Source organism: Bos javanicus, chromosome 7, assembly GCF_032452875.1.
Source record: "Bos javanicus breed banteng chromosome 7, ARS-OSU_banteng_1.0, whole genome shotgun sequence".
NCBI lineage: Eukaryota > Metazoa > Chordata > Mammalia > Artiodactyla > Bovidae > Bos > Bos javanicus.
Window position 1 is genome coordinate 71,576,265 of NC_083874.1, and position 71,053 is coordinate 71,647,317.

General features: G+C 40.6%; 3 protein-coding genes and 1 long non-coding RNA gene across 10 annotated transcripts in view; 2 read left to right on the plus strand and 2 right to left on the minus strand.

Annotated features, from left to right (window-relative positions):
• Positions 1–7,396: 7,396 nt before the first annotated feature.
• Positions 7,397–13,160, minus strand: FAM200C (family with sequence similarity 200 member C). Of its 2 annotated transcripts, XM_061424240.1 has the most exons (4): positions 12,722–13,160; positions 11,813–11,890; positions 10,992–11,033; positions 7,397–9,826 (listed from the first exon to the last, which is right to left on the minus strand). In XM_061424240.1, the coding sequence occupies exon 4, from the start codon at positions 9,775–9,777 to the stop codon at positions 7,993–7,995; it is 1,785 nt and encodes a 594-aa protein (XP_061280224.1). In that variant the 5' UTR covers positions 9,778–9,826; positions 10,992–11,033; positions 11,813–11,890; positions 12,722–13,160; the 3' UTR covers positions 7,397–7,992. The 2 variants fall into 2 exon arrangements, with proteins under 2 accessions (XP_061280224.1, XP_061280225.1); XM_061424241.1 differs by lacking the exon at positions 10,992–11,033.
• Positions 13,161–14,506: 1,346 nt separating this feature from the next.
• Positions 14,507–30,819, minus strand: SLU7 (SLU7 homolog, splicing factor). The gene is made up of 16 exons (XM_061424242.1): positions 30,711–30,819; positions 27,908–28,091; positions 26,948–27,101; positions 26,542–26,622; positions 26,080–26,244; positions 24,221–24,289; positions 20,762–20,809; positions 20,438–20,569; positions 20,058–20,155; positions 19,839–19,906; positions 19,564–19,703; positions 18,662–18,823; positions 17,221–17,325; positions 16,997–17,068; positions 16,766–16,882; positions 14,507–16,111 (listed from the first exon to the last, which is right to left on the minus strand). The coding sequence occupies exons 2-16, from the start codon at positions 28,075–28,077 to the stop codon at positions 15,932–15,934; spliced, it is 1,761 nt and encodes a 586-aa protein (XP_061280226.1). The 5' UTR covers positions 28,078–28,091; positions 30,711–30,819; the 3' UTR covers positions 14,507–15,931.
• Positions 30,820–33,027: 2,208 nt separating this feature from the next.
• PTTG1 (PTTG1 regulator of sister chromatid separation, securin) lies at positions 33,028–43,483 on the plus strand. Of its 5 annotated transcripts, none has more exons than XM_061424246.1 (6): positions 33,028–33,202; positions 36,317–36,417; positions 37,359–37,543; positions 39,282–39,375; positions 42,445–42,603; positions 43,324–43,483. In XM_061424246.1, exons 2-6 carry the CDS (start codon positions 36,327–36,329, stop codon positions 43,401–43,403), a joined length of 609 nt encoding a protein of 202 aa, XP_061280230.1. In that variant the 5' UTR covers positions 33,028–33,202; positions 36,317–36,326; the 3' UTR covers positions 43,404–43,483. The 5 variants fall into 5 exon arrangements, with proteins under 5 accessions (XP_061280230.1, XP_061280228.1, XP_061280231.1 ...); XM_061424244.1 differs by lacking the exon at positions 33,028–33,202 and adding an exon at positions 35,712–35,818; XM_061424247.1 differs by lacking the exon at positions 33,028–33,202 and adding an exon at positions 35,764–35,890 and having other exon boundaries at positions 37,362–37,543.
• Positions 43,484–58,172: 14,689 nt separating this feature from the next.
• The window catches only part of LOC133251596 (uncharacterized), an 18,665-nt gene continuing 5,784 nt past the window's right edge, over positions 58,173–71,053 (plus strand). For both annotated transcript variants that reach the window (XR_009737698.1, XR_009737699.1), the window contains exon 1: positions 58,173–63,984. This is a non-coding gene — a long non-coding RNA (uncharacterized LOC133251596). The remainder of the gene's footprint in view (positions 63,985–71,053) is intronic.

Below are 71,053 nucleotides of genomic sequence, written 5' to 3' on the forward strand. Positions count from 1 at the left end.
AGTGCCAAAACGTTCTGCAACAAGCCCATGCTGTAGTGCTTGCTACTCCACCACCCGAGACCCAGCAGATCCAGCGGCACCCGAATGTGGCAAGTAAGGCTTCTGTGTGGGTTCTTTGGCAAATGCCAGTAGGGGAATGGAAGCATAGACCCTGAGGATTTTGGAGCAAGTCCACACCTTCTCTTTTTTTCACACCCTCTTTTGAAGATTGCTATTCTCCTTTTGAGAAATAGATCTTGGTTTGCTACTAGGCCCTTTCAGAAGTGAACACCTGACCATGGGATTGGGTGCTGTATGATCTAGCAAGTCATAAATTGGAGCGTGCACAGCAGTCATCTCCTGTGAGCTGGAAATGGTATACAAGGGCTAGAGATCAGGCAGGTTGGGAAGGCATAAGCAAGTTGCTTGAAGAGGTAACTCAGCTCCTGTGACAATTACTCTTCCTGAAAGCCTTCCTTTCCTCTCAGTCTGTAACTCCTGGCCGCGTGGGGAGTTCCTTAGGACTAGTTGACTAGGAGGAAGTAATTTAGGTCTGGTTTACAGTTTATTCTGCCCAATATGCTAGAATCAGCTGGTTGCTGAAAAAACTTCTGTAGCAGTACAATTCCAATCAGTTATGTCTATGAAAGATTCTACTGAAGGGAATCTTCTCAGGGAGCAGAATTTTGAGCAGTACATTTGATTGTCTATGCTGTCTAAATTGAGCATGATCCAGAAGTATGGATCTAAACTCTAGTATTCAAGGTCAGTTACTCATTTTTAAAAAAAAAAATTTATTTATTTGGCTGCACCGGGTCTTAGTTGCAGCACACAGAATCTTTAGTTTTGGCATGTGGCATCTAGTCCCCTGACCAGGAACTGAACCCAGGTCCCCTGCATAGGGCTTCCCTGGTGGCTCAGATGGTAAAGAGTCTGCCTGCAATGTGGGAGACTTGGGTTCAATCCCTGGGTGGGGAAGATCCCCTGGACAAGGAAATCACTACCCATTCCAGTGTTCTTGCCTGGAAAATCCTGTGGACAGAGGAGCCTTGCAGGCTACAGTCCATGGGATTGCAAAGAGTCAGACAAGACTGAGCGACTTCACTTTCTTTCCTTTTTTTCACCCCTGCATTGGAAGCATGGAGTTTTAGCCACTGGACCACCAGGGAAGTCTCACTCGTGGTATGATGGATGGTGAGGGTCTTGGAAAGAAAAGACATAGAAGACAAGTGACAAAGGGCCTGGGGGTGAGATATATGGAAGGACCTCTCAGTGGACAGAGTTGAAGGTTATTGTGCTCTGGGAGAATGTTCACCAAAGGACTGTGCAAACCTGAGAATACACTCTGAAGACATACAACTACGGGGAACACAATTAACCAAAGCCCTAGCTGCTGCCCTCTAATGCATACCACTGCACCTGGGCTGGTTCACACGTCCCATGAGCTGTTCCCAGCAAGTGACTGAGAGAGGCAGGGATACTCAGTTCAGTTCAATTGCTCAGTCATGTCTGACTCTTTGTGACCCTATGGACTGCAGCACGCCAGGCTTCCCTGTCCATCACCAACTCTTGGAGCTTACTCAAACTCATGTCCATCGAGTTGGTGATGCCATCCAACCATCTCATCCTCTGTTGTCCCCTTCTCCTCCCGCCTTCAATCTTTCCCAGCATCAGGGTCTTTTCCAATGAGGTAGTTCTTTGCATCAGGTTGCAGTTTCAGCTTCAGCATCAGTCCTTCCAATGAATATTCAGGGTTGATTTCCTTTTGGATGGACTGGCTGGATCTTCTTGCAGTCCAAGGGACTCTCAAGAGTCTTCTCCAACACCACAGTTCAAAAGCATCAATTCTTCTGTGCTCAGCTTCCTTTGTAGTTCAACTCTCACATCCATACATGACTACTGGAAAACCAGAGCTTTGACTAGATGGACCTTTGTTGGTAATGTCTCTGCTTTTTAATATGCTGTGTAGGTTGGTCATAGCTTTTATTCCAAGGAGCAAGTGTCTTTTAATTTCATGGCTGCAGTAACCATCTGCAGTGATTTTGGAGCCCCCCCAAAATAAAGTCTCTCACTGTTTCCATTGTTTCCCCATCTATTTGCTATGAAGTGATGGGACTGGATGCCATGATCTTAGTTTTCTGAATATTGAGTTTTAAGCCAGCTTTTTCACCCTCCTCTTTCACTTTTATCAACAGCAGGCCTATTCCTGTGACAGCTGCCTTTGGCTCGAGGACTTCCTATTGGCCTTGCTGAACCTACATTAATGAAGAGGAAGCTCTCAGTAATCAAGAGGACAAGATAATGTACTTTGCAGTGATTAGTCAGCCTTTCTACAATCATCCTAATCCCCATGGGCCACGTACAGCAATGGCCACACTGGCCAAGAATGGAGGCTCAACAACATGGATCTCCCTCCTCCCTGTCCCACTGAGTGCCTGAGCTGCCAATTGCAGAGACCAATACTTAGCCCCAAACATGGGCACCTGGTGATAGACTTATTACATTAGATTCCTTCTATCATGGAAGAGGCAGCTGCTTAGTCTCACTGGAAAAAGACACACCATCTGGATGTAGCTTTGTCTTCAGTGCCTCTGCCAGCCTTACTGTGTTGTTGTATCCTGCACCACACTGAACCTTATCAAGCAGCAGCAAAGGAGTGTGTGTTAATCTGCTTGGGCTGCCATAAGAAAATACCATAGACTGACTGGCTTAACCAACAGAGACTCTTCAGTTATGGAGGCCAACAAATCTGAGATCAAGGTGTGGCAAGATAGGTTTCATTCTGACCTCCTTTCTTGGCTTGTAGGAGGCTGCCACCTTTCTGTGTGCCCACATGACTTTTGTGCACCAGAGATACAGAGCCAAGACTTTCATAAAGGCATTAATCCCATTGGGCCAGGCTTCCACACTCATGACTTCATCTAAACCCAACTTACCTCCCAAAGGCCACATCTTCAAATATTATGCATTGGGGGTTATGATTTCACCATATGAATTTGGGAGTGGACACAGACATTCATAACAGAGTGTAGCAACAGACTGACACCTATGGAATTTATTGGTCGTGTCATGTACTTGATCGCTCAGAAGCACCTAGTCTGTTAGAATGACAGAATGATCTACTTAATACTGTTACTTACAACTGGGAAAAACTAATCTAAAAGCTAAGGTTCTTATAGGATGCAATTATGCTTTGTGAAGTGAAGTCGCTCAGTTGTGTCCAACTCTTTGCGACCCCATGGACTGTAGCCTACCAGGCTCCTCCCTTCATGGGATTCTCCAGGCAAGAGTACTGGAGTGGGTTGCCATTTCCTTCTCCAGGGGATCTTCCCGACCCAGGGATCGAACCCGGGTCTACCGCGTTCCAGGCAGACGCTTTAACCTCTGAGCCACCAGGGAAGCCGCAATTATGCTTTGTATTGGTCACCAATGAATATACTTTTATCCACCAAGCCAAAATACATTAGTCTGGGAATCAGGGGGTGAGCACCTAATAATTCACAGAATTTTTGCTTCCCATTGCTGTGACTGTGACTCCCTTGGTTCCCAAAGGAGGAAATGTTTTCACCAAGGGACCTAACAGTGTTTCTACTGAATTGGGAGTTGAGACTCTACTGACCTTATTTGGCTTGTGCTGTTGGGGTTAATGCCAGTGGGCCTGAAATTGGTCTGGTCAAGGCATGGCATATCCTGATGAATAGTGTTGTTTTGTAACCATGTATCTGAGGAGTTTTAGGGTGTTTTTTTTTTTTTATTGTTTATTGTAACAGTGAGATAGATGATTTATACCTGGAGACTTCTTTTTTGCCCACTCAAGCCCACACAAAAAAGTTGGTTGTTGGGGCTAGTTTTTAGGCAACAGAATAATTCAATGGCACTGTTACTAAATGTGAGGAGTTAAGACTTCTGTTTCCTCATTCTGGGGAGAAGGTAAAGCATCTTTATTTGTACAGAGGATGGTGGGCTGCAGTGCATGTGGTCGCTAAGAGTCGGACACGACTGAGCGACTTAACTCTCACTTTTCACTTTCCTGCATTGGAGAAGGAAATGGCAACCGACTCCAGTGTTCTTGCCTGGAGAACCCCAGGGACAGGGGAGCCTCGTGGGCTGACATCTATGGGGTCACACAGAGTCGGACACGACTGAAGTGACTTAGCAGCAGCAGCAGCAGTTACATCTTACGAGAGCCACAAAGCTATGTTCATTGTATAGAGATTCAATTATGGATAAAAGGATGAGCAGCCAAAAAGATGGGCTGTGCTGGTTACTAAGTTATTGTCTTTCAGCTTCAAAGACAATAGACAATCTCTAATAGTAGACAACCTCTCTACTTCCTGTCACTTGCTTTGTCATGCTGGGGCTGGGATCTCACAAAGTACACTTCTTTATCACCCAGCTTTCTGTTAGGCCCTGTAAATAAGGGGTAAACAAGAGACATGGTAGAAATCTAGAGGAAGGACCAGGGACTTGCTCCTTCCTCTTTTGCTTCCTACTGCTGATGACATCATCTGTGCAGTGATTCTTCACCCTGGCACTGAGAGTTAGTCTAGGAGCAGCAGTTGGTTTAGGTTTTCAGTGTTTTCTGGAGCCAGCCTCATTATACATGCTTAGAGAGAGCAGCACCAGCTGGCTGGCACACATTCTTAAGACTTTTGAGCTCCTAAGACATTAATACCAGTCAGGGCCTCTTCCCCAGACACCCGAGTCTCATTTCCAAGGGATCCCTCATTCAAGCTTGTGTTTTAATAATGTCAGCCTCTTTTCTTATTTAACTAGCCCTATTGATGTTAGCTGTTTTGTGCATTTATTATCTCTGTGACACCTCAGTATCCCCTTTTGCCTTTCCAGTTATCTAGTAGCAGGTCAGTGATTCTTCACTGTGGATACTATTTAAAAATGGGTACAGTTTCTGTTCTTACTGGACCCTGTTGGATACAGGGACACCTATACATTTATATAAACAGATAACTATAGCAAAATGTTAACAGTTTTTGAATCTAGAAAATAACCATATGGGTGTCCACTGTATTACTCGTCCAACTTTTTGGTATGTTTGAGACCTTTCATAATACAGCATTAGAGATAAAGGTCTTTTACCAGAATAAAAAAGTAAACCTGATAAAGGGTGAAAGTGTCCAAAATTCTAGGTTACGTCTTTTGTTAGTATAAGGAAATGATACATAAGAACTGTGATTGCTCCAGAAACCAAGCTGATGCCATTACCAAAAAGAAAAAAAAAAACAACAAAAAGTCTGTTTTTCTATTTATATCTAGGGAAGGGTCTACTATGTCATACCATCAAAATTCAAATTAAGTAGATGAAATATGACCTCTGTAGAAAAAAATGAAAAGGTTCCCTAGGGAAAACTTGTCCAATTGTTTCATCTTATAGGGGACAAGTAAGAGTTGTCCAAAATTGATAGTAAAAATAATGGAGTAAAAACTTTCCTATTAGCCATTCATAAAAGTAAGACTGGAAACCAAGTATATGAAGTAAGTCTCTCGGTTGCATGTGACAGGAAACTGCAGAAGAGGGAATTAGTTTATAGAACTAAAAAGTTAAAAAAGTATAATGCATTTAGGTGCGGAAGCAACGTTGTAAGGAACCTCTTTCCTTTTCTTGGCTTTGTCTCTGCTGGCTCCACCCTCTGGCAGGGAAGTTGACAACTGGAAGCTCCAGACTCACACCACTTTTCTAAAGATGTTGAAAATCAGATATTTGGGGAAATTGTAATGAGAGTAAGTTTACTTTTAACCAATCATCCACTAAGAGTGACATCTGCTGGTTATAAAATTATGTCTTTATACTTTATACATCTTGGCTTTTTGCAATTATCAATGACCTCATATTGTGAAAATATAAGAAAAAAATTATTTCTTCCTTGGAAGAAAAAGAAACAACATATAGGACTTAAACCTGCCAATATATGTACCACTGAAGATTTTTTAAATTAAAAAAAGAAGAAATTCAAGTTTTCATTTTAGCAGACACTGCAGTCTCTTTCATTTGATCAGAGGAAAATGAACTGTTATAGAATTTAAAAAAGAATGAAGAACTTTGTTAGCCGTTGCCTTCAGAATGTCCTTTGGATTTTTGTTACAGAGCAGAAATTAATGAATGTAGTCTAAGAGAAAATTCTAGTGGACTAATGGCTGGCTATCATAAGTCATTTGCTTTTGGCACTTCATCCTAATCTTGCTATTGTATTGTTAGGTCCCAGGCTTCATTCATGCCTTTGCTCCCATCCCTACTTCCTTCCTATCTTTAGATATGTATACATATTAAACTTCGTATATACTCTTCCAGATTTTTTCCTGTATCAGCTTTGGAAATTTCTCCCACTGCTCTTGATGTTAGATTATACTAGGAAAAATTAGGACTTATATTTTCTAACTAAAATTTTTATAGAAAAGAAGGGGTGTATTTATGTTCATTGATAAAGCATTTTGGTGGATAGTGATAGTTTTGTGTAGGAAATATAAATTTCAATTTGCATACTCAAGTGGCATCTAAATTTGATAGATATCATTCCCCTTCAAGTTAAAAAATTTGTTTTCAAAAATGCTATGATTACCCACCTTATAAACTTTGTGGACACCCCTGATTCTTTCCATGTGAGAAATTCCTAGAGGGAAAAAAATCTTCAATCAAAGGGCTATGAAGAATCAACAGAGGAAGTAAAATTAATACTGCCATGACAAAAAACTGGAAGTAGTAGGAGATGGATGCTTTATAAATTCAGTGCTTACATATTATCTAGAGGAGTCAATATATAACTTCTGACTCTTATAAGTCAAAACTGGCGTATGTATATTTGGTGTAACATATTACTTAGATATTTTGGGGGGGACTATAAATTGTTAAAACAGCAACTGTTAAGGTAACTGGGCAGGAAGGGGACTGTGGCTTTTCACTATACGACTCATTTCTTCTCCAGCTTTGAGCATACAGGGCTTGGATAAAACTGTATGATTTTTATTTTTGAAATAAAAATCCTAGTTTCTTTACGTTTACAAACAAATCTAGCCAATTATCATCCAGGAAAGTATATCAACCTAGAGTTCCACGGGGACTTTTTTTTGGTGGCCCTGAGTTACTACAGTGACTTCTATGTTAATTTCTCTATTATTTATATTTTGATCCATTCAAAAGTTTTAATCTTAGAAAAATACATATAGCATAAGGTATAAAATAAGTGAAGAAACTGGGCCAAAGGAAAACTAAGTGTAGGAAAAATAAGATGAGGTGAGAGGGCCAAAGAATCCATCAGAACCGTCTGGAAAGCTGGTTGAGAATGAAGCTCCTTGGCCCAGGCCAGTTAAATTAGAATTTCTTGAACAGGGCTCTAGGATCTCCTCTTTAGCTGCCCCAAAGACTTGGGGTCTAGATATAACTTAAAAGAAGACAAGGAATGACTACCAAGATATCAGGATGTTTATTAGTGTCATGGAATTTAGAGCACAGAACCAGAGGAATGGACATTCAGACTAACTCCAAATAATACATTTAAAAATAAATCTTATGTTAACTAGGATCATCCTTTCACTATCACATTTCATAACCCTCTTCTGATAACATTATGTCCCTAAAACAACCCTTAAGCACATGGAAGGACTCAGTATGTCATTTCATCCTTTGACTTTGACTTTTAACGTGAGATGGTATGTTCTGGGAGGTCTTCTCTTTTTCTCTTGGCTCTATTCATAGCCTATTATGCCAAATAGCTTGGATATTCCAGTGTTTGGGTGTCTTTTTTATATGTATCACATCAAAAGGCTAAACAGATACTTAGAAGAATCCTATATATTAGTAGCACTTAATCTTTTCTGCTGCTTGTGCTCTTAATTCTCAAAACATATTTTAATGTCTCACATGAAAATCGAAAGTTAAAAATGCTGAACTTTCTAAAACATAGGATTTGGTATATCATAAATATAAAAGAGAGAATTATAGCTTAATTTTACAATGGACTGAAGAATATGTTAAAAACTATACACAAAAAGTTTGTCATTTTACAGTGACTTCTGCTGGAGCTGTAGTTTTTGTTCAATGATATCTGAGAAACGAGGAACTTTTTTTGAAATAGCCACACGGATGTCATCACTCATATTCAGGCAGCTTCTGGACTTGGTTTTAAAATGCAAAAGTGATGAAAATCCCAACTCACAAAGGTATGTAGTTGCAAATGGTATAAGGATTTCTAGTGCTGTCTTTGCCAGGCTGGGAAACACTGTGAATTGAGCACACCAGAAATCCTCAAGCTTCATTGTCTCAAATTCCATTAGGATTTGGCCACTAGCTCGTAATTCAGCAAGATCATTTTTCACTAAATAACCATCATCGACAAAGTCCAGATTAAAAAGAAATGGATCCAGTATCCATTTACTTGCCTCATCAAGATCTCCAACAGAGAAATAGCCGTTGAAGAAGCTGCTCAACTGTTGTAGGTGCAGGGTTATTTCAGCTGCGATGCATAAAGCTTCATTATCGGAAACAACAATTTCTTCAAGAAAAGGAAAGTTGGTAAAATTTCTTTTCTCAATCCGCTTTAGCCAAAATGGAAACTTCCTAACAAAGGCAGACAACTTCTCTCTAGCTGATACTGTGTTCATTCCAGTCCTTTGCATAGATGCACTAAGTTCATTTAGGTGTTTGAATAAATCTGCAAGGTATGCAAGGTGAATTTTAAACTCTTTGTTTTCAAAGCCATCAACTAAATTGCTGCTTTGGTGGTGAAGAAACTGATTTATTTCTTCATGCATTTCAAAAATATGAGTAAGTATCTGGCCTCGGGAAAGCCACCTCATTTCAGTATGGAAAAGGAGAACACTATACTCTATTCCAATTTCTTCAAAAAAAGCCTGAAACAGGCGATGATTTGGAGCTCGCCCTTTGATAAAATTTATTACCCTCACCACAGTAAAAAGAGCATCCCTCAGTTTTGTAGGCAATGTCTTTGTGACAAGTGTATGAGGGTTCAACAAACAATGTGTGATCACGATATGAGGTACCTCTTTTTTCACACAGCAAACAAACTCTGAATTTTCTCCTAGCATAGAAGAGGCACCATCAGTACAAACAGAGCCGCATACATCGAGTGCTATCTTATGTTTCAAAAAGAAGTCTCTGAACAGGTTAAACACATCTTTTCCCTTCATTGTTAACTGCAGTGGTTCACAGAACAGGAATTCTTCTACAATCTCTCTCTCTCTTATGTATCGCACAAATGCCATCAGCTGACTGCAGTCATCCATGTCTGTTGTCTCTGCAAGCTGAATACCCACTTTAAGAGGACTGGCTTTGATATCTTCTAGAACTTGCTGTAAGATATCCTGGCTCATTTCATCAATTCTAGAATGGATGACATCATCTGATAAGGGAACCTGCTGAAGCTTCTTTTGTGCATCTGGTCCCAAAACTATTTGTGCTATTTCCAGTGCACAAGGTTTCACTAATTTTTCAGCTATTGTATGAGGATTCTTCTCTTTGGCACATAAATATGCGAACTGATATGATGCCTGTAGTAAGGCATCTTCCTGAGATGCAACTCCAAATGTTTTCAGGGTTTCACTCTGATCAGCTGGTACTGGCACATGTTTCAGGCTGCTGAGATCGTGCCCACCTATACCACCATGCTGTCTGTTAAAATGGTCAGACAGTTTTGACGGTCGGAGGTCAGCATTTGAAAATACCGAGTTACACAGTACACACTGTGGGCGCTGAGTCCCATCAATCTCTGTCACACAGGTGAACCAGTAACGAACATAGTCATCGTCCCATTTGCGTTTCTTCGACATGGCACCCCAAACTTCTCACGCAGTATTCCACAGATGTTGGAGACTTTTGCTTGGAAGTAAAATATAACCCAGACATTAAAAACCAGTGGCTAACTGAATTAAAACAAAGCCACTTCTCATGCCATCCCGTCATCTGTGTACACGTCAATAAATATCCTGTAACATGTCAGTTCAAAGTAAGCCATGACAATATGACAACTTAAATTGAGCAAACTCACAGCTAAAGCCTTGGAACAAACACCTTGCCACCAAGTTATATATGAGAGATTAGGGCTTATGCAAATTGTGAATACCCTGTAAGTTCTCTATTGGTGAGCTGCAGTTATGGCTTACTTTGTTTTCAATGATGTATATTCCAAACAAATCTGTACGTTTTGTATCCCCAGAAAAGGCATCTCACTGCCATCCCTCCCTTCCATCCTATGCTAGAGATGCATGCACACCCCCAGTTATAAACTAGTGAATGGAGAAGGAAGTCTTCACTAAATACTCTAAGGACAGATTCTGACATGGTGGCTAGTTCTTTCTAATATATAAGGATTTAAATCAAATAGTCTATAAAACTAGTTGATCCTTGAGTGGCTCTGACTCCAACCTAAGCAGAGAATTTCAAACAGGTCTGACTAAGCCACATGTGACACAGAAGCAGGATACGCACTATCAGTCCGTGATTCATACTGTCATATAAAAAAAGCAAGCAAGTGGCTCAGGAGAAACACAACTACTCTTGTTATTGAAATTTCAGAAAAAGTCCTCGCATAGAGGAAAAGCCTTAATTATAGTAGGAAAGGATGTAGAGGGCAGGTTTTCTTTAGTTTACTAAATAAATGGAGGAATCATCTAAGTCTCTTGCTAAAATACATATTCCTGGACAGCTCTGGAGTAGGGGCCCCAAATATGTACTCTAAATAAAGTGTTTTAGATAATTTTCCTGAATAGTACCCAGAACAGAAATCTCTTAACGAGATTGCCTATCACAATCACTGGGAGCACTTCTGAAAGAAAACTTTTCCCTGTACCACCTCAGAACTAATACATCATCATTCTCCAGAAGTAGGACAAGAGAAGCGAAAATACAGTTGTCCAGGTGATTCTGATACACATCCAAGTACACAGACAGATTTAGAGGAATGAACACATCCCCAGGCCAGTTCCTAGCCTTATAGATACTCTAGGTTGCTAAGTAAACACTAAGTGCTTTAAGACCCATTTACCTTTTCTGAGTTGATGACAACTTCCTATGAAAGCTGAGGGACCTAAAAAGAAAGATATGTTTTTCTTTTTCTCTTTTTCCCTCCTGAGCAATGAGTAATGGTATAATCCACATGTAGGCTCAAATATGCCTTAGAAATCAATTCTGTCTCCCATATAAATGATTCCCAAAGTTCTGTACCACAGAATATGGCTGAAATAATGTAACAGGGGTACACTGAAATCCAAATACCCACTTTAGCCATAAAAAAATCACAGTAAGTAAGCCAAGAATATTTACTTAAAGCCCTAGCTTGCTAGAGGCTCTGCCAAGAATAACAAGTTGTAAATTGTGCTTCTATGTAACTAGCCAAGTTGATCTACCATATGGTTGCTATTGACCAGTTTAAAATTGAAAGATGTCTGCCAGTTGGTAAAGACAATTTAGAGTTGATCTTAAGCTTTCTTTTGTCAAGTGAGGAGATCATGGGCAGACTGTGTTTAGAACCTCTCCTAACTGATAACAGAATTATGAGATGAACATAAAAAAATGCTTATCTTTCTGTATATTGTTATGTATATTTTGGGGGTACAGAGAAAGTGAAGGAGAAAGCTTTACTTCAAATGATTTTCTTTACTTCAGGTTTAGTTCTAATGACTTCCAACTAGAAATTATAGGATGAGTTAAGAGTACATTCCTATCCATTCTATGCTACTCACATATATTTTGATTGAAGATTAACCTGTTTGGAACAAGAGAATTTTTAGAAAAATTCTTCTCCCTCCCCCTCAAAAAGGGAGAACAGGTAGCAAGAAGTTTTAAGATCCTCAAAGATGAACTTACCGCCCAAGAGGCTTTCTTGTGTTATAGAATCTCACAATTCTCACTTGTTCCTTTGTGGTATTTAGCAATCACAATACCCTAAAATATGTAAACATTAAAAAAAGCATCATCTTATTAAGGAATTATTATTAACTGAAACAGTGTGATCATGGTATGGTTGTGTTTTTTAAAAGTCTTCATCATTAGAAACACAGACTTAATTATTTACTGGTGGAATGATGTCTGGGCTCTCTGAAATACAGTACTTCAGCACACACACACAATGCAGGTAGAAATAGAAAAGGACTGGTCTTGAGTTGGCTGGCTGATGGACACACATCATTACACCGTACTCTCTATGTATGCTGGAAATTTCCCATAATAAACAGTAAAATAAACAAAAAGTCTTACTTACTAAGATAGACATAATTAGTTTTCAGAAAGATTTTTGAGAATTTGCTGAAAGCCATCTGAAGATGCAGAATGAAAGAACAGATGCAACAGAGTAAAATGTTTTGCAAGTTTATGAAGGGTAGATATGAAACAGTATCACAATTGAGAGAAAAATCAGTCAGTTACAAGTAAACATTCATACAACAGAAACACCCGGGGAAGGCTAAAACATCTATGTCAGCAGTGACACCACCAAAGTGCGGCAGTAAACCTTAAACACCAAACCAAACACAATCAGACTTCTACGTGGCCTCTGCCTATGCCAGTCCATGGTAGGTGCAGGTATCCAGGGAGGCAGAGGATTGAAAATTCACTATTTTTACGTTATTAAAAGCAAAAACCAGGAGAGAAGGTACGGGAATGCAATAGCCGAGCAAATGCACCAGAGGCAAACGCCTGGGATGCTGGCTTTGTCACTTAGAGGCTGGGACCTGTCCAAGCTTCAATGCCTCAACTGGGGATGACAACAGTACCTACCTTATAGGGCTGTTGGGAGGTTTAATTATGAGCGTGCAAGTAAACGACATGGGCTTGTAACTGCTAAGGCTTGGTGTATTATAAAGGACGGAGCATTTAGGAGGCTGCCCGGGCGAGCTAAGGACGCCGGTGGCGCGGGAAGAAGACTGCTCGGTCTCCAGCCGACGGCTCCGAGACACAGGCGCAGGCCCAAGGGATGCTCGGGCTTCTTTTAGGCGCCCGTTTCGGGCTCCACTTCCCTCTCTGCTCAGGCTGGGGCTCAGCCTCCGGGAGCTGGAACCAGTCTAGGCGGCGGCTTCTTGGGTGCGACCCCGGAGCAGGACCCTGCGAGGCGCGGTGTGATAGCTGCGCCCGCAGCGTCCCCCGCTCCTACCGCGCCGGGCTCCATCCGGGTTCTCCTGGAGCCTTCCCGCCCGCAGACAGGGCGAGGCGAATCCTCGCACGCAGGCGCACTGGCAAACGGCTAGGGCCCCCCCACCGCCTCCAGGAAGGAGCACGCGCGCTGGTTCTCTTTTCAGGTTGTGTACGTGGAGCTGGGAATTTTCTGCATGTTCTGTCTGCAGAGAAGATGCATCGTAGAATCTCAGGGACGAAAAGCACTGTAAAGCCACATAGTTCTACTTTTTAATATTCAGAGTGCTAGAAATAAAAATTTATATTGTCAGGCTTTGATCCTGGCGATTATGAAGCTCCAATAATTAACCATTTTCTTTGTGGAATCAATGAGGAAGAAGAGAAAGAAGTTAATTCTACTTCCAAACTAAACATCCAGGCAAATGAGACAAGCTGTAAATTCTGCTAAGATCAAATGGTAGAGGATGAGCTTGTGTCCTCTCGCCCATGCTGGTTGCCCCCATCTCCCCATTAATTAGAGCGTGTGGGTGAATTTGATGAGAATCATCATCCATCTTAGAGAAATGACTTTTAAGGTTCTTTTAAACAAGACCTTTAGAGAAAGAAACCCATATCAGATTTTAGGAAAAACCCTAAAGTAGAAACTAGAAAATGTTGAATGAAACAAACCTAAATACAGTCCTCTTTTCTATTTTAAGGGTTTTTCATGACATCACATTTCATTCATTTTTGTATAGTCTTGTGAGAGGCATCCCACAAGCCTAGGGGAGGGAGAAATGTCAAAGGTGGGGCAGATACCTCATTTTCAGGTATTGAGGGTGAGCCTGATAAAAACACCGAGAGCCTGCCTAAGGTTTCTGTCAATGAGAGAAACTGCAAAAGACCAGCCTTCCTGGTCCAAAACTCTGGGCCTTAAATGTTAGAGAAAGGAATAGGCTTAGAGTCAAAGACTTTGGTTTACATCCTGACCCCAGCCTTTTACTGTTAGGACCTGAGCAAGCTACTTGGACTCAATGAGTCTTTATGCTTATTGTGAAATAGGATATCATCCTATTACTCACCCCATGAAAGTCTTCTGAGGGATAACATGTGCAAACTATAGCACATAGTTCCAGCACTCAAGTCATCTATAACTGAGATAATAAAACCAAAGCTTGTTATCTCGAGTACTGTTCTAGATGTTGCCTTTTATCCAAAATGAAACAGAAATAAGACGTGATTTCAGATATTATAGAATTCTTCCTAAAATCAGCTTAAATTAGGTTTCACAAAAGAAAACAGAAGCCCCAAAATGTTAGGTGACACATTTTTTTGAGTTAGTGTCCTGAAATTTTCTAATTCAAATGTGCAGAAGCTAACTCAGCCTTCCTGCCAGTTCTATAAACTACTTTTCTGCCAAATATTTGAAATAATGCTACAAATCACTCACAGTTAAATATTTCCAATTATATATCTTTATTAACAAAAGATAAATAAAATACAAAATAGACACTAATATCAGATTTTATGTTGAACCAGCCTATGTTAAGGTAGGAATATGAAAACAAAAATTTTTGACATTCTTAAAGTAGGTAAGAATTAGATCTGTTTGCATCACTGTTTCATACTGGTCTGAATTTAGATACAATGTATATCCACAGTACTTGACAGTTTGATTCAGTTACTTTCCCATCAGCAGTATTTCTGAGATGTTAACTTAATGCAATATTCTAGTGGGTTTTGGTAGTTCAGAAAAGCCAGTGAACTGTTAAAAGTCAATGTACTTGTGTCAGGGGTTTTAAACAGGCTGTTTTTACCCGTCCCACTCTGTCAGTACTATCTTCCCAATGTTATTAGAAAAAGCTTAAAGATCATGTCATTCTCAGATACAAATAGCCCTACAGGCTGGCTATGCTTGTAATATTCTGAAGAAATGTTCAACTTCAGGTTTCACTTTTTGCAAATTTTACCGAGAGACACCTGCTGGCTATAAAGATTAGGTACAACAGATACTCTACAATCTATTAAAAAATCTAACATTCATGACTGTTATATAAAGGCAATCACAATTAAAATAACAATTAGTATCACAAACCATATTCTCTGTGACAAAGGAGAGGATTTCAGAGTCTGAATACTCCTGTCCAGACTGGTAAAAGACCTAGGACTTATCAGTCAACATTGACTCAGGGTGAAAAACTTTTTTCCTCATTCAAAGGCTAACACATTTAGTTCTGAGTATAAGATACAAGGAAATGTTTTTAAAGTCAAAATTTCATAACCAAGTGGGAAACAGAATTGTTACTACATAGACTGACATCAGGGATAAAGTTATTCACTCGTTCCACAGATTTCCTTCCAGTAACCCAAAGCTTAAGACAGATTATCAGTTTCAGATCAGAAAAATCTGAGAAGGTAAAAAGAAATGATTATTAAATAACTAGTTATAGTTACTATTAATTAAAAAAAAAACGAAGCCCTTGTTTCAAGAAAGAGTAATTAATTGCCTTCACAATGAGTCCTAACACTAAAGGGCCATAAAAATTGAGGAAATAAAGTTTGAAACTTAATAAATAAATGTTGAGAAGATATTCATGATAGGTGGAGAACTAAGATCTTTTCCCACATCACTAATATAAAATTGGAAATAAAATCTTAATCTGCACTTAATGTACCACTTTTTTCTTCTTTGTTCTCCACTGTGTAAAGGAATGAATTTACTATGAGACTTCTGGATACTTTACTAAAGTCAGGTAGATTCCTTGCTTCCTGACTTTAACGAGAACAGATATGGATTTTTCCATCGATAATCAACAGCAAGAATCTAAAAGAATGTATCAGCAGAGTCTGTCTTGGGTCACCGTCAGTGACGAGTTACTACTGTCCGAGGAAGGAGGCCATGGGGTCATCTGGCCTCTGACGTTTCATTCTGTAGGCCTCCATCTCCTCTTCAGTGGGTTCCCGAGTTTCATATATGCTGTTGTAAGGTCGCTTCCTCTCATCTATCTGCATGATCTCCTTGACATGAAGAAGACGGGCCTCCTCTGCATTCAGTGCCTACAGTGAGAAGAAATACATGAGTACCATGGCTCTGAGTCAGATCCCTTTGGTTCAGAAGTGGCAGAGTACCAAAAGACCCCACTGACTATGAATTGTTACATCAAAAACCTAGATTGCCTCTGCTTGGGAGTCAGCTCTATCGCTGTCAAGCTACAACTAATCATTATCTGGCTCAAAAATTTTCATAGAGCACAAAACATCCTATGATATTTTCAATGTTGAAGAAATTTTATTTAACAACAAAAACTGAATGAGATTCATTTTACTGACAGAAGCCAGCAACTGACACTTTGGTTGGAGAATACAATTCTGACTTTTCCCAAGACTTGCTGAAGCTTACAATTATAGTGTTAGATGGCAATTCTCTCTGGGGAACATGTCAATAACTCTAGTAACAGCTATACCAACCATTTTTCTTCTGTGCATTAGCGATATTCAACAAAAGTTCAAAAGGCAGGCAATATGGAGACACACAAAACCTCCATTTGTATTCTAGACCTGACAGGTGACCCAAGCAAATCACCCAGTCTTCGAGTTTGTTTGCTCATTTTTAAAATGAGCTTGGGAATAAGACAAGATAATTTTCTAAGATTCCTACAAATAAAGAAGACTGTGGTCACTTTTACTATTTATTTAGGCTTCACAAAGTACCTTTTTCAATTTTTCGTGTTTCTTTTCTTCATCATCACTCTCTGAACTGCTCTTTCGATGCTTCCTTTTCTTCTTCTTCTTCTTCTTTTTCTCCTCTTTCAGTTTTTCCTGATGCATCTGAAATGGAGCATTTACACACAGTGTTATTAACGCAAAACCAAAGTTCTAGTGCAAGTTTTAAAGTCTTCCCTTTAAGACTTAAAAATTCAGGACAACTGATCATGGACATACCTCCATGAGGGTTTGAGGTTTTTTCACAGATTCTTCTCCAGTTGCATCATTTATAATACATTCCTCTGAATTCTGTGGAAAAATATGTGTAATCTAACTTGAGTATCATAGCTACCAATCATCTAGGAAAAAGTTAAAATTTGAAACATAAAAATCTATGTTTCATACAGATTTTTGACCTAAGAGCTTTGGCTGTTTTTACGAACTAGAGGACAATTACTTACAGCAATCTCCTTCCCAGCTTCTCCAGTACAATAGGAATACTTGAAAAAAGAGTGACAGCATTTGTATCCCCATCGGCCTTCTTTCCAGTAAGATCCCCAGATATGCTGCAGAGAGAGAGAGAGAGAGGTTACTTAAAAAGGAGCCTGAAACTAAGGTTTCTCATATACTGTTTTTCTTTGTAAAAAAATCCTATCTTTAATTAATCGTATTATTTTCAAAAAACTGAAGTATAGCTGATTTACCGTGTCATGTTAGTTTCAGATGTACAGCACAGAATATATACATATATATATATATATTTTCTCTTTCAGATTCTTTTCTCTCATAGGTTATTAAAAAATATTGAGTATAGTGCCCTGTGCTATACAGTAGGTCTTTGTTGGGTTAGTCTCACATGCTGGTGATAAACAGTGATAATTACAGGGACTCCAGGGTTAGCTAATGGGGAAAGTGTGTGGTTACAATGGTCTTACATTCTATTCTCACTCTCCCCCCCCAAATTAAAAAAACTAGGCTACTTGACTTCTCTTGAAAAATTCAGAAGGATTGGGAAATTCTAGGCATATTCACACTTGTCAGTAACTGCCTGTTGCTGACCAGTGGATGCTTCTTTTAGACAGGGCTTGTGTTCTCTAGTTTGTAAAATCTGTCTGGCTCATTTCACTCATACATGATTACTGGCCTGGCTCTTACTAGGTAGCTAGGTTTTTGACTCTTACTTAGAGAGAAAAGTGTATTTTGGGTACTATAAAAGTACAGCAAATTAAATAAGCTTTATCATGTGATACAATATGCAATATGATATATACTTTGTCATTTGTGAAGTGTCCCTGTCAAAATATTTAACTTATATCAAACCTTTGTATCTGAATTCCTATTTATAGGAAATACAGGGAATAAAGCAACAGTATTACAATAAAAATTAATTAAAACACAGATGAATAATAAAGAAGATGTGGTATACAACAGAATACTACTCAGCCATAAAAAAGAATAAAATTTTACCATTTGCAGCAACATGGACGGACTTGAAGGGGCATTATGCTTAGCGAAATAAGTCAAAGACAAATACTATATGATATCACTTACATGTGGAATCTAAACAAATACAACAAACTAGTGAATACAGAAAAAAAGCAGCAGACTCACAGATCAAACAAGTGGTTAAAATGGAGAGGAGGGGCAAGGCAGCACAGGGACTGGAGAGTGGATGGTACACACTACTGGGTATAAGACAGGCCACAAGGGCGTACTGTACGATGCAGGCAATACAGCCAATACTTTGTAAAAACTGTAAATGGAATATAACCTTTAAAAGTTGTTAAAAATAAGAAAGTTAAAATACAAGAAACCAAAACACAACAATGACTTACTACTGGAAAATATAATCCAGAACAAAATGCTAACAAGGACACAATATAATTCTAGTTCAACACATACTGTATGATTGTTGATCTTCACATCTTCCTCGTACTTGGAGCAGGCGACAGCCCGCTCCTGTCCTTTGATGACTGTCCCATGTCTTGAGTACTCCACATAGTCTTCAGTCTGAGCCAAAAGCAATTCGGCTGGAGGAGCATCCAAGTGTTCTTGACCGCCGTACTAAAAGGACATTGATCATTATTAAATATATTTTACAAAGATTTGCATTCAAATCTCTACTGAGGGGTTTATTTCCAATCACAAAGATTAGAGGACTATTATTCATGGGCTTTGTTATATAAAACACAGTGGAAAAAAAGCCACCAAACTTTCATAGGCAAATAAAAGATGTCTCAATTGCTATTCATCTGTTGAGTGTGGTGAATTACAAAAGGCTCATATGAAATTCCCCTTATCCTGTATGCATGCCCATTTGCCACATGATTTTGGTGCTTCATCCCTTGGATCTGGGCCTGGCCATGTTACTTGTTCTGGCCCCTGGAATACTAGCAAATATGATGTAAGCAAAGACCTGAAAAACACTTGTGTACCAGGGCACACTTTGTCGCTAATCTCTGGTATCCTGAGAATGTCACATAAAGAATCTGGGCTAGCCTATCAGAGGATGAGAACCCATGTGGGGTAGAGGTGAGGCCTCCTTGGGACAGAGGAGGCCTGCTACCTGCTAGAAACCAAAGGGAGGCCAGTCTAGATCATCTGGTTTCAGATAGGCGGGCTCAGAACAGGAGACGCAGCTGATGTACAAAACGGTGAGAAATAAGAAATGCCTATTCAAACTATTAGGTTTTGAGGTGGCTTGTTTTGCTGTAAAAGCTCAATGATATAGTTATACTGATACTGTATACCAACTGCACCTAATCCCGATGGATTAACATGGACTGTGTATCGATCATAATCACCTTTTCCAGAATGCTTTCTTTCTGCTGTTCTTTGAAGTCTTCTTTCTTGACTTTGAAGGATTTGTACAATAACTCTAGTTTTGTAGGATCTGCTTGTAGATGCACTTCAGACCCTTTGTCATAGGCTTCCCAAGCAAACACTAGGGTAATTAAAACCATCGTAATGAGTTGTCAGCTACACTGTTTGCGGGCTTCTTGAAAACAAGCTTTAAAAAAATGCCCCCAAATTTCTTATGAGCGGACATAAAATACCTTGACATAGAAGAAACACTTACATTGTGTCTGGGCCATTGATATGGTATCACCTGTGTATCTAACGAAGTTATCCCCCGCGTAGCTGACTCTGTTTAAAATAAATTAAAAAAAACTGTTTCAGAGATTAAGGAAATTTTTTTCTGACCCAATCATAGATACTCATTTTAATTCAGATTGCATTTTATTAATAAAAACTCCCTCCCCTACCCTGAAATCTTTACAGTGAACTTGTTACTTACTCATCTGGATTCTTTCCAGCATTCGCATAGGGATTCTCTCTCATCGCTCTAGTTTTGGGATCATAGTAAGCAGAGTTTGGATCTAAATTCCGCAAATACTAGAAAGAAAAACATATTTTAAGACTGTGTTAATGTTTACTTTCATCAAAGATTTTAGAAGACCAGTAGGAGGAGACAATTAAGTGAGTGAGTGAGTGTGTGTGTGTGTGCGCATGCACATGTCTGGGAGTACAGCTGAAGAGAAAGAAATCCAGAATGATCTACTTTGGAATGACTGAGTATATTACCCATATACTATCCAGATACCATATGAGTAGACAAAATTTAGGTTGGGAAGACAAATGTTTTCTGAATATGTATGTTAAATTGGCAAGGCTTACTTTTGCAATATCTTCTCGAATCCTGAGATTCCGGACAGTAATTCGTCTCTTAGAGTCAAAATTCTGTCCAGGCATGTCAATATCATCTGCATATTTATCTTCATCCTCATCTTCACTGTTATGATCTTTTTCCTGAAAGAGGAAGAGAGAAGGGGAAAAAAATTCAAGAAAAAAAGAGCAGCATCTAGCTCTTATTTTCCCTTTAACCCAACCCTTACTCCTTGTGTTCTTTAAGCTTATTATTATTATCATGAGTTATTACTAACATTAGCCATCAGAAATTTAAACCTTAATGTGTACCCTGATAGGACCTGTATGTCTTACCGTCTGAGAATTCGGTTCCTCTTCTCCCCACTGATGTTTCGGAGAATTCTATGCCACAAAAGAAGAAAATGAATTTGTGATTTTACTATACTGAATCAAATGAATATTTAACACTTTAAAAAACATAGTTAAAATAATAAATTTAACTGAACAAACTCTCATATTTCTCACCTGTAGTGAGCACAGAAGTTTTAAATACAAGTATGTCATTGTGAATAATTTTATCAGACTGTCTACAAATCCAAAATTTTCACTGATAGGATTATAATCACAAAAATGTAATAGAAAGATTAAGTTGATCAATATACCTAATAAATATTCATTTCATACATTTTTATCATCAGACATAACATTTTCATTAAATTTCACTGTTTTTCTATTAAGGCCAAAAGCAAAGTTACCAGGATCATGTAATAAGTATCTTTAGAGGCAAAACAGCCTTTGTAAAATTTCAGCAATGAAGAAATCTACTCAGGTGACAACATACTGTGATTTGAGGAGGTGTGAACTCCATGCCTCAAAGACACCCTTTCTTAATTAGTAGTTGGTCAGGATATTCTCTAACTCCACAAAATGCCTGGAACAAAGTGCTCAGTATTTCATTATGTCCCTTTAAAAGGCTTCACATCTTATAGCTCAGTAGGCGGATGTGGAAATATGTATGTATAAAAAAATATATATATATACAGTATATTGGTGGAAGCAAAAATTTTAGTACAGCCTTTTAAAATGCTTGCTAAGTGATAAGTCATCAGATTTTATATATGCATATTCAGTGCATCAACAATTGCACTTTTAGGAATTTATTGTAAGGAAATTAGTATGTCTATTATATAAAGATGTATATATTATGTAAGACTCTAATGTTATATACTACTGTACAGATAACTGAAAAAAACAAATCAACAAGAGATGAATGGTTATATAAATTATTGCACTCAATACACACTGAACAACCATTAACGTGATTTGTCCAAGGTGCAGAAAAATATTAATATGTATACTTTGGGCTCCCTAACTTCCTGGTGGCTCAGATGGTAAAGAGTCTGCCTACAATGCAGGAGACCTAAGTTGGATCCCTGGGTTGGGAAGATCCTCTGGAGAGGGAAATGGCAACCCACTCCAGTACTCTTGCCTGGAAAATCCCATGGACAGAGGAGCATGGTAGGCTACATCCATGGTGTCGCAGAGTCGGGACACAACTGAGTGACTTAACTTTCACTTTCTTTCTTGGGCTCCCTAGTGAGATGGTAAAGAATCTGCTTGTAATGCAGGAGACCCAGGTTCCATCACTGGGTTGGGCAGATCCCCTAGAGAAAGGAATGGCTACCCACTCCATGTTCCTGTTTGGAGAATTCCATGGACAGAGGAGCCTGGTGGGTTTCAGTCCATGGGGTCACAAAGAGTCAGCCACAACTGAGTGACTAACATTTTCACTTTTCTTTTTTCTTTTCATACTTTGCTACCTTTTTTTGTTTGGAAAGAAGAGGGAAAGATGGGAATTAGATTATATATTTGTATTTGTATTTACACAAGAAACTCTGAAAGGAGCTGTAAGAAAAATAAAAAAGATTATGGGGGGTGAGGCTTAGAGACAGGATGGACTGAGGCAGGAGCGGGAGACTTTTCACTGCATATCTGTCTTATTTTGATTATTGAACCATGTGAGTTTATATAAAAAAAAATGTTAAAGGTCTGCATTTAATGATACAGAAAACAAGTCCTCATTGTACTGTATATTATTTAATTGAAAAAGTAGATGATAAACGAGAATGTAAAGATGAATCCATTTAAAAAACATGTTGCATTACAATCATACAATACATGGATATATGTGAGGGAGTGGACTGGGACACTAAAAGGCCTATTTTAAAATGTTAATGGTTAACATAAGGAATATTTGTCTTCTTTATAATTTTCTATATATTTTTTCTGAGTATGTGTTACTTTCAAAATTGGAAAATTTTTTAAAGCATTTTTTTGAGTTCTTGCAAGTTGCCAGTTCAACAAAGGATATTTATATTGCTAAATCTCTACAGTAGACACAGTCCTACTATATGTAGTTAATCTTCACATCCAAATGGGCAAAACTCAGCAGTCCCTTACAAACATTTAAGTTTGACTAGGAAAATAAATTATAATATGTTTACAAGACACAACAGAGAACATATTAGAAAAACAATAAAAAAGCCCTCTTCTTTCTTCCAGAGTTGGTAATGATTCACAATCACAACACTAGCTACCAATTACCAAGTGTTTACTGTGTGACATGTATGCTAAGCCTCCTGTGTGTGTGTGTGTTGGGGTGGGTAGGCGTTGTTATCTCTGCTTTAGAGACGATAAACTGAGGCTCAGAGAAGCAAATTAATTTTTCCAGGACCATCTTGCTAGCTAGGGGCACAGCTAGATTTTAACATCATCTCTCTGTTAACTTGTGCTTTGAACCTGCCTCTGTGACTACTCACTTGGTGATTAACTTACCTAGTTCTGTTTGCTTTGTAATTATACTTGCTAAGGGTCCCTTTCTAGAGAAGGAAATGGCAACCCACTCCAGTACTCTTGCCTGGAAAATGCCATGGACGGAGGAGCCTGGTAGGCTACAGCCCATGGGGTTGCAAAGAGTCGGACACGACTGAGCGACTTCACTTATTAAAGGTCCCTTTTAGAAATTTAAACTTGGTAACTTGAAAATGTTTTTTACTGACACCATAAATTTGTTAAAAAGAAACTTTCACAACTCTAATAAGCATAACTTAACTATTAAATTGACTGACTGGGGGAAAAAATAGGAAAAAACCTGTCTGCAATATATCTTTTTTTTTTTAGTTTGCAAATTCTTTTTGCCTTACAAGTTCAAAGTGTAGGAAATGCTAAAATAAATAAAAAGAAAAATCCACTAATTCTATACTAAATGAGAACTAGTGTTTTAATCTCTATATTAAATGAGAACTAGTGTTCTAGTCGTCTTCCCTGTAAGGTAATATGATATTTTACATGTGTTATTAAAATATGTGTTCTCCAGTGTTGTTACTAAGCTTGATGAAAGCCATTTTAAGAGCTATGCAACATTCTCTCATGCACAGGAAGGATAGCTCACTTTACTAATTCCTTATTAAACTATCTTCAATTTCTTAGTGTTGTAAAAAGTGCTGAAGTGAACATTTTTGTGCAAAATGATTTTTCTGAATACTAAGAAATTTTTAGGATGGATGGATCTACTAATTTAATTCCAGAAAAGGTATATAAATGTTTTATGGCAATATTCTCTCCAAAATGACTGCATCAATTTATAGTCCCTTGAACCTTTAATGTGTCAGTTTCTCTTTCCCCTTGATAGCGTTTCTCTCCCTCTCTCAACTTTCTTCTAACTGGAGAGATATAAAATGAATTTTTGGGTCAATCTTCATTTTTTGTTTACTATGAGTTTGAAATTTTTTTAACAATCATTTTGTTACTTACAGCCTGTTCCACTAATTTTCCTGAGGCTAATTCTTCTTGGAGTTTTTGGGCTTTCAGCGTTCGTTTTGCCTAAGGAAAAAGAAACATTTGAAATTTACTTTCAATATTCAAATGAACATTTAATTTTTTAAATATATTTATTTTAATTTATTTATTTGGCTGTATTGGGTCTTAGTTGTGGCATGCAAAACCCGTAATTGTAGCATGTGGGATCTAGTTCCCTGACAAGGTAATGAACCCCAGCACCCAGCACTGGGAGTATGGAGTTCTGGCCATGGACCACCAGGAAGTCCCATCAAATGAGATTTAATTTTCATATCAATAAAACGCGTAAGTTTACTGTTTTCAGAAAAGGTCACTGGACAAGGCTATCTTGTAGCTCTAGACCTCTGGCTCCTGAAGAACACGAGTTCAGGGAAATTCCCTGGTAGTCAAATGGTTAGGACTCTGTGCTTTCACTGCCAAGGACCCAGGTTTGATCCCTGGTTGGGGAACTAAGATTCCACAAGCTACATAGGGCAGCCAAAAAACAAACAAAAAATGCCCCAAACTATTCAATGCTGTAGTGGCCTAAAAAAGGAGGTGTGTACGTATATATGCAACTGTTTCACTTTGTTGTGTAGCAGAAACTAATAAGCAATGGTATCATAATAAAAATTAATTAAAAAACCAGATGAGTGAATAAAGATGATGTGGTATACAATGGACTAGTACTTAGCTATAAAAAAGAATGAAATTTTGTCATTTGCAGCAACATGGATGGACTTGGAGGGCATTATACTAAGTGAAATTGGTCAGAGAAAGACAAGTACTATACGGAATCTAAAAAATACAACAAACTACTGAATAAAACAAGAAAGAAACAGATTCATAGATAACAGAGAACAAACCAGTGGTTACCAATTGGTAGAAGAAAAGGGGAGGGGCAATAGGCAGGTAGGAGATTAATAAAAGGGGGTTTATTATGGGATTATATGAAATCATGTGTGACATACTTTGGAAATTCTAAAGCACTGTAGAATTTAAAGAATCTTTCATTTAATAAAAAATAAATTAAAAAAAAAACCCAAAATGAAAATGAGTCAGATCCAATTGGCCATATTTAAGCAAGAGTTATAAAGTCCTGTTTGAGTCAGGCATTAATATAAACCAAGCTAGATAGCACCAGGGATAAACTGCAGGGAGCAAGCCTTGCTGACAAGGTGCCACTTGACTCCAGATGACTGACTCTTCCCCGGCTGGCCCAGGATTACCACATATTTCATTGTTTGAGAAAAGATAAAATTCAGATTTTATTAAAATGTGAAATCCAATGGTCTTAAATGTTAACTCTATTTAAAAAAAAAAGGGGGGGGGAACACAAAACCAAAAAACAGAAGTGACTACGGTATTTTAAAAAATGGGAGTGAGTAGGTGAAATCATAACAGAAAAAACTGAGGTTACATTAAAATAAAATTCAGTTTCCTGAAAGGAGTTATCCCATTCTTCTTTCTCCACCCTCAAATGCTATGTGAGACAACTATAAAACAGGCCCATAGGCAAGATACAGTCTGGGAGCCAAGAGTTTATAACCTCAGGAAGCCAAAAGTTTTGAACATGAATCTATTTTCATGCTTCCAGTATTTCCTGCAAACTAAATCAGGGAGTAATGGACACTATGAGAATAAAGTAAAAAGACACTGCTGCCAAACAGGGTTAGTATATACTGTTTATTTCACTATTCAATTAGGCTTACTACTACAATAAAAATGTAATCATTTTTATACTGCATAAAGACAAAAAACAGAGTTGCTAAACTACAGATATACCAAAATATACATTCTTTAAGGAGAGCAGGAAAGCAGTGAACTGTGCTTACCAGGTCAACTTTGGCATACTCTTCTACAATTTTCATGTGTTCTTCTGGATTGTAGCCATTCCACCGATCCCTCTTCCCATCGTAGTCAAACATCAGCTGAGGCTGGACATGTTCATCTGGAGCTATATTAGTCCCTGTAAATTTTGCTCCAACTCGCCTAGGTCTCTGGAAAACAGAGTAAGATTAAATTTTTCCCCTAAGTATCTGAAGCCATGAGGAAAATTTCATATAACCTTTACAGAGCAGTGTGAACATACCATGGGACTTTATGGTTTATTCAATTATCAGTTAGTCCTCCTGCAAAAAATTTTGATGGTACTGAACTAATTTCATTCAAATTAATGTTTCATTTAACTTGTACCTAAATACAGGTAATTTAAAAAACAGAATTAAGTTCTCTGACACAAATAAAGAAAGAGACCCTCTGACAGCAGTTTCCAAAATTCTCAAATGTGAGCTTACCTCGAAACAGTCTTTCTTTTTGTGTGTCATGGCTCCACAGTTTTCACATGCTCCTTTTCGGTATTTAGTAGTTATGGAATTCTGTAAGTAGATATAAAGAAAACCAATGAAAATTTTTATTTATCTAAATAAGTTAAAAATAACTTTGGCTCTCATTACTGTACTGCCTAATGAAATGACTTATTTGTTAAGAGGAAAACCAGTTATAAATGAGAAAGCTTAAAGATTTTAGCAATATCAAATTTATAAAATATAGAAAATAAAGTAGTATGTATTATGAATTTTAATACCAGATAAAAGGTCATGTAATCTGTTTATACTTTATATAGTATTACATTAGAGGTTCTTATATTAAGTTCTTAAAAATTTCCATTTCTACACACATATATACATGTTGCGTACCTACCTCTTTTACACCCCTCTTGTACCATTCTCCCGATGAGCTGTACTGCTTTTGTTTCTCTGGCTGTGGTCTCTGGTGCTTTAAAGTAGGCCTTTTTGATGGATCAATATACCATGGCACTGAAGAAATATACTGAGGAATATGAGGATTGATGTCTCTGTAAAGAAAAAAACAAAACATTTTTTAAAAAAAAGTTGTAGAATGTAAGGATATCCTTACAGAATGTAAGGATAGAGATATTGCAGTGGGAGGGGGAGAGAGAATATACTTGTTATCACTATTAATAAAAAGAGTTAAAAATAAAATATATTAGACTGAAAACATTTTAGAGAAACTAAAAATAGTCATGTAACTAAAGATGCAGAAGAGATGAAGGAACATAGGGATATATGTTAGTGAGATTAATCTTTTATCAGAACAAGAAGTTAATAATGTCGAGTTGATTATAATAGTAGTAGTATAGGTATGTTATTTAGATTCAGAGGTATCAACCAGAAAAACTCAAAATAGATTGACAATTCAGTCCTCGCTTGGTCTCTGAGAGGGACTGGTTCCAGGACCTGCCTCAGATACCAAAACCTGTGGAAGCTCAAGTTGCACAGCTGGGCCTCTGTACCTATGGGTTTGGAATCTGAAGATTCAACCAGTGGCAGATCGTGTGGCACTGCATGTACTTACTGAGAAAACAACAAATCTGTGTTGTTCAAGGTCAGCTGTAGTCACTTGTATACAGTAGGACAGGGAGTGGGAAGAACTAAAAAGGGCCATAGTTATCATTACAAGTCCTTCATTATTATTTATTAAACTTTATACATATGAGTTTGATACAATAAATGAAAACAAAAATGACGGAAATGGTAAAGATGGTTTCCTGTCAAAGCAAAGGATGAGAAATAGGTAAACTAAGTAGACATGAATTTGAATTCTGAATGAATAGATCTTGCAAAAAATTTAAGTACTTACTTTCCTTCTTCATCAACTTCTGCAGGGGCATTACCCAATTTTCGCTGTTCTTCTAGCTCCTTCTTCTTTCTCCAGTCCTCTCTAGTCATCTTCTTTGGTTCCTCCAAACTCATTTCTTTGGACCCCGACAAGGGGGCTGCATTAGCTGCATCCACAGCTGCAGCTGACATGGTTATCTGGCCTCCTGCATGAAAAGGAAGAAGTATCTATTAGAATAAACTAGGCCTTCCTGAATTCACCAGAGAAACTATCAAAAGTACACCCTAATAACACATACTGTGGGTTATATAGAATGTTTCATATGTTCTTTTTCTTTCATAGCATCTGTAAGGGAAAGGTCTCCTTCTCCTCCACTGATGTATTTCTATACTGTTGCAGTTATGCTTTCAACTCTAATTGGTTAAGTGGAGAGAGACATGCACATGCATTTAAAATTTCATGAGATTCATCCTTTCATGTATATATTCCTTATTTCCTCTCTACATATGTGTCTCAAACTTTTCTACCACGCTAAACAGACTGGTTCCAAATAGGAAAAGGAGTACGTCAAGGCTGTATATTGTCACCCTGCTTATTCAACTTCTATGCAGAGTACATCATGAGAAACGCTGGACTGGAAGAAACACAAGCTGGAATCAAGATTGCCGGGAGAAATATCAATAACCTCAGATATGCAGATGACACCACCCTTACGGCAGAAAGTGAAGAGGAACTCAAAAGCCTCTTGATGAAAGTGAAAGAGGAGAGTGAAAAAGTTGGCTTAAAGCTCAACATTCAGAAAACAAAGATCATGGCATCCGGTCCCATCACTTCATGGGAAATAGATGGGGAAACAGTGGAAACAGTGTCAGACTTTATTTTTCTGGGCTTCAAAATCACTACAGATGGTGACTGCAGCCATGAAATTAAAAGACGCTTACTCCTTGGAAGGAAAGTTATGACCAACCTAGATAGCATATTCAAAAGCAGAGACATTACTTTGCCAACAAAGGTTCGTCTAGTCAAGGCTATGGTTTTTCCTGTGGTCATGTATGGATGTGAGAGTTGGACTGTGAAGAAAGCTGAGCGCCGAAGAATTGATGCTTTTGAACTGTGGTGTTGGAGAAGACTCTTGAGAGTCCCTTGGGCTGCAAGGAGATCCAACCAGTTCATTCTGAAGGAGATCAGTCCTGGGATTTCTTTGGAAGGAATGATGCTAAAGCTGAAACTCCAGTACTTTGGCCACCTCATGCAAAGAGTTAACTCATTGGAAAAGACTCTGATGCTGGGAGGGATTGGGGGCAAGAGGAGAAGGGGACGACAGAGGATGAGATGGCTGGATGGCATCACTGATTCGATGGACGTGAGTCTGAGTGAACTCCGGGAGTTGGTGATGGACAGGGAGGCCTGGCGTGCTGCGATTCATAGGGTCGCAAAGAGTCGGACACGACTGAGCGACTGATCTGATCTGAATCCTTATTGAGTACACAGGGTCCTATCTCTGTTCCTCTTAAAAACTGGACGATTTAAGATCACCTACATTCATTATCTCTATTTCCACATTATCTGCTGCCCTTCTCAATCATTCCCCTCGCTGCTCCAAAGATACCTCTACGTTAGCAATGTGCTAAGTCCTCTGGACATTTTTCAGTTCGGTTCCTCCCCCTTTTGACATATTCTTATACTTTGGCTGATGTGACACCATATTTCCCTGGGCTTTTTTGTACCCCTTTCACTGCTCCTCCTGTATCCTTCATAAGTTTTTCCATTTCTGCCCAGTTACTGAATTTTGGATTCCACAAGGCTCAATTCTTCATCACTCTATAAACTCCACCAGAAGACAAGTTCATCTATTTCCAAGGTTTCAATAGCCACGATATACAACTGTTGGCTCTCCAATTTATTTCTCTACTTCAGATCTTTTTTCTGAGCTTCAGATAAATATAGTCCAATTGCTTACTTCAAAGTACCTCCATTTAGATGTCTCAAAGAAAACTGAACTCAATTAGTCTTAATTCAAATTCATAATCTTCTCTATGAAATCTGATCTTCTTCCACTGTTCCCTCTCCTGATGAAAGATACCACTATCCATTCCTTTTCAGAAGTGTTCCAGCTAATTCCCATACCTATTTCATCACGAAGTACTGTTATTTTCACTTTCTGAATATCACTCGAATTCATCTACTTCTATCAATAACCTGAGTGTATTACTTTTCCCTACTAGTCTCTTCTGATTCCTGCCAATCAGTTCTCCACACTGCAGTGTTATTTTTTCAAACACAGATTTGGTCATATCATGTCCCACTACCCAAACTGAAAACCCTTAAATGAAATGCTGTCCAAGAGAAATGTACCACCAGCCCTATATGTCATTTTAAATATTCCGTAAACATATTAAAAAAGCAAAAAGAAACAGATAAAATTACTTTTTTGCAATATTTTTCCTAATTACCAATACATTTTCATTTCAACATAGGAAAAAATAAATCAGTTCTTTAAAATCCGATACGGATTTTACATGTATTCAGATTGGCCAACATTTCAAGTGCTTAAGAATTACAAGCACAGTTCAGCTCCAATAGCACCTTAAAATTCTTAGTTTAATAACCACCGAAGACACAATCCTGGTCTGACTGGACACAAGTACCACTTCTGAGGCCTAGGACAGCTGCTTCCTTGGTTCTCGGTCCCCGTTCCCTTCTCAACCTTGCGTTCATCAATCCCGAGAGGATATTCCCAAGAATTAGGAGCCTCTGGCCCTCTTCCTCGAGTTTTCCACCTTCACCCTCCTCCTCGTTTCAAGTTCTTACAAGATTGCCTTACCCGGTCCCAACGCTGCTGACCCTAGTACAGTTCGACAGGAATGAAGACGATCGCCAATGTTTACTTCCTGACTTCCGCCCTCTCCCGGCAGCCACTGCGGCACTTTCCGGGCGACCCACACAGGCGCACTTGGGCCTCGGCGGAGCCGGGGGGGCGGGGCCAAGCAAAACTGGTCTCGCGAGATCTCGAGCTGTTCCTATAGCTCTACGGCAGGTCAGTCGAATGGGTTAGGTTTGAGCAGCTGTTTTTCTGCTCCTTAGTTTTCATCTCTTTTAGAGTCGACGAATATTACGACGTAAAGCAAAACAAAACAAATTTCATACGGAGAACAGACAATAGCGTAAGCATCGCTGGAGCGCTACGAAGTGCGTGAAGTTAAAACAGTTAAAATCACTATTAATTAGTAGCCAGGTAGTGTAACACGCTGGGGACAAAGTAAACACAAAATTGTCTTCCTCTCTTCAAATTTACATCATATAGAGTGAGTAAGACTGAATTATTTAAGTAATTTACAGTTCTAGAAAGCCTCTATGAAGGGTGTACTAGGTGCTTTGAAGACATAGGGCAATTCAGCAATTGTAACACCTCGCCCCTGGTGTTGATACTGTATTTTACCATTAGGAAAAAAATACTGCTTTGAAGACATAGGGCAATTCAGCAATTGTAACACCTCGCCCCTGATGTTGATACTGTATTTTACCATTAGGGAAAAAATACTGTAAAACTTTTTTCATTGTGGAAAGACAATGTCATAGATATCTCCACCTTGCTTTAAAGAATAATATGTAATAAAATACTGGAAAATAATAATTTTGGAGTACAGTTCCCCTGCCCCCCCCCCTTAAATCTTATCTGTTCTGGTAATGTTTTATTTTTCAAAACAATGTGTGTTCCTTTCAGATATCAAAATGACATCTTTGCCTCTAAGAGAATCTCATCATACTCTTACTAAGAATTTTTAGTGCATAGAGCATAGCAATGTAAATATTTGATTTTACAGGGCAAAAGATGAAGGAATGGAAATTGTCAGAAAATAGTCTGAAAGTGAGTAATCTATGAATCACTCACACTTAATTTTTATCTCCTTAATACAATTCCTGAAATTTGTTTGAAAGTGTTAAGATCTGTTTAGTTAAAACTACCAGGCACAAGTCAGGGAACACATCTCCCAGTGGAATTATGGAATGTGCTGGACAAGAGGGAAGAACTTTTTGTAAGGTTCAGATTCCCCCTGGAGGATTCTGAGGAGCATCTGAGAAAGCAGGGATCAGTTCTGGACGGGATGGCTGTTTGATAAACTGAGAACAATTAGGATCTTGGTGCAGTTGTGAAGTGAGGGTAGTTTAGCAATTTGGATATCACCAGTCCAGGGCATAGCAAAGTGAATTTGGGGCATCATTAGTAAGAAAACAAAAGAGTTGGTTGTGGCATTTTACAGTTACCTTGGGAAACAGTGCTTCCTATCGTAGGAGGGGAGACTTGGCCTAGGGAGATAGAAACTTTGCTTCCAAAAATCTCAGGAAATAAAGAATTCCCACTTGGAAGCTGTAGGTGCTGTTAAAGAGAAAAGCCACAGGCCCAAAATGGCTTTACTTGTGCTAAAGCCCTTTATACAAAACTTATATTTGATAACTAACCTAATCACAAGTTCAAAATACAATCACCAGAAATGTAATCCAGTCAACCAGTTGGGAATTTCCTGGTCAGTACTGAAGAAGTAATCTGGCACGTGGCACCTTTCCATTATCCCCTCACCCCTACCCTGTCTCTCAGTGGAAGAAGAGGCAATTAGCTGTGAAAACCTTGCTGTTCTTCCTTTCTCCCCTCCAAAGAGGTCCTGGCCTATAAATAATCCTTTCTTTTATTTTACTAATAGCTCCCATGCCCCACCCTTTTTCCTCTAAAAACTTCTTAGTTTGTACAACCCCTTGGAGCACCCTTCTTATTTCTAGGTGGGAGGCTGTCTGATTCTTGAGTCATTTAATAAAACCAATTAGATCTTCAGATTTACTTGATTGAATTTTTTCTCGGTGTTGTGCAGACTTGGTTTCAATATGAGTATTTTTGTGTGCTAATGATGTAATTCAGAGCTGAGGCACTTAGAAGGAGATACAGGGAGGAAATAATGGGAGGGTTACAAAGGTCTAGTCAAAGCTATCGTTTTTTCAGTAGTCATGTATGGATGTGAGAGTTCGACCATAAAGAAAGCTGAGTGCTGAAGAACTGATGCTTTTGAACTGTGGTGTTGGACAAGACTCTTGAGAGTCCCTTGGACAGCAAGGAGATCAAACCAGTCAATCCTAAAGGAAATCAGTCCTGAATATTCATTGGAAAGACTAATGCTGAAGCTGAAGCTCCAATATTTGGCCACCTGATTCGAAGAACTGACTCACTGGAAAAGATCCTGATGCTGGAAAAGATTGAAGGCAGGAGGAGAAGTGTTCAACAGAGATGGTTGGATGGCATCACCGACTCAATGGACATGAGTTTGAGTAAGTTCTGGGAGTTGGTGATGGACAGGGAAACCTGGCCTGCTGTAGTCCATGGGGTTGTAAAGAGTCGGACACGACTGAGGAGTGACTGAACTGAACTAATAAACTAGGGATAAAAGAGGATATGGAAAGGGCAAAAAAGATCCCCTCTTTTTTCTCCCTCTTCTTGATGTCTAGCACAGTGACTAACATTTAATAAATATTTATTGAATGAGTCATTCAATGTTTTGGCCCTGAAATGCCAGGGAAGAAGGGACAATGAACTGGTATGTATTTTGAACCATATCTATGCCAGGTGTAGTGCTAAGGCTTTTGTGAAAGAGTAATGTAGGCTTAACTCCTCCCTCCCAACTTACCTGTTAAGTTAAAAAGTATCTGGTGACCTGTTGGGAGTAGAGTTTGGATGGCACAGATCATCCTTGGTCTTTTGAATTGATTCCTTTATCTTGTTTAATATATTTCCATTTACCATTGAAGGGCTTCCCTTGTGGCTCAGCTAGTAAAGAGTCCGCCTGCAATGCAGGACACCTGGATTCCATCCCTGGGCTGGGAAGATGCCCTGGAGAAGGGAAAGGCTACCCACTCCAGTATGCTGGCCTGGAGAATTTCATGGACTATCCATGGAGTTGTAAAGAGTCAGACAGGGCTGAGTGACTTTCACTTCACTTCACCATAGAAAGGAAAAGGTCACCAACTTTTTAAAGCAAAATTTCTCCACGTCTTGGAAATTGGAATTCATTTTGTATGTCTTTATAATTCCTCTGTTCTTTTTCACTTGTTCACCCTTCTGTCCTTCCCCACCAGCTTTGATGAATATATTGTTGAGATGTTAAAGGTTTAAAGTAAGTACCTGGCAGTCCAGTGGATAAGACTCTGCTCTTACACTGCAAAGGGCACAGGTCCCATCCCTGGTTGGGATACTAAGATACTGAATGCTGTGCAGCGCAGCCAAAAACAAAGTCCTTATTAACTGATAGACTTTTAAGTTCAGAATTGTGTACTCATTAGATCATTGTTTTGTTCCTCGGGTTGCAAAGAGTCAGACATGACTGAGCAACTGAACAACAGATTCTGTATAATGGAGACACCATCCTATCCTGAAATACTGATGATAGTCTTGCAGTTAAGAAAAAATCAGTACACTTAAAAAAAAATTGAAGTCTAATTGCCTTACAATATTGTATTAGTTTCAGAATCACTCCATTCTTAATCATAAGCACAACAGAATGACACAAACTTGCCATTTTATCTATCTGTACTTTCATTTCTTCTTAATGTTTAATTGTGCTGTTAATATTCTCTAGATCTAATATGGGTTTTCCCCCCACCGACTATTTATTGACTATATATGTATTTTTTATACCTCTAATTTGGAATACAGTTGTTACGTATCCATCTTATGTAGTCATTTCCCCGATGACTACAATGCCTTTCTTCCCGTGCTGCCTCTTTTTAATTTGATCCGGTGTATCTACTCTCTGGAAAAACAGTTGATTATTTCAAGACTTTAGGAAAATAGTTCTGTCACCATCTCACTTTGACTTTTTGAAGTTCACTATCTTCTCATTTAAAAATGTCTTGGACACCCAAGACTTGGGCTTCCCTTGTGGCTCAGCTGGTAAAGAATCCGCCTGCAATGAAATTAAAGTACAATGAAATTGTGCTTTAAAAAGTTGATGACCTTTTCCTTTCTATGATGAAGTGAAGTGATAGTGGCTCAGTCCTGTCCAACTCTTTGCAACCCCATGGATAGTCCATGGAATTCTCCAGTATTGGAGAATTGGAGTGGGTAGCTTTTCCCTTCTCCAGGGGATCTTCCCAACCCAGGGATGGAACCCAGGTGTCCTGCATTGCAGGTGGACTCTTTACCAGCTGAGCCACAAGGGAGGCCCTTTCTATGGTAAAGTGAAAGTCGCTCAGTCCTATTCGACTCTTTGCGACCAGAGGTCTCTCGCATTGCAGGCAGATTCTTTACCAGCTGAGCCACAAGGGAAGCCCTTCTATGGTAAATGGAAATATATTAAACAAGATAAAGGAATCAATTCAAAATGAGGGAGACATTGGTTCGATCCCTGGGTTGGGAATATCTCCTGGAAAGGGAAAGGCTATCCCCTCCAGTATCCTGGCCTGGAGAATTCCATGGACTGTATTGTCCATGGGGTCGCAGAGTTGGACACGACTGAGCGACTTTCATTTTCATTTTGGACGCCAAAGTGTCTCAGGAAAAAAAAAAAATCGCAAAAGCCAACTCTGTATATTGGTATAACATTAATAATAACTTTCTTGGAATTAAAGACCGTACCTACTCTCCTCTATCTCTTGGGGCGGGGGGGCGGAGATTAAAAAACAACCATTAATAGACATCCACGACCAAGCTGTGAGAGGGTTTGATTTTTTTCCTCCCGGAGAACAAACTAAGAATTTGCCGGGAAAAGCTTTCAGGGCGGAGCCCAGGGAGCTTAGTTTCCTACCATTGGTTCTTCCGGAGCCTCCGCCCCGCCCCTGTCCTGCCTCCTGGATGGATGAACCAATAAGGGCGTAGGTTGTGGTTTAAACGCGGAGTCTGGCGCGTCCGTTGGAGAAGGTTCTTGCGAGAGTTTGGCTGTTACTCCGAACGTGGGTGAACCGAGCGGTACCGAGTGGTTGGGCGGGCACGGTCCGGCGGCGTAGGAAGCGGGAGTAGGCTGTGTGTGTGTGTGTGTGTGTGTGTGTGTGTGTCGGGGGGTTCGGGGCCTGGGAACCGGGGTCCGGGTGTCTGGGGGCCGGGGCCTGGGATTTAGGGGCTGGGACTTCCCTGGAACGTCAGACGCGCTCACCCGGCTTGAGCCACGGTCTTGAACTGCGTGCGCGACCCACGCAGTTTGGTTCCAATGAGTACCAGGGCCTGTGCCAGTCCCAGACCGCCAACTCTTCAGGAATTTAGGGACCCTGACGCAGGCGTCAAGAATTAAGAACTGGATTAAATGCTTATTGGCTCAAGATCCGGCTTCTACCTCTTCTTAGCTCCTGTTTTTGCGTAGACGTCCCTAGGGTAGAAAGTTGGGTCAGTGGTACACTTTAGCTTCTTTCATCTTCCCTAACTCCCAAGGTTTAACGAGTGTTTCACACCTCTAGTTGATCCAGAATGTCTACTCTGATCTATGTTGATAAGGAAAATGGAGAACCAGGCATCCATGTGGCTCCTAAGGACGGGCTGAAGCTGGGGTCTGTGCCTTGTAAGTATACAGGCGGCTATCAGGTACACAGGTATTGTGAATCAGTGGTGGGTGTGGCTTGGAGCTGGGGGAGGCCCAAATATACTTTGTGGGCAGTTGGAGTCGTGCGTGCTAAGTCGCTTCAGTCATGTCCGACTTTTTGCGACCCTATGGACTCTGTAGCCCGCCAGGCTCTGCTGTCCATGGAATTCTCCAGGCAAGAATACTGGAGTGGGTCGCCATGCCCTTCGCCAGGGTATCTTCCTGACCCAGGGATTGGACCGGAGTCTCTTAAATCTCCTGTATTGCCAGGCGGGTTCTTTACCACGAGCGCCACCTGGGCAGGCGGGTTCTTTACCACGAGCGCCACCTGGGAAGCCCAGTGAGAGTCGAGTTGACCCAATACTCTTACTGCCGAGTACTTACGGGTCTCTTCATGTTCAGTATCTTTTTTTTTTTTTTTAATTATTTATTTATTTTTGGCTATGCTGGGTCTTTATTGCTGCCTGGCCTTTTCTCTAGGTGCGATGAGTCAGGGATACTTTTTATTTGTGATGCCCAGGCTTCTCATTGCAGGAGCTTGTATTGTTGCAGAGCATGGGCTCTAGGGGATGCTGACTTCAGCAGTCGAGACAGGTGGGCTCAATAGTTGTGGCACATGGACTTAGTTGCTCTGTGGCATGTGGGAGTTCCTGGATCAGGGATCAAACCCCTGTCTCCTGCATTGGCAGGTGGATTCTTTACTACTGAGAAACCAGAGAAGCCCTCATGTTCAGTATCTTAAAGAGATTATTTAAGAGGGTAGTGAACTGAAATGGTGTTAGGCATAGGACCATCCCACTGTCAAAAGTGGGGGTTAAATTTGGCTGTGAGAGTTAGGCCAAGTTTATAGGCACAGTCAGCTTTCAAGTTGCACAGGTATTTACTGCTGGAATGATCTTATGGTAAGACTTTTTCTTTAGTAGTCAAAGCTTTGGATGGGAGATCCCAGGTTTCAACACCACGTGTTGGCAAAATGTTTGATGCTCCACCAGCTTTACCAAAAACTGCAAGAAAGGCTTTGGGAACTGTCAACAGAGCTACAGAAAAATCAGTTAAGACGAATGGACCGCTCAAACAGAAACAGACAACTTTCTCTACCAAAAAGGTAAGTGTTGGCTATAATTAAAGACTTCAGCACTTTAACTCTTAAAATGACTACTGGCATCTTACCTGACACTCTCCTCTGTGAATGGAAGGAAATAGAGACTAGCAAAGTAGATTAACAGAAGAGAATCATCATACAGTGTTTATCAACTTCTCTGTACCTTGAGATCACATGTATCAGGAGCAGCTGGTTAATATTTTTGCCTCACCTGTCTTTAACAAGTGTCTTAAAACAGACTACTGAGTACTGTGAAAAGTGAAAGTGAAGTCGCTCAGTCATGTCCGATTCTTTGAGACCCCGTGGACTGTAGCCTACCAGGCTTCCTCTGTCCATGGGATTCTCCAGGCAAGAATACTGGAGTGGGTTACCATTTCCTTCTCCAGGGGATCTTCCCGACCCAGGGATCGAACCCAGGTCTCCCACATTGGAGGCAGACACTTTAACCTCTGAGCCACCAGGGAAGCTTTTGAGTACTGTGAGGGAGGGTACTTTGCAAGAGGTCATGATGCTAATATAACAGCTCAGGTGCTGCCGTCCTCTTCCCCTCCTTTCAGAGCAAGCACTAGCTTTGTAGGTTATAACTTGGTAGCATGTTGACCTTTGTACATGTGTTTACAAACTGTAGGTCAGTGCATCCCAGACTGAGAGGATTTGGCTGTGAAAGACGACTTCAGCATGTGAATTAGCACTGCATTTCAGTAATTGTTTTAATGTGTATTAGGAAAAAAACAACTAGTATACTTGATGTCAAACTGTTATGTGTGGTTTTAGGACAAAGATGTCTTTTTTTAAAAAAAACTGAGTTGAGTAAGAGAAATGCTAAGTGCAAGTATTGCAAGGATATAGCAAAAATGATGGGAACGTGACAGAACTGAAATGTGGGAAGCCTTGTCCTAGTAATTTCCTCTAGGCATGCACGTGTGATGTAGGAGTAAATCAAGACTCTACAAGCTTCCATTTTGGCCCACCACCATCATGGACTGCCTACCAGTTCCAGACTAGAGAATTATCCACGGTGGGCATCTAAATTCCTTGACTGTCTTTGACTGCCTCTTACTCAGTGTTGTGTATTTGAGGAACACAAATTGGTTTTTAATATTAACCCAATAATTTAGGTAACACTGATGGAAAATCACATTTCCAAAAGCCAAAAATGGCTTCTAGGATTAGTTTCTATTCTGGGTGATTTATGCCCATTTTCTCTTCTATTAGGTTAGGTTGGGCTATTGAGTCAATTAGCTCTGAATTTACTCTGGGGCTTCCCTGGTGACTCAGTAGTAAAGAATACACCTGCAATGCAGGGTACTCAGCTTTGATCTCTGGGTGGAGAAGATCCCTTGGACAAGGAAATGGCAACCTACTCCAGTATTTTTGCATGGGAAATCTCACGGACAAAGAAGCTTGGTGGGCTACACAGTCCTTGGGATTGCAAAAGAGTCGGACACGACTTAACTGACTGAAAACAGACTGTGCTCTGCATTTTGATAAATTTATGCTAATTTTTGTGCTAATACTTGTATTTCAGCCTTAACTTTTGAGCCATGATACTAGAATTGATTGCTGAATTGTATTTGTGTATGATTTTGAGAATGAGGGATTATGGTTTCTTAGAAATTGAAAACAAATTTAAAATGTGGTGAAGCAATCCCATGTCTTGAAGAATCTCTCCAAACTCTTGTACTAATCAGTTGACAAGGCTTGCAGTCTTACTAATGGATTTTTCTTGGGTTTGTTTTAGATTACTGAGAAGACTGTTAAAGCAAAAAGTTCGGTTCCTGCCTCGGATGACACCTATCCAGAAATAGAAAAATTCTTTCCCTTCAATCCATTAGGTACTCTTGGTATTGTCCAAATGCTTTAGCTTTCAGTTTCTCTTAGGATCCAATTCAACTGTAACTTGATATGATTCTGAATATGATTTGTGATCTAAAACTATAACAAGGCTGTCTGAATCTGGGGTGCTTTGGACAGATAACTTGTGGTTTTATTTTTAAGGCATCATCTTAAGTCAGAAGAGGAATCAGAGCAAAGATGGGAAAACATTCTTGTCCTCAAAAGCTAAAACCATCCAGGGGGAGATTACTTGTTCAGTGTTAGCAGACAGACTTCCTAGCAAGCGCACTTTTAGAAAATGGACTTGATGTCAAGTTGAACAATGAAAAGCAAGCCTGAAAAATCACATAGCCAGTGAGAACACGTGCTTTTTGACTTCTTCAACCTCCTACATGTATCTGAAATATTTTCTATAATAGAATTGGCTTTTTTCAAGCTTTAATGTACTCACATTGAGGAGAGTAGACTGTGTGCCAGGCGCTATTGGCTTAGGATGTAGTGGTTAACAAGGCAGGCCCCAGCCTGAGGAAGCCCAAGATTTGGAGGGCAAGTCAGACACTGAACAAATCCTTTCACTTTGAGTGTGAGCCAAGGAGAAAAACAGGGCTTGTTAGGGGGGACTGAACCTAGCCTGGAAGAGCAGGGAAGTGTTTTCTCAGAAAGTGACTTCCAGTGGAGGCTTGAAGGATGTAAGGAGACAGTTGGGTGGAGAAGGGGTAGGGCTGGGCGCCAGCACTGTACCAGATGAAAGATCCTGAGGCAGAAAGGAGGACTGAAGTGGTTCTGGAAAACTGAAAAGCAGGGTGAAGAATGACACTGGTGAGGGGGTTGGCCAAATCACACAGGGTCTTTGAGATTCCTGAGCTGGGTTTTTTTGCCTTTTGATCCAGAGAGCATTTAATTATTCCACTAGTATACATCTAGGCTGTTTCTGGCTTTTATATATGTTACAAAACAATTCTGCAATTATTGTTGAGAGTTTGTGAGTATACCTAGAGAGTAAACTCCAAGAATTACTGGGTCTCAAAGCTTTAAGTTTTGATAAAATGTGGTGCATCTCATCATTATCATTCAGGAAAATGAGGTAGATTTATGCATATTGAGGGCTTCCCAGGTAACTCAAATGGTAAAGAGTCTGCCTGTAATGCAGGCGACCTGGGTTCAATCCCTGGGTTGGGAAGATCCCCTGGAGAAAGGCCTGGAAACCAACTCCAATATTCTTGCCTGAAGAATTCCTCCATGAATGGCCTGGTAGGCCACGGTCCAGGAGGTTGCAAAGAGTTAGACATGACTGAGCGACTAACACTTTCACACTTTAAGCATATTGGCCAGGAAAGAGGACTATGTACAATAGCTGTGTTGGGGGAAAGAGATATTGCTAAACTGGCTTCCAAAAGAGCAGCGTAAGTTACTGAAACCACCTTCAGTGGATGAGGATGCCCGCTTTCCCCTTGTTCTCTAACTGCAGATGTTTTAAAACTATCAGAAAGATAATTGGTATTTTGTTGTTTAAAATTGTGGTATGTGAGTGTGTCTGAGCATATTTGACTATTGGTCATTTATAGTTTTTAAATTTTCTGTTTGTATCTTTGTTTTCTCTTGATTTTTGTGACTTTCTTATACTCTGTGTGTGTAAAGAACTCTCTGGATAAAGGTAATTAGCCCTGTGTGTTGCAGACTTACTTCCTCTGGGGTCTTTTGTCTGTTTGTTTTTCTTTACAATTCAGTGGTTTAAATAAGTAGTCACATAAACTGTTTCTTAAATTTCTTTTAGGATTTTTACACTCTTAAAAATTAGTGAAGACCCCAAAGAACTTTTGTGTGTTGTTTTATATATCCTATATTTTAAGTTAAAATTGAAAAGCTTAGAAGTGTTAATTTGTTAAAATACAACTAACCCATTACATTAATGTACATAGCTTAAAACAAAATTTAATAAGAAGAGTGGCGTGGTTTTATGTTTTTGAAAATTTGCTTAATCTGGCTTAACATAAAACAGCTAAATTCACATGGGATTGTGCATTCCATCTGTTGAATCTGTTTTTGGTTGATGTACGTGAAGAAAATCTGGCCTTTTGCAGCCATGGTTAGGAAAAGAGAAACATTTAAAGTCTTTTCAGATAAGTATAGATAGATTTCTTTGCTATTACACTAAAATTCAACTTGTGGCTGCTTCTGTATGCATAGTTGCAATGTAGAATTTGAAACCATTTCAGTAAGCATTGTATTATTCTCTGACACTTAAATCCATTGGTCTGTTTTGCACTTTGAATGTCTTTTATCCTGCATTTATCACCATTGATCATTTAGAAATACTGGTTTGCTGGGAAATTTGGTTCATCCACAAGTTGAAATGTTTCTTTATGCGTGTCAAAAGCACACTCATTAATGCTCACCACTGACCTCATCAGAAAAGTCTTCAGTACTAGGGAGCTGTCAAGCTAATGATTGCAAATAAGTTTTCTGAAATTCTAGGGGTTTTATTCCTCTTGAAACTGTGGATTTTATCATTGGCAACAAATACTGCTTCTCTTGAACTGGTAGACTTTCATTGCTTGGAGAAAATGTGCAACACATATCCAAGTCTGAGTTACCAAAGTTTGTTTTTCAGTTTTTTATAGTAAATGGTGTCCAAAAGTAACACCTCTGGTTTAGCTTGCAAATCAAATAATTGCACATATCTTTTTTCTTGGAAAACACCACGGTACTTCAGTATATGATTTCACAACTTATACAGAATACTAAAAAGACATGTTTTCAAGGGTTGAGAGCTCATAAAATTAATACTTTTTTACTGCATATGATAAAGTGATATGTGAAACAGGCACTTTTTTTAAATACCAGTGAATGGTAGTGAGAAATCCTGCCTTGATTTGTGCTAAGGCACAGAAGTTTTATCCTCTGTTGCTTTTGGACCACCATTGCAGATGTCAGCACAGTGGGAAAAGGTATTAGTATTATTATGAAAATAGTTTGAGCTCCTGGGCCCCATGAAAGGGTCTCAGACTGGCAGGGTGCCACTCACCACCCTGAGAATTGCTGCCCTGACAAAGTGCTTTCTGTGGCAGATTTTGAGAATTTTGACCTGCCTGAGGAGCACCAGATCGCCCACCTCCCCTTGAGTGGAGTGCCTCTCATGATCCTTGATGAGGAGAGGGAGCTTGAGCAGCTGTTACACGTGGGCCCCCCTTCGCCTCTGAAGATGCCTCCTCTGCTGTGGGAGTCTAGTAAGTGAACAAGTGCCCTTCTAGAAGGGCTGTAAACAACCTGTGTCATAATACGTCCATTACTGTGAGGATAGGGTTGTGCAGAAGGCTAGTAATTTCTATCCTTCAGACTGAAGGAATAAGGTTTCGGGATAATGAAAACTATTCTCAACTGGTACTGTTTTTTAGTTGCAAATACCCAGTAAAATTAAGTCATTCTGGAATCTGGACAGTCTTACATACAAGCAAAACAAGGTGAAATGTAGTGTATAACTTTTTATATTAAGAGTTGATGTAAAATAAACTTGCTTGAAATGAGAGTTCCAAGTTAATCCAAAGCTCATGTAGGATCAAGACCCACACAATAGCAGGAGGTTTTAGGTCTTGGTTCAGACTGGTGGTCAAAAGCCACTATCAGCATGTTTTCTATTATATCTGATGGAATAACTTACATTATTTGCCAGATTACAGTAGTGATAATTGTTGGCAGTTACTTGGGTCTCTAAGAGAATTTGGGGTACTTCTATGATTTATTTCATAATGAAGGTTAATTCTGGGACCATAGCCACCTTCTAAGAAATAAGTGAAAAGGTGTATGTAGATGTATGTAGGTGGGGGCAGGGGTATAATTCATGAGACAAAGGGAAAAAGAGTTTGAGTTCATGATTAAAGTGAAACCAATGTGGGTGTGGACGGACATGCGGATTTGCAGATACTGAATAAGAAATTCCTGTTTTCTAGATCTGTTGCAGTCTCCCTCAAGCATTCTGTCTACTCTGGATGTTGAATTGCCACCTGTTTGCTGTGACTTAGATATTTAAATTTCTTAGCACTTTATAGTTTGGCTATGTATTAATGGTTGTATTAATGGTTTGTATTAATAAAGCAATTCTTTGTTTAACAGACTGTTCCTAATATTGTGGTTGGTATTGTTTAGAATTTGCTTAAAATGTAGCAGGCTACAGGCTGCACAGCCCTTAGCCCGCTGTTGCTGTTGGTGCCTGCTGCCTTAACCTTGCACCCTGTCCAGGCAATGGTGACCATGAGACTTATTAGTGGTCCTGCTCAGCCATTGGTTTGTACTGTGGTGGGCCCCTCCCCCAAGGGACCAACTGTCAGTGAGTGACCGTTAGTGGTCTGCTCAGCCATTGATTGGTGCTGCAGTGGGCCCATCCCCCAGGCAACCAACTGTCAATGAGCAACTGTTAGTGGCAGAAGTGGTTGTCAGGTGGAGAGTGAGGTAAGAGAAGGATCCTGGCCTTTTCTCTGCAGGCCTCCAACTCACCCACCCTCAGGCCAGTGAGTGAGCTAAGGGGCCCAGGGAACCGGCTGGGAGCTGTCTGTGCCCTGCAGGGCTCCAGAGCCCTCACCAAGGCTGGCTGCTGGCCCGGCCCAGACCTTGAGGAGGCGATGAACCTCTCCCCTATCCATATCTCTGTGACCGAATGGCAGCGGCTGTCTGCCTGGGTCACAGGTTTTGGGACCTGCCCCTGCCATACGGGCAGCTTGAGGAGAGTGAGGGCCAGTTGGGTCCTGGGTGCCTGGCCCCCTCAGCCACGACCAGAGTCTCGGGACCTGGCCCTGAGGGAGCCACAAACTAAGCTCTGCCTCCTCTCAGCCAGACCCCAGACCTCGGAGGGTGGAAGTTGTACCTGGGACCTGGTCCTTTCTTGTCAGAACAGAGAATAACTTTTATTTAATGTAACATTTACTTGACCATGACCTGACTTCAAGAACAAAGGATCTGACACAAGGAGTTCACAACAATTAGCCATTCCCCTCCCTCACCTTTCCTAGAAAAGGGCTTTGCTGAAGGCTTTTGGGGAGTTTGGGGATTTTAAGGCATGAGCCAACCATCTCCTTGCATGGCTCTCAGTGAACCTTTCTCTGTACCATACTCCAACGCTTTGGTATTGTTTGGCCTCACTGGGCGTGGGGCACACCAACTTGTATTTTGGTAATAAAAACTGTGAAAACTAGTAGACATGTTTAACAGATGAGAGTCTATAATGTGATGAGAAGTTTGTCTAAGTTGAAAAACTTACCCTAAAACCCTCTGGTTTAACAGCTTATTTTAAAAGCTGCCACTGTTTTCCCTGAAACATATACCTCTCCATGTATACTTTACTCCGTTTTTGTGGCCATTAACTGGTGACAGTTATTAGACCTCTTAATTAGAAGAGCCACTTCCAGCTCATTAAGTGTCTATTGCTAGGAATTCTTTATTGCTGTTTCTATCTAGTTTCTAATGACTTTAATACCCTGTATTCAGTGATCAGAATTTGAAAGACTCTAAATCTCTTGAGAAATCTGCCTTCTTGAGCTCTTCAACTGGGCTCTTTGAAGACCACAGCAGATAATTTACTGGTAGTGAGATCTACTCTTTACTCTAGGAAACTATTTAGTTGCTAACTCTGTGTTGGGAATTGTTTTTAAGTCTTTAATAAGCGTTATGTTTCATGTTCATGATCCTGTTTTTCAGAGGAGGACATTGAAGTTTAGAAGCTTCATGTGCCGAAGGCATGAAGTGCTAGAAAATGATAGAACTGGTATTTTGAGTCCATAACTGATACCAGAATCAAAATATCAGATTGCTAATGGTTGCCTCTGGATTTTTTTTCTTATTGGGCAGAAAGGGTTGATGATGATTTAAAAAAATTAACTGTTGCCACTATTTTAAGTTAGAGTTTTACATATACTTATTTTAGAGATTCTCTTTGAAAGGCAGACCTGTTAAATAGTAGGCCCTTGTTTCCAGCACTGGGTCGAGTGGTGAGAGTGCTGGCTGCCTTTAGGTGGAGTGTGGGTTCTGTCTTCTAGACCCTGTGTAAGATGGCTTGAAAGGAGAAGTGAAGCATTCCTCTTATTCTGTCTCTTCTGTGACCCAGCCTTTTTAACTCACTTAACTTGCCTGGCCAGTCAACTGAATTTGATCCTTGCTTAATACTAACCTATACAGGAAATCTTTCTCCTGGAATGTCTGTAGCATCCATAAGCAAGTTACAGTGTGAGCCCTTTCTTTCGCATTATTATTAGAGGAATCTACAGGATACTAGGCATGAAATGACAGGAGCATACACAGTCACTGGTCCTGACTTTAAAACTTTGACCCTCTAAACATTACTGAATCAGTCTGGATTTCTGAAATCAGTAGAAAGATTTTTAAAATAAGACAACTTGGCACGTGACTTTAAGGAAGAGGATTAGACTTCACATCCTCGGGTATAATCAGGCCAGTTTGACAGCTAAGCCTAATTCTGAGTGGCTTTCATACCCTATAATAAATACATTTAGAAACTTTGGCAAGTGGTTTATTGTGGAGGAAACAAAGATCTAGGAGCAAGAGGTCAGTTCTTTACCAGGTCCTTGGTCAGACCTGAGCACAAATAATCTCTCCACTGTTTATCAGAACTCAAAGTGCTTAATATTTGTTGACTTTGAGAATTTTAAACAGATGCTTCTTTGATATAGATAATTCTCTTTGTGGGTATTGTTGCTGTTTGTAGCAGTTTACTAAGTATCACGTGTTGTTTGGCTTCATTAACAGAAAGCTTATGAGAAGGCTTGTTTGGAAATCTGATCTGTCCTAAATGTAGAATTAGTTTATTCCTTTCAATCACACTGTTCCCCTACACTGCATTTAAGCATAATCTTACTTATGTAAAGTTTATCCACACCTAACTTATTTTTGCATTGGCATTTTTTCAGGTTTCAAATTCCAATTAACCTTCAATAGGAACACAATTAGAATTTTTAAAAAATATATTGTTAGTATTCTCTATTAGACTGCTGCTGCTGCTGCTAAGTCGCTTCAGTCGTGTCCGACTCTGTGCGACCCCATAGACAGCAGCCCACCAGGCTCCACCGTCCCTGGGATTCTCTAGGCAAGAACACTGGGGTGGATTGCCATTTCCTTCTCCAGTGCATGAAAGTGAAAAGTGAAAGGGAAGTCGCTCAGTCGTGTCTGACTCTTTACAACCCCATGGACTACAGCCTAGGAGGCTCCTCCATCCATGAGATTTTCCAGGCAAGAGTACTGGAGTGGGGTGCCATTGCCTTCTCCCTCTATTAGACTAATTCTGATCTGACCTGTATAAGGAAAGTTAGTCCCTATACCAAGTCCCAGAAGGGTTAGTACTATGATGGAAATCCTAATTTGACTTTGTTCTTTCCAGTCATTTAATCATTTATCATTTATTAGGCCCAATGTGCTAGGAACTAAGCCTACCGTGGTTAAATAACAATATTGCCCCTGCCCTCAGATGTCTGGCATCAAGTAGGGAGAGAGGTATCAAATGCCATTGTGATACAGGAAGATGCACATGGGGTGGGGAGGATCAGTTCTTGGGAAACACTCCCCAGCCCAGTCTAGGGAAGGCTTCCTGGGGAAGTACATGTGGATGGAGCCTTGATGGAAGAGAAGTGTTCTGAGCAGAGGGAACAGCTTTTGCAAATGGCAGGAGGCAAGTGAACACAGCTTGTTAAATGAAAATTGCCTTTGTTTTTTTCCTGCTTTAGGTTTGAGCAGTGTGGTTGCCAACAAAGGAGAGTGAAGCAAGGACCATATGGCTATTTGAATTGTGCAAGGGGTTTTGAGTTTGGCATGGGGGTGTTGGGTGCCATGGAAAGATTTTCTTTTGTTTTTCATTTATCATTTATTTAATAGTATTTTTCTGCAAAAGCATAGCAAAGTATTTTCAGCAATGAATATACATATATCTTAAACTGTATACATATACCTCAACTGTATATAAAACAAAAAAATATTACAGAAAAATTTGAAATTTTGACAAGATACGTAGCAAAATCCACTTATTGAAAAGAGTATATATGGGGTGGTTAGTTGTGCTGCCTCTGTATCAATATACACTTTGAGTATCATCCTTCTGTACTATGATGCATTTAATTTTTTCTTATATCTGCAAATATAAATTTCACTAATATTTTCCCTTTGAAATATAGAAACAACTCTGCAGTGTTCCAGGGATCCCATAATGAGAAATGCTCTTTTGTATATACCATCTTGAGTTCTTAAAAGTTCTTTTGCTCTCATAGAAACCATATATACTATTTCCAAGGTGCACTATACGTTAAAAATTTTTTTTTATTTTATATTGGAGTACAGATGATCAACAATGTAGTTACTTTCAGGTGTACAGCAAAGTGATTCAGTTGTATATATATATGTATTCTTTTCCAAATTCTTTTCCCATTTAGGTTATTACAGAGTATTGAGCAGAGTTCCCTGTACTATACAGTAAGTCCTCGTTACCTGTTTTAAATATACCAGTGTATACATGTCCTAAACTCCCAATCTATTCCTTCTCTCCACCTTCCCCTCTGGTAACCATAAGTTCTCTAAGACTGTGAGTCTTTCTGTTTTATAAATAAGTTTATTTGTGTGTGTATATATATATATTTAGATTCCATGTGTAAGTAAATTCACATGATATTTCTCTTTCTCTGACATGCTTCACTTAGTATGATAATCTCCAAGTCCATCCTTGCTGCTGCAAATGGCATTATTTCATTCTTTTTAATGGCTGAGTAATATTCCACTGTGTGTATATATCACATCTTTATCAGTTCATTTGTTGATGGACATTTAGGTTGCTTCTGTGTCTTGCCTGTTGTAAACAGTGCTGCAGTGAATACTGGGGTGCATGAATCCTTCCGAACCATGTTTTTCTCTGGATATATGCCCAGAGGTGGGATTGATGGATCATATGGTACCTCTATTTTTAGTTTCTTCAGGAAACTTCATACTGTTTTCTATAGTAGCTGTACCAATTTACTCTCCTACTAACAGTGTTGGAGGGTTCCTTTTTCTCCACACCCTTTCTAGCATTTGTTATTTGTAGACTTTTTGATCATGACCTTTCTGACCAGTGTGAGGTGAGGTAAGGTAGTTTTGATTTGCATTTCTCTAATAATTAGTGATGTTGAGCATCTTTCCATGTGCTTCTTGTCCATCTGTAATTTTTTTTTTTTTGGAGATTTATCTATTTAGGTCTTCTGCCCAGTTTTTTATTATTATTATTATTATTATTATTTTTATTGAGCTGCATGAGCTGTCAATAAATTTTGGAGATTAATCCTTTGTCCCATTTTTTGCTAGTATTTTCTGCCATTCTGTAGGTGGTTTTTTTTTTGTTTATGGTTTGCTTTGTTGTGCAAAAGCTTTTGAGCTTAATTACATCCTATTTGTTTATTTTTATTTCCATTACTCTAATAGATGGATCAAAAAAGATATTGCTGTGATTTATGTCAGAGTATTCTCCATGTGTTTTTTCTAAAAGAGTTTTATAGTATCTGGTCTTACATTTAGGTCTTTAATCCATTTTGAGTAATTGTGTGTGGTATTAAAGGTTATTTAATTTCTTTTTTTTACTTGTAGTTTTCCAATTTTCCTAGCACCATTTTCCATTGTATACTCTTGCCTCCTTTGTCATAGACTCGGTGACCATAGGTGGGTTTATTTCTGGGCTTTCTATCCTGTTCCACTGATCTATAGCTCTGTCTTTGTGCCAATACCATACTGTTTTGATGACTGTTGTTTTGTAGTATAGTCTGAAGTCAGGGAGCCTGATTCCTCCAGTTCTGTTTTCCTTTCTAAAAGTTTCTTTGGCTATTAAGAGTCTTTTGTGTCTTCATAAAAATTTTAAGATTTTTTGTTTTAGTTCTGTGAAAAACACCATCAGTAGTAATTTGATAGGAATTGTATTGAATCCATAGATTGCCTTGAGTAGTGTCATCATTTTGACAATAATGATTCTTCCAGTCCAAGAACATTGTATGTCTTTCCATGTCTACATATGTAGATCTACTTTATCCTTTTTTAATGAACATATTTTATTCCATTGTATAACTGTATCATATTTTCTAATTCTAAACTGTGCAACAGCAAACATCCTTGTAAAAACACCTGAGGACGCTTGTATGAGGGGTTGGTTTCTGTGTACATTTTTGACTCTTTCTTGTGCTTTCTTCCTACCATTTGTCATCCTTCCAGTTCCAACTCCTTGATTCCTCCTGAATCCTTAGTCTTGTTTCCACTGTTATCTCCTCAAGATCATTTCTTTGTCATCATCATGATCTGTAAGAGTCCAAATTGGTCTCCCTACTTCCAGAGCAAGTATGAAAATATCTGTAAAGCTATGTGTTCATCTCTTACCAGGATTATCTTGTGTGTGTGTGTGTGCACGCGCGCGTGCACACACGCATTTGAGATTAGCATAATCTTATGAAAATTTGTACATTAATAGGATTACACCATTGAAAGAAAGAAAATGCCCTTCCCTTTGGAACCTTGAGGGCCTGGAGGTTTGAGAGATTGCCTTCCTATTGTTGATTACCCACTGACCTCATTGTGGAGTTGGGAGTGTCAGGTTTTGACCTTGCCTTACTACCTGCTCCGAAGGTTGTAGGATGTCTGAACACCCAGTTTGTGATTTAAGTTGGAGATTGGGCAGCTGATTCTGGGACAGCCTCAAAAGAGGCTGGGGATTGAATGCCGTACTGTCGTATGTTAGTGTCTTTGAGAACTGAAGAGCATTCCCATAGAAAACCATCTTCTGCAGCCAGTTAGCATCCCTAAGGATTCAGGATCAACCAGCTTTGGGAGCTGACCCCACGCAACACGGCCTGACAAGTTTTACGCTCATACTTATCCTCCTACTTTGAGTCAACTGTTTTCATACCTCCTCTCTTTTTTTAAAGTGGCAAAAAATTTTATTTAAAAAATTTTATTTTATATTGGGGTATAGTTGTTTTACGATGTTGTGTTAGTTTCATATATATAGTAAAGTGATTTATTTATACATATATCTATATTTATACATATATCTATTCTTTTCCCATACAGGTTATTACAGTGTACTGAAGAGAGTTCCCTGTACTATATGTATAGTAGGTCCTTGTGGCTTATTCATACCTTCTCCACTCTCTAAACTTTTACCTTTCTCCCCAGCACCCCTGTACCTCTCTGTAGCAGAGGAAGGCTCCCACCAACAGTCATTTATTCTATAAGCTGCCTGAATCCTGCAAAAGAGGTGTCCTTCCTGCGATCATAGGCCAGTGTCTCCACATGTGCTCTGGGTCACTTCCCCTCTCAGTTATCATCTTCCTCTCCATTTTGTTTTATTTAATTTTTGCAACTTCTTTAGTCTCAACTTCACCTTAAAATCCTTATCTCCATATCTATCTTAAATGTCACATTGTAAGGTCTCAGTGTTGGCCTCTCTTCTCACTCTACAAACCTTCTCCTTGTGATCTTATTATCTACTGCTGCAGTTTGGAATCCCACCTCTGTGCTGTGTTTGTGTCTCTAGCCCACTTCTCTCCCCTGAACTCTGAGACCCCTGTCTATAGTTGCTTACCTCAGATCTCATCTAATATATATAAATTAGAACTCTTGATTCTCCCCCCCCCAAATCTGCCCTTTGCTAGCCTTCTCTACCTCCATAAAGGGCATTTACTCATCTCAAACCAAATGTGATGGTTCTGCTTCTAGTATACATTTCTAGTTTTAGTTTGCTCACTTCTTTCCCACCCTTCCGATGCAAGCTGTTATCTCTCATGACAATCAAAGGCCTCGAACTGGTCATTCTGCTTCTGCTTATGCCACTTCCAGTCCATTCAAACCATCGACCAGAGTGACAGTTGAAAAGGCCAATCTAATTGTCAGTCCGCTGCTTAGACTGTAATCCAAGTAGATTCCCATCCTACCTCAGGTAACATCTGAATTTGTCTCCTTGGCCCTGTAAGCTCTGCCTGATCTGAGCCCTACCTGGCCTTCCAGTGTCCTCCTTTTCTGTCCTCCCTCTCCCCTGAAGCCAGATGTACCCATCTTTCAGTTTTTGAGCTTACTGTTCCTGTTCCCGGTATGGCCCCTACAGGAGGCATCACCTGATTTCATAGCAGATACCTCCTGAATTGGGCTTCGCAGGTGGCACTGGTGGTAAAGAACCCACCTACCAATGCAGAAGACACAAGAGATGCCGGTTCAATCCCTGGGTTGGGAAGATCCTCTGTTGGAAGGCACAGCAACCCAACTCCAGTATTCTTGCCTGGAGAATCCCATGGACAGAGGAGCCTGGCAGACTGAAGTCCATAGTGTCACATGGAGTCAGACACGACTGAAGTGTGCAAGCACACGTCCTGAGGGCTTCCCTTGTGGCTCAGCTGGTAAAGAATCCGCCTGCAATGCAGGAGACCTGGGTTCGATCCCTGGGTTGGGAAAATCCCCTGGAGAACAGAAAGGCTACCCACTCTAGTATCCTGGCCTGGAGAATTCCATAGGCTGTATAGTACATGGGGTCGCAAAGAGTCAGACACAACTGAGTGACTTTCATACCTCCTGAATTGCATTTCCATTACCCATTTCTGATTCCACGTAAGGCACAGTTGATGCTCTCTGACCTCACCTCAAGTGGAGAAGCTGCTCACTTCCCATCATCTTACATTTCACATAGTCACCTTCAGCTTCCTTACCTCACACACCTGAGCACTCTACCTCATCCTGCCAAATCCTTCTCTTAAACGTTTCACAAAGGCCTGCTTCTTCCAGTGCATGTCATTCCTATGCAGACCACCATCTTTTCTCACCTGGGATGTTCTCAGTTCAGTTCAATCGCTCAGTCGTGTCTGACTCTTTGCAGCCCCAAGCACGCCAGCCTCCCTGTCCATCACCAACTCCAGGAGTTTACTCAAACTCATGTCCATCGACTAGGTGATGCCATCCAGTCATCTCGTCCTCTGTCATCCCCTTCTCCTGCCCCAATCCCTCCCAGCATCAGGGTCTTTTCCAATGAGTCAACTCTTCCCATGAGGTGGCCAAAGTATTGGAGTTTCAGCTTTAGCATCAATCCTTCCAATGAACACCCAGGACTGATCTCTTTAGGATGGACTGGTTGGATCTCCTTGCAGTCCAAGGGACTCTCAAGAGTCTTCTCCAACACCACAGTTCAAAAGCATCAATTTTTCAGCACTCAGCTTTCTTCACAGTCCAACTCTCACATCCATACATGATCACAGGAAAAACCATAGCCTTGACTAGACGGACCTTTGTTGGCAAAGTAATGTCTCTGCTTTTGAATATGCTATCTAGGTTGGTCATAACTTTCCTTCCAAGGAGTAAGTGTCTTTTAATTTCATGGTTGCAATCACCATCTGCAGTGATTTTGGAGCCCAAAAAAATAAAGTCTGACACTGTTTCCACTGTTTCCCCATCTATTTCCCTTGAAGTGATGGGACCAGATGCCATGATCTTTGTTTTCTGAATGTTGAGCTTTAAGCCAACTTTTTCACTCTCCTCTTTCACTGTGATCAAGAGGCTTTTTAGTTCCTCTTCACTTTCTGCCATAAGGGTGGTGTCATCTGCATATCTGAGGTTATTGATATTTCTCCCAGCAATCTTGATTCCAGCTTGTGTTTCTTCCAGTCCAGCGTTTCTCATGATGTACTCTGCATATAAGTTAAATAAGCAGGGTGACAATATACAGCCTTGATGTATTCCTTTTCCTATTTGGAACTAGTCTGTTGTTCCATGTCCAGTTCTAACTGTTGCTTCCTGACCTACATATAGGTTTCTCAAGAGGCAGATCAGGTGGTCTGATATTCCCATCTCTTTCAGAATTTACCACAGTTTATTGTGATCCACATAGTCAAAGGCTTTGGCACAGTCAATAAAGCAGAAATAGATGTTTTTCTGGAACTCATGCTTTTTCGATGATCCAGCGGATATTGGCAATTTGGTCTCTGGTTCCTCTGCCTTTTCTAAAACCAGCTTGAACATCTGGAAGTTCATGGTTCATGTATTGCTGAAGCCTGGCTTGGAGAATTTTGAGCATTACTTTGCTAGCATGTGAGATGAGTGCAATTGTGCGGTAGTTTGAGCATTCTTTGGCATTGCCTTTCTTTGGGATTGGAATGAAAACTGACCTTTTCCAGTCCTGTGGCCACTGCTGAGTTTTCCAAATTTGCTGGCATATTGAGTGCAGCACTTTGACAGCATCATCTTTCAGGATTTGAAATAGCTCAACTGGAATTCCATCACCTCCACTAGCTTTGTTCGTAGTGATGCTTTCTAAGGCCCACTTGACTTCACATTCCAGGATGTCTGGCTCTAGGTGAGGGATCACACCATTGTGGTTATCTCGGTCATGAAGATCTTTTTTTGTACAGTTCTTCTGTATATTCTTGCCACCTCTTCTTAATATCTTCTGCTTCTGTTAGGTTCCTGCCATTTCTGTCCTTTATTGAGCCCATCTTTGCTCAATGAAATATTCCCTTGGTATCTCTAATTTTCTTGAAGAGATCTCTAGTCTTTCCCATTCTGTTGTTTTCCTCTATTTCTTTGCATTGATCGCTGAGGAAGGCTTTCTTATCTCTTCTTGCTGTTCTTTGGAACTCTGCATTCAGATGCTTATATCTTTCCTTTTCTCCTTTGCTTTTTGCTTCTCTTCTTTTCACAGCTATTTGTAAGGCCTCCTCAGACAGCCATTTTGCTTTTTTGCATTTCTTTTCCATGGGGATGGTCTTGATCCCTGTCTCCTGTACAATGTCACAAACCTCCGTCCATAGTTCATCAGGCACTCTGTCTATCAGATCTAGTCCCTTAAATCTATTTCTCACTTCCACTGTATAACAGCTTTTTATTCCTACCTTAATATTATTTTCCTAAAACCATTCTCCAGTTGGCACCCAGAACAAGTTTTCCCACTCAGCAAATGTTATGGTATCACTTAATTTCAGACACTGTAGTTTTCACCTCTAGAAATTTGATTACAGTCTGTTTTTAAATATCTTCTCTCTAATCAGTGTTTTGAAAATACAGAATACAGTTATAATCTCTGTTTTAATGTTCTTGTCTGCTCATTCTGACATCTGTGTCAACTCTGGGTTGGTTTCGATTGACTTTTTTGTTTGTTTTTTTCTCCTCTTTACAGTTCATGTTTTCCTACTGCTTTGACAATTTTTAATTAGGTATCAGATGTGAATTTTACTTTTTTTTTTAATGGAGTATTTTTACATTTCTAGAAACATTGTTAAACTTTGTTCTAGGATATGAATAAGCTATTAATACTTGGAAACAGTTTGATTCATTTGAATCTTTTAAGGTGTTTTAGACAGGACTAGGGTTAATTTTTGGGCTTCCCTGGTGGCTCAGAGGTTAAAGCATCTGCCTCCAATGGGGGAGACCTGGGTTTGATCCCTGGATCGGGAAGATCCGCTGGAGAAGGAAATGGCAACCCACTCCAGTATTCTTGCCTGGAGAATCCCATGGACAGAGGAAGCCTGGTAGGCTACAGCCCACGGGGTCGCAAAGAGTGGGACACGACTGAGGAACTTCACTTTCATTTTCAGGGTTAATTTCCCCTTAGTACTGAGGTACAACTTTTTACTATGTGTTTTCCCATCTGTCTTTATAAAATGAATCTTTGTGTTACAAATGAGGAAATGAGGCTTCCAAAGTTTGTGAGACAGGTGGCAGGTTGTTGGAGCCTAGAGTCACACTCTTGTCTGTCTGGCCCCAGTCTCTGTGTTTTCCTTCAGCTTTATTGAAACATAACTGACATAGAGCACTGTGTAAGGTGTACAGTGTGTTGATTTGAGATACATATATTACAAAATGATTACCACTATAGTGTTAGCTAACACCTCCATCACATCACATGTTCATCTTTTTTTGTGGTGAGAACATTTAAGATGTTAACAACTTTCAGTTATATAATACAGTATTCTTAGCCATAACACCATGCTGTACATTAGATCCTAGGGACTTATTTGTCTTATAACAAAGTTTGTACCTTTTGATCAACATCTCACTCTACTTGTTTCTATAAATTTGACTTTTAAAAATCCACATACAAGTGACACCATACATACAGTATTAGTCTTTCTCTGGCTTATTTCACTTATCATAATGTCCTCAAGGTATATTCATGTTGTTGAAATGACAGGATATCCTTCTTACTGCTGAATAATATTCCATGGTGTGTGTCTGTATATATGTATATCACATCTCTTTAACCCATTCATCTGTTGATGGACACTTAGGTTGTTTTTGTATCTGTGAATGATACTGCAGTGAACATGCAGCAGACATCTCTTCGAAATCCTGTTTTCATATTCTCTGATGTGTGCTAGGTGTGCTGGATCATATGGTGGTTCTGTTATTAATTTTTTGAGGAATGTGGTTAAGACTCTTAGTAGTCCAATCACCGTTCCATAAATTATGAGGTTTTACAGCCTGGCTGTTGGGAACGGTGCTATTCCCAGCTCTGTCTGAGCTCTGGCCTTCTTCCCTTCAATCCAGTTTCTTGCATGCATGTAGTGGACTTGACAGAGACCCTCTGCAGATTTTCAGGGTTCTCTCTTCCTCTCTAGTGCTCTAGCTGCCATGGTCTTCCCTGAGTTTCTGCTGTTTCTTCAACTCTGGGGACTGGCCACTTTGTGGCCTTGAAGCCCACAAAGTAATATGCTGGGGCAGTCCTAGAACTCACTTCGTTTGTTTCCCATTCCTCAGGGATTGCTGTCTTTTCTTGCCCAATGTCTATTCTCCTGGAAACCACGTTTCTTAGATTTGTCTTGGTTTTAGTTGTTTTCGGCAGGAGGGTAAATTGGTCCTTATTCCATCTTACTTGGTTGAAATCAAAAGTTCCCTCCAGGTATCATCTTTTCTTTTTTTTTCCAGGTAAAATTACATCAAATTCACCATTTAAAATTTTTAACCATTTAATGTGTACAATTCAGTGGCTTTTAGTACATTTGCATTGCTAGGCAGCCATGACCACTACCTAATTTCACTGCCCATTAAGCAGTCAGTCGTCATTTCATTTACTTTTTAATGAAGCCCATTTGGCCTTGGGATAAATTCTACATGGCTCCTAAGGTTATGTGGTGGCTCCCAGGGACATGATGATGTGAGGAATCACCTGGAAATCTCTTCCTAGTGACTCAACTCACACCCGTCCATCCTTTAGCTCTCCACAGAGACAACTTCTTTTACCAGAAGCTTTTCCTAATACTCTAATATTAAGTTAGGTTCCTTTCTTTTTGCTCAATTAGCCCCAGACCCTGAAACTTCTAGTGCTTATCAGACTAAGGTGTGTCTGGCTGTCTCTTCGGCTTCCCCAGCAGCTGGCTGAGGTCTATCTTCTGTCTTGTCTGGAATGTGGTAGGTGTTCCAGTATTTGCTGAAATGAGGGACTGTGTCCAGGGAGATCTGGTGACTGCACTGTGTCCAATGTTAACATCATGCAGAGTCAGGGCTGAGGAGCCTTCCCTCATCAAAGGTTTCCTCAGAGAGTTGTGGGCAGAGCAAAAATATGGGGCTGACCTCCCGTTCCATCCTCCCCTCCCCCTGCCCTGGTAGATGATTGTTTGTGTTCTGAAAAGTTCCCAGCCATCGGGGTAGAAATGTGAACCGGTTTCCTTTCTTCAGTAATTACTACCAGTGGTGTTTTGTTGACCTTGCCTTTATGTTGTTCAGTCACTCAGTTGTGTCTGATGCTTTATTACCCCATGGACTACAGCGTGCCAGGCTTCCCTGCCCTTCACTATTTCTTGGAGTTTGCTCAAACGCATGTCTATTGAATCAATGATGGCATTGAATGATCTCATCCTCTGTCACCCCCTTCTCCTCCTGCCGTCAATCTTTCCCAGCATCAGGGTCTTTTCCAACGAGTCATCTCTTCACATCTGGTGGCCAAAGTATTGAAGCTTCAGCATCAGTCGTTCCAATGAATATTCAGGGTTGATTTCCTTTAGGGTGGGTGGTAGGTGATGCTTAACAGGATTTCAACAGATTCCATAGCTCTCTGGTTACTTTTGGTCAAAATGAATTTGGAGCTTAGAATATAAGGCTCAGTGCTATTTGTCTAAAAGCTCCAGTCTCAAACTCATTGCAAGCCTTCTCCCTGTGGCCCAGCATAAGCTAGTGCTGGGACTGAACCAACGCTGCATGTTCTTCTCTTGATCCCCCTCCCCTGCCCTGAAGCTGCCAAGCCCCTCATGGGTCTTCTGCAGCCCAGTGCTGGGGGGCGGGGGCGGGGGGCAACTGGAAGAAGAGAGATTGTCCTTGTGTGACTGACTGCATGCTGTTATGGGGAATGTCCTGGCTTTGCTCTGGGTGTTGCTCTGTGTAGTGCTGGTGGCCACCACTGTGTGGGTATGTATGTGTGATCACATGCTCCTCCATGGCTATGGATCCCTGCCCTCCTGAGAATGGCAGCCATGCCTCTTCCCACACTTCTCCCTTGTGGGACTCCTCTTGCTTGGTCCCAGGGCCATCCATGGCCTCTGCCCTTCCATTAATAACCACCAGGGTCCACAATAATAACCATAGGGCCCTTCGAGGGCCACAGAGATTTGGATGGGGTGAAGGTTTTTGAGGCACATCACATCAGAGGCTCTTAGGCCCTGTAGTCCTGGGCTACTCTGGCCCGTGAGCCATCTCTGGGCCAGGAGCAGCACCATTGTTTGAGTTCATGTCCCCACAGGCCAACAATCCCCTCTCCGTCCCCATGATGCAGTGAGAAGAGTAAAAGGACACCCACCATGTTCTCAGACAGGATGCTCCTCACCAGGAGGGCCTGTAATTTCTGTAGCCCAGCAGGTGTGCATCTGGGGGACACCTTCTTGCAGGTCCCCCGAGTCTTCATATGAGGTTTGTTTAGAGCTACTCTTGGCTACAGGAGGGGAGGAACCATGCTCTCCCACCATGGACGTGGGTTTTCCCTTGTTGCTCAGTCATATCTGACTCTTGTGACCCAAAGGACTGTAGCCCACCAGGCTCCTCTGTCTATGGAATTTCCCAGGTAAGAATACTGGAATGAGTTGCCATTTCCTTCTCCAGGGAATCTTCTTGGCCCAGGGATCAAACCCAGGTCTCCTACATTGGCAGGTTGATTCTTTACCACTGAGCCACCAAGGAAGCCCCTGGGTTTTCCCTGCAGACACCCCAAAGCTAACTTTATCAGGCTTTCCTTCCCTGATGGTTGATGGCTGGTTCTGACATCTCTCAGCAAGCCCAGAACAAACTTTAGAAGATGCTGCGCTTAGTGGCTTTTGGGGACCTAAGCCCCATGTGCTCAAGCAATGGGAACAATGAAATGGCAGATCTTCCATTCGTCCCTAGCTCAAGTGATTGCTTGCAGAGGAGTGGTTTATCTTTGCGGTCTCTAAGTCCACAGCCCTTTCAGGGGTAGACAATCAGTTTGTGGGATTGAGTTACAGCAGGAAGTATGACAAGTGGCTGCTGGGTGTTGTCTGTGTCCTAAAAAACACTAGTCATATTGGATTAGGGTCTACCCTAAGGACCTCATTTTGATTTAATTAGCTCTTTCAAGGCCCTATGTCCAAATGTAGTCACATTCTGAAGTACTGGGCTTAAGAATTCACCATATGAATTCCAGGTGTGGTGAGGAGAGACCAATTCAGCCCCCAACAGATGTGTCTTTCCATTAAAGAGGCAAGGCTAAGTGGAAGTGGCATAAACATAACTTGGACTTCACTTTTAAACCTGTTAAAACTTCGAATAATGATTCTTGATAAATTCTGAAGAATTGCTAGGTGCTTTGCAGTTTAAAATTTTATGTAGAAGATGGCTTAATAGCTTTTTTAATTGTTTGAAATAGTCATAATCCAATTTCCTTTTTCATGTAGAAAATATCTATTGAGTGGTCACTAGGTGCCAGACACCATTCTAGGTACTAGGAATATAGTTGAATAAAAGGGATACAAATCTCTACCTTCATCCTAGTTGGAGGAAATAGACTATCTGCAAAATAATAGTAAGTTATACCGTATGCTGTAGTGATAAGTGGCATGGAAAAAGTAAAGTAGGGAAGAGAGTGTATGTCCTTTGGGTTGATGGGTTGAAATCTTAAATAGATTATAGATGGTCACATTGAGAAGGTACTTATGAACAAAAATTTGAAAGAGGTAAGGGAGGAGGAGTCTTGAGGACATGCGCCTTCAGTAGGACTGCCTAGGCAGAGGAGAGAGCAAGTACAAAGGCCCTGAGCTAGGAATGGACTTGTTTGAGAAAATGCAGAGGGGTCAGAAGGGCTGGTGGGTTGTGAATAATAGGAAGAGGACTGGGAGACAATGCCAGAGAGGTAGGCAGGGACTAAATCATGTAGAATCATGAGAGCCATGAGTTTGAGGAAATGAGTTGGATCCGAAGTGTTGGTCCCTGGGGGACTAAAGGATTGTTGGGGACAGGGTATCACTGAGCCAGGAAGCGGGAGCCTGGGGTGCCTGAGGATCAGATTATAGACAGTTTGAAGTTGTTGGTAGTGATATCATCCAGGAGTTGACCACAGCAGTCAGTGACTCAGGTAGTGGAAGCCAAGCGCATTGGAAGAGAACTACGGGAATTTTGAGAGCGGGGTCTTAGAAGGAATAAACAGAAAGAAGGAGTGGTTTTAGAGAGAATGGCAGTGAGCTAGTAGTTAAATTCTTCAAGCAGGGGAGGGACTGACCCAGGCATTTGCAACAAAACTGGCAATGGATGGTGTATTCTGATGATGAGAGATTGCGAGCTGGGGTTTCAGGGCAGAGGGGCGGGGTGTGTGGTCTGGAAGCAGCAGTGGAGCAGAGGCCCCTCTTAACTGATGCTCATGGGCAGCCCGGGAGAGATGGCAGCCGGGGGCCATGATTCCCTCTAGCTGTGAAATGTGACTGACTTTTAGGATATTGCTGTTGATGACTACTTAATAAAACCTAAATGATTATAACTTCTTAATATTAGGCTTCTTAGTCTTGATAAAATTGAGTGAGGGTTTTTGAGAAGTTCTTTTCCTTAAAAATGGAATAGCAGGAATTAATCATTTATGCTCCTTGGTCTTCAGATAGAGGCATCTAGGATTAAGGCAGAGCCTCTCTTCACTGCTTGTAGGGTTCCATCTTGAGGCTCATCATTGCCTTGACAGGCTACATCCAGAGCACAGTGAGAGAAAATGTTGACTTAGTAGAAGACATGCAGTTGCCAGGAGAAGAGCAAGAATGGAGGGAAAAAGAGAAAGAAAAGGTGTTTGAAAAGTCAGTAGGAATCTTTCAGGTGGAATGAATTTCTGGGAGAAGGGACTTATTCACCCTATAGATGGGTGGTCACAAAGCGGTGGTTCTCCAAGGGTGTCTGGGTCTCTATTAGGGATGTGTGAGGTTAAGACCATTTCAGTAATCACACTAAGATGTTATTTGCCCTTTTCATAAGCATATAGTGCAGTTTTATAGAAGTATGACACCACAGCTGATTGCGGTGGCAGATATGAAAACCCAGTTGTCTTCTTGTAAGCCAGATATTAAAGAAATCTGCAAAAATGTGGAACAGTGGCAGTCTCACTAAATATTTTTTTAACATTAAAGGGGTTATAACAATATTTAAATCAACTAGTAAATATTTCAAATAAGCATTTTGAGTTGTAATGCTGTATATACTGATAGATATAATCCTTATAAGCAAAACAAAAGCTCTTTATGGTCCTTAATAATTTTTAAGATTGTAAAGGAATCTAGGGATCCAACAGTTTGAGAACTAATAGATAAGAGGCCAGGCTCTGGAGTTAGTATGCTTAGGTGGGAATCTAGGCTTTATGATCTTAGGCAAGTTTCTCGACCTCTCTAAGACTTTAGAGAGTCTATGTCTATGAACTAGGCCACTTCAGGCAAGTGTTGTGAACAAGTGAAGTAATGTATTATAGTCACTTTGTACAGTGATATTTGGGTACAGAGTGATCATTTCACAAATGTTGATTATTACTTCATGTAACAACTGACTGAGTGCATAACTCTTTGCTAAGTGCTGGCAGGATGTAAAATGGCATAAGTCACAGCTCCTACTCCGAAGAGGTTTGCTGCCCAGCAGGGTAGAGATTTCTGGATTTGTAGTTGGCATCTGCGAGTTCAATTCCCAGCTCTACCCTTGACTCGTGACCTCACCTTGAGCAAGCCACTTCCTGTGGGTAAAGTCAGATAATAAAGGCATTGTGACAGTCCACTGAGGAGACAATAAATTCCTGCTGTGTCTTCCAGGCATTGCTGTCCCTAGAACTTAATTTAACTTGGATTTGTCCTTCTTGAAAATAACACTACCTTTTTCTGCTTTCCATTTTCAGAACCTGCCTTTCTTCCCGAGATACGTAACTATGCCAGTAGAGGGCACCTTCTGCCTTCTTATTCATCCACTGGCTCCTTTCTCTAATTTGGAAATGTTCTAGCTGAGATGGGTGGCAATTGCCGGTTTTTGTCTTAGGACACTCATAGCTTTGTGAGTGTGCTAAATTTTGTCTGAAAATCCTGACTCATTTTTTTATCAGTCAATACAGATTTATTGAGACCTCTAAATAAATAAAGGGGCTTTCCTCATAGCTCAGTTAGTAAAGAATCCACCTGCCATGCAGGACACCCTGGTTTGATTCCTGGGTTGGGAAGATAAGAGAAAGGCTACCCACTCCAGTATTCTGGCCTGGAGAATTCCATGGACTGTATAGTCCATGGGGTTGCGAAGAATCGGACATGACTGAGTGACCTTCACTTTTCACTCACTTTAAATAAAACTGAAGGGAAGGTGTTGGTGGAAAGGAGATTGTGGGTGTGGCCACCATCATCTGACATTGAGAATCATGGACTCTATTCCAGGCCGTTTTAAGTGCTTCTCTTGCAACATTTCCTGAACTCTCAGACCACCACCAGGGGTAGGTTATGGGCACTCATTTAATAGCTGTAAGCCTGGGCTCTGATTGGTTAGGTAACTTGTGTGAAGTCCATTGTGGTGGAGCTGATTCAAATCCAGAGGAAGTGTGCTAATAGCAGAGGAGGGTGAGATGGCTGTGAGCTGGAAAGGGAGGCAAGATCTGGACAGAAGGAGAAGACCAAAGAGAGTCTTGTCAGGCAGGGGAAATGGTCTCCAGTGGAGCTTGCCCTCAGTGGTGAGCCCTGAAAGCAGGGAGCAGGTCTTACTGCTCCAAGATGGTGATTCTCAATCTTGTCAGGCACAAACGCCCCTTTCTTTAGAAAGTATTTTGTAACACCTATCGTACTATCCTGAAGTGAAATTCTAAAGTAGTACATATCTGTGTTTACATATATGTTTACACTTAATACAAAAGCAAAGTATTACTTCCTATCACTTGAGTAGCAGGCTTGCTGGTGACACAGACCAGAGAACGCAAAGTGCCGGGCTAAATTCCCAAACTGTCCACCAGGGGGCGGTGTATCTCGTCCTCGGCTGCGAACAGCTCCCCAGTCCACGTGCGTTATCTTTGGGCAGCTCCGCTCTCCGTCGCAGTGGCCTCATGTCACACTTCTCCTGAGGTGGCGTGATTTTCTCCCTGATGGCTCCTAACTGGTCTGGGGCGCGTGGGGAGTGAAGACAGGAAGTCGCAGAGCATGGAGCTGACCTCACCAAGTTGGTGTGCTAGATTTCTAGTCACATGAACTCGCCAGGATTAGAGTCATGTTCTTTCAAGTTTTACTTTTGTTGTTCAATCTTTTGCTTAAAAAGTGATCACGAAGCTATATGTTTGTTTTATTTTCATTGAAATTATTTTTTAGGTTACTTTGTATTATAGCAAGCTGTAGGGACCTGGGGCTTCCCTTGTGGCTCAGCTAGGAAAGAATCCACCTGCAATGTGGGAGACCAGGGTTTGATCCCTGGATTGGGAAGATTCCCTGGAGAAGGGAAAGGCTACCCACTCCAGTATTCTGGTCTGGAGAATTCCATGGACTAGTCCACGGGGTCGCAAAGAGCCAGACACGACTAAGCCACTTTGAATTTTCAACTATTCATTTAATCTTTTTCTCTAGTGGAGTTTTCTTTAACCTAAATACATATATTTAAATAGAAACTTTAAATAAATGTATAAATTTAAAGCTTATATCACTTGGCTTAACTAGAGGGTAACCAAAACAAAACCCCCAAAGAAATAAAGCCGAATTACTACATTCTTATTTATATTTTGGTTATTTATATCTTGGTTTCCCACCAAAGGTCCATTGTCTCTATAAAAAAGGAGCTTAAGAAGTGTTAAAGACATAGTCATATCAAACCAAGACTATCCTTAAAGTAATCAGAGAGCTAAAAGAAAAGTGAAAGGGAATATTTTTCTCACTGTTTAAGAGAATCCACATTATTTAAACTTTTATCTGTGTACCCTACAGCAGTGGATAAAAAGCTTCCCATTCTGGAGACAGGTATAGCAGATGGCTTCCTGAACTTGGAGTCAAGGGACCACTTACTAGCTGTGTGTCCTGAACTCATCACTTGCCCTCTCTGGGCCTCTCTGGCCTCACCTGTAAAACGAGCTTCGAAGAGATGATCTCTAAAGTTCTTCTGGATCTAATAGTCGAAGACTGAAGCCCTGATTCTCATCTGAAGGAGCTCTAGGACTTAAGGTGGGTATCCTTCTATTGTGTGTCTAGAACCTTTGAAGGGGGTTGGGGGAAACCACAGATTCCCAGAAATTCCGACCAGCACTGTCTCTACCTTGGGGCAGCTTAACCTAACGTAGCAGAACAGCTGGGTGTTTAGAACCTGGAGTCCAAGATACCTGGATTTAAATCCTTGCTGTGCCTCCTGTAAGTATTGTCCTTGCCGTACCTCTGGCATGTATGTATAGTAACTTTGAGCAAGTTACCCTCTTTGGCCCCCGTTTCTCTAATTAAACAGTAGGGACAGTGATAGAATTTATCCATATTGTGAAGATGAAATTATAATGTTAGGTGCTTACTCCAGTTCCTTGTCCATGTCTCAGCAATGATTCCTGTTTATTATGGTACTTCCTAAGATTTATTTATGTATTTTAAGTGAAACTTGGAAGCAAGCCATTGGGGAAACTGTTTGGTGGCCCTGTCCCCAATATCTTAAAACTGATGAATGTTTCCCAATAAGGGGAAGCCTAGTCTGAGAAAGGCAAATGTGAATGTGCAAGGCTGTCTAACTTACACACAGCCTTGGTGCTAAATATGAGGGCCGAGTGTATTTGTGTGGGTTTTAGGACTTTTGAAAAAAATAATTTTTTTTTCAAAAGCTTTAGCTGAGCAGCTTGTGGCTTTCCAGCCCACAGGTTTCCTGCGTCTCTGCCTGGCCCCCTTGGTGCAGGTGGCTGCGTGTGTGCGTGTGGGACCGAGGAGAGAGTGGAGCGGTGAGGTGGGGAATAGCAGAAGAACAGAGTTCCCCTTGATGGCCCCTGACCTGCTCTGTCACCATGGCAGGCCTGTTCTCGCCCTTGTGGGGCTGGGCAAGGTGGCTGGGGCAGCAGAGCCTGACATTTCAAAGAGCAGTATCGCTTGTCCTGGGCACACCTGTCTTTGAGATCTTGCTGCCACTGCTGGGACATTCCTGACCAGGTGGAATTCTCCTGATGACATTTTTTTTGGATGATCATGTGACAACTCCCTGAAGCATAGAAAGTTCTGTTGTTAGAGCTGTGGACCTGGATTTTCATTCTGTCCTGACCACTAATGAGCTCTCTGACCTTTCTGAACACTTTTGTTTCTTCCTTTCCTTATTTGTAAAATAAAGGTTAGATCATGCCCGTGGTTTTTAAGTTACAACTTATTTGTGTACGTGTGGGGTAGATGTCACAGAGCCTTTGGACAAACTGATGAGAGTTATATAGATTCTGTCTCCAGAAAAACATAGGTCCCCACTCATTTTGTATAAAATTTGAGGCTATTTCAAGACACCCCTGGAAATCCTTCCATGGAGTCCAGGTGGCAAACCACTGATTCTATGCTTTTTTTGGCTTGCAAGCTTCCGTGAAGCCCATGCCTTCAAGGCGTTCCTGCTGAACCTAAAGCAAATGAAGAACCTGTCCATTTACAAACGTGTGTTTAGCATTCTCTCCCTCACAGTCCAGCAAAGTGAGCCTCAGCCCTGCTAGCAGGGGCATGCAGGAGCCGAGCTACCAGGGCCTTTGCGTGTGGCTGTGCAGGTTTTTTCCTGCACAAGGCATCCCAGTTGATGGCCACACCTTTTCCTGTTCACACTAAAGTGGGACCTGGGCCAAATGTAGCCTTTGCAACATATACTTGTATGCAAAAATATAAGGTCCAGCAGGAAATTCTCTGCCCAAAGACTTGACATGAGGCTGACTTTCCCTGTGTGGGCTCAGGAGACAGTATTATTTAGTGACTGGAGAGAGGGGTCATCAAGAGACCAAAATATGCACTTAAGACTTGGGCAAGACTGAGATCCTTGAATGAGTTAGGATTCTTATGGAAAGTGACTGCATTTGTTGGAGTTCTTAGTTTGCAGATAACAGAAACCAATTCAGCTGACTTAAGCAGGAAGGTGATGTATTGAAAGCGTGTCAGGTGGTTCATAGAAATGTCAGGAAAGCTACAGAACAGGCATGAGATACAGAGCGTGACAATGGAGGTGAGGCCTCAGCCACAATAGCGGTCTGAGTGATGATGCAGCCCCAACCTAGCATGGATGCCACTGCCTTCAAGCAATCCCAGCTTACCTCACTGCCACTGGTGATGCTGGATGGAAGGTGTAGCCGTTGCCACCAACCACTAAGATGCATCCTTGAGGGCTCCATTCCATTGCATGTAACATCTGGTTGATTGCACATGGATCATGTGCTTGACCATCCCAGCTGCGCAGGGTCCTGGGAGAGTGAGTGACTGACATGTTCAACTTCTCTGTTTCCCACCAAGACTCTTAAGTGGGGGACTTCCCCAAACCATCACAGGCAGCCCTCCCAAATCAACAGACATTCTGCAGACACAGCAACCAGCTAGAGTTAGCCTCAGTAAAGAGAACTCTTGAAGACTGGAGGGCGTTTTGTGAAAGTAAGGACAGGAGGGAAGCTAGACCTTCAATGGCCTGGAACCAGGAACTTGAACATCAGCAGAACGCTTCCTCTAGCTCTCATCTCTGCTGCTCTGGGCTCCTCCTTCATTTTCTCTCTCTGCTTTCTGACATTTTATGTTCACAGTCCAGGAGGTAGCATCATGTGCTAAAAATGGGGTGTTTTTAGCCCCCACCTGTGGCTCTAAGGGTCCCTGTCTGGAAGGAGAGCTTGGCATTCACTATGATGGGTGGCGTCCACCCACTTTTTACCTTCATTCTGGCTGCCCCAGATGGGTCTCTGCTGTTCTACATGGCCCCCTCATTGTGGAGGTCCCTTTAGATAACCTTGACACACCTCCTCATATTTTTTTGAGGCTGCACTTAGCTTCTCTGATATTCCCAGAATGTCAGATCTTCCTCATTTTACTGACGGAGGGTCTAGGTTTTCAGAAGAATGCTAGCATGTGGAGAACTCAACAGGTGCTAGTGATATCACTAGGGTTTCTTTTCTTCTTCATTTCTCTCCTCTCTCTCTTTCTCGGCACCCTCTGTCCCTTCTCCATTTGTTCTTTCCAAAGCTATGTACCATGTGCTGGGTACCTTCTACTTACTGAGAACTCATCTGTTAATAAGACACAATTCCTGCCCTTCCAAGGCTTTTAGTTCAGTAGGAAGCAGTATCATGATATGATTTAGAGTAAAAGAAAATTATTTTTATCAGGGAGCCACAGTTTGAGGGAGGTTCTTCACCCGAACCAAACTAAACAACAACAATAACACCCAACTGACCTGTACTCTTCAAAATATGGCAAGATCAAGCAAGACAAAAAAGGGCTGTATATTGAATTTGCGCATTGAAGATATATAATAATTAAATGCAATGTGTCATTGGGATCAAAACCCTGATTGGGAAAAAGCTATTCTAAGGAACACGACGAGGGCAATGATGAAATTTTGTAATGTACTTTTTTTTTTAAGGTAAGAGTATTGCATCATTGTTAAATTTCCTGCGTTTGGTAACTTGACTGTGGTTATGTAGGAGAATTTCCTTGTTCTTAGGAAATAAATATATGTGAAAGTGTTTATGCATAAAAGAATATGATGTCTACAATATAGTGTCAAAAGGTTCAGAAAAAAATATATGTAGAGAGAGTGATAGAGCAAATATGAAATGACTTTAAAAATTGGTGAATCTGTATGAAGAGTAGACTTAGGTTCTCTATTCTTGCAACTTTTTTGTAGAGGTGATTAAGTTTGTTATCTTGCTATTAATACTGTTTTCTACTTATTTCATGTGTTCTTTGATCCTTTTTTCTGTCTTCTTTGGATTGATAATTTTTTTTAAAAATGGACTTTTTCGATAGCTCTTTTTTAAGAGGTGGCTTTGAGTTTATAGTATACATCTTGAACTTATCATCATTTACTTGCAAGTGATCACTTCATATATAGTAAGAGCCTTGAACAATATATTGTCATTTCTCCTGACCCTCCCTTTGTGCTATTGGTGTCATAATTTTTTACTTTCTAGTATATTATGAACCCTATTGTACATTGTCAATGTTTTGTTAAACAGTCAATTATTTTAAAAAGAGATTTAAATAACAAGAAAACATCATTTTTTCTCAGTGCTCTTCCTTTGTGTAGATCCAGATTGCCACCTGGTATCTTTTCCCTTCTGCCTGGAGAATTTTCTTTAACATTTCCTGTAGCCTGGGTCAGCAGATGATGAATCCTTTCAGCTTTGTACTTCTGAAAAAAGTCTTTATTGCCAGATCCTAGGTTGGCAGGTCTATTCCTTTCAGTGCTTTAAAAGTGCTGCTCCACTGTCTTTTCTTTTTGCATTTTTCTTTTTTTCAATAAGGGGAAATGTGCTATTTTTCTTATCCTTGTCACCTTGTGGGTAATGTCTTTTTTTTGCTGGCTGCTTCCTCCCTCCCCCACTTATCACTGATTTTGCATAATTTTTGCATAATTTTGCATAATTATGATGTACTTTCCTGTGGTTTTCTTCATGTTTGTTGTGTTTGGGGTTTGCTGAGTTTCTTGGATCTCTGTGTTTATAGTTTTTGTCAAATTTAGAAAATTTTCATCCATTATTTCTTTAGTTTTTTTCTTTCTGTCCCCATTCCCTTCACCTGCTTTGGGGACTTATAACTCACTGATGCTCTTTTCATTCTTTCCCAACGCTTACTTGACAGGCCATTCCTAGACCTCAGCCCTAGAGATGTAGGTTCCAGTGTTCTGGGTTGGGGCTTGGGAGCCAGTACAGTTTTTTTTTTTTTTCATTTTTCTTTACTTTAGACCTCATTAGAAGCTGAGCAAACACAACGTTAAAGAACCGTACACAGAGGTGACTGAGTTTGTGCTCCTGGGACTGACATACTGAGTTGAGTTGCAGCCTATTCTTTTTGTGATTTTCCTAGTCGTCTACGTGGGAGAAGGCAATGGCACCCCACTCCAGTACTCTTGCCTGGAGAATCCCATGGACGGAGGAGCCTGGTGGGCTCCCGTCTATGGGGTCGCACAGAGTCGGACACGACTGCAGCGACTTAGCAGCAGCAGCAGTCATCTACGTGATCACAGTCATCAGCAATGAGAGCATGATTTTGTTAATCAGAAGTGACTCAAAACTTCACACTCCAATGTTCTTCAGCTACCTTTCCTTTGTAGATCTCTGTTATGCCACCAATGTCACTCCTTAGATGCTGGAGTGACACCAATGTCACTCTCTTATCCAAAAGGAAATCCATTTCCTTCCTTGATTGCTTTATACAGTGTTACTTTTTCATTTCCTTGGGGCTCACAGATTGCTATATGCTTACAGTGATGGTTTATGACCGCTACGTGGCCATCTGCAAACCCTGGTTATAAGGCAGTAAAATGTCTCAATGTGTCTGTCTCTCTCTCATTGCTACTCCTTATAATTAGGTAGGTAGGTAGATTTAGTCGCTAAGTCCTGTCTGACTCTTGTGACCCTAAGGGCTGTAGCCCGCCGTGCTCCTCTGTCCATGGGATTTCCCAGGCAAGAATACTGGAGTGGGTTGCCATTTCCTTTTCCAGGGGATCTTCCTGACCCAGGTATTGAACTCGGATCTCCTGTATTACAGGCAGATGCTTTACCCACTGAGCCACCAGGGATGCCCACTCACTCCTTATATTTATGGCTTTGCAAATGGTCTTGCACAGACCATTCTGGTGCTCTGTCTCTCCTTCTGTGGACCCAATGAAATCAACCACTTTTACTGTGAGAACCAACCTCTCTTTGTCCTGTCCTGCTCAGATACTTATGTCAATGAGACTGCCATGTTCATGGTGGCTGGTTCCAACCTCCTGTATTCTCTCTCGATCATCTTCATCTCCTACATTTTCATTTTCCCAGTCGTCGTATGTATTCGCGTGACAGAAGGCGCAAGGCCTTCTCCACCTGTGGATCCCATCTGACAGCTGTCACTGAGGCATCTGCCAGTACAGTATTTTTAAACCAGTCTCTGGGAGATTCAGATGCATCTGGTCCAGGACCATGTTTTGGGGCTTTTTAAAAATTAATTCTATTTATAACTTAAAATATATTTTCAAACTTAAAAGTTGCTAGAATAGTTGTAAAAAATTCCAAACACTCTTTAACCAGATTTACCAGTTGTAAACATTTTGCCGTATTTGCCCCAGCCCCCCAACAACAAACACACACGCTTTTTTCCCTTGGACTATTTGAGAGTAATTTACACCAAGCCCCCTTACTCTTAAATCCTTCAGAGTATATTTCCTAAAATGAAGGCTGTTCTCTTACACAACCACAGTGGGGTGACCAAATTCAGGAAATGTAACATTGATACAATAATACCGTCACCTCATCTTTGGTCCATATTCTGTTCTCTCCAGTTATTCTTTTTTTTTTTTTTTAATTACTTATTTTTAATTGAAGGATAATTGCTTTACAGTGTCGTGTTGGTTTCTGCCAAACATCAACATGAATTAGCCATAGGTATACATAGGTCCCCTCCTCTCCTGGTTCTTATAGTTATTCTATATCCAGCCTGGGATCTGCCTGAGGTCATAAATTCCACCTACTTGTCCTTTCTCTTTAATGACCCAAGGGTCAAAATGTGAAAAACCCTACTGTAAAACTGGTTGGTAGTGGGAGGAGAGGGATACACTTCCTGAAAACAGCTGAAGCTGAGGAATGGCAGGACTGGCGCGGGGTAGGGGTGGGGGGTGGGCAAGAATTTCCTGCTTAGTCTCCGAGGGGCTTCCATGGACCCAGGGCCAGCGTGTGAAATGCTCAGGCTCTTCTTGCTGCCCAGCTGTAGGTCTTAAGTTCCCCATATGAATGGCCTTATTATTTCCCTTGCACTTTCTGCCCTACCCCCACTGCTTAAGGCAAACAAGCATGTCTCTATTATGTGCTACTGAGAATGAGAAAGGAAAGAAAACAATGAATGGTGAGAAGAATGGGAAAGATAAGTAGAAAAATGGAATAAACTGCTCTGCCTTTAGATCCACAAATTGCTGGATGACTTTGAGCAAGTTGAAAAATATTTTCCAGTATCAGAAACAACATCAAAATTAAATGGCTCGTATTTTCTGTATCCTGAGACTGAGATAATGTTGTCAGGGCCTTAGAGGTTATTATTGTCAGATAAAGGATGGGAGAAATCTGCAGAC

Excerpts from the sequence above, each read along its gene's own strand:
- FAM200C (XM_061424241.1), bottom strand. The coding sequence starts at position 9,777 with ATGTCGAAGAAACGCAAATGGGACGATGACTATGTTCGTTACTGGTTC.
- SLU7 (XM_061424242.1), bottom strand. The coding sequence starts at position 28,077 with ATGTCAGCTGCAGCTGTGGATGCAGCTAATGCAGCCCCCTTGTCGGGG. Across the intron at positions 20,570-20,761 it reads AGGAACCGAATTCTCAGACG|GAAAAAGATCATAACAGTGA; the intron begins GTAAGACATACA and ends TTCCTCTTTCAG. Across the intron at positions 20,156-20,437 it reads TTCGAGAAGATATTGCAAAA|TATTTGCGGAATTTAGATCC; the intron begins GTAAGCCTTGCC and ends TTTTCTTTCTAG.
- PTTG1 (XM_061424246.1), top strand. The coding sequence starts at position 36,327 with ATGTCTACTCTGATCTATGTTGATAAGGAAAATGGAGAACCAGGCATC. Across the intron at positions 36,418-37,358 it reads GAAGCTGGGGTCTGTGCCTT|TAGTCAAAGCTTTGGATGGG; the intron begins GTAAGTATACAG and ends CTTTTTCTTTAG. Across the intron at positions 37,544-39,281 it reads CAACTTTCTCTACCAAAAAG|ATTACTGAGAAGACTGTTAA; the intron begins GTAAGTGTTGGC and ends GGTTTGTTTTAG.